At 40.7% G+C, this 72,089-nt stretch overlaps 2 protein-coding genes across 2 annotated transcripts; both read right to left on the reverse strand.

Annotated features, from left to right (window-relative positions):
- Positions 1-31,151: 31,151 nt before the first annotated feature.
- LOC121476618 lies at positions 31,152-36,379 on the reverse strand (the record flags this gene model as incomplete). The annotated part of the gene is given in 5 exon segments (XM_041730720.1): positions 31,152-31,223; positions 31,273-31,611; positions 31,613-34,766; positions 34,768-35,957; positions 36,059-36,379. Coding segments are annotated over 5 exon segments (5,076 nt in total), but the record flags the coding sequence as incomplete, so codon positions are not given.
- Positions 36,380-38,072: 1,693 nt separating this feature from the next.
- On the reverse strand, positions 38,073-44,412 carry LOC121476547. The gene is given in 4 exon segments (XM_041730643.1): positions 38,073-38,168; positions 39,298-39,480; positions 39,483-42,798; positions 42,800-44,412. Coding segments are annotated over 4 exon segments (5,208 nt in total).
- Positions 44,413-72,089: the final 27,677 nt, after the last annotated feature.

Here is a 72,089-nt window from a genome sequence, read left to right on the forward strand (position 1 = left end):
TTGGAAACTGGAATTTGAGAAAACGTTTGTACAGTCACTGCAGCTGTCCAATGTTTCTCTTGAGTTAGAGGTTCCTGGTCGTTATGGTGTAATTACAGAGCCCTGTGTACCCAAGAACCTCTCCACAATCTGCATTTCAAAGAACTCGAGTGCCCAGCAATCTGTCAGTTCAAGCCCATACACTATTCAAAGAAGGAATTTGACGGTAAAAAGTCTTTACACAAATCAGATAATGGAGTTACAATAAAGTTTAGAGAATTATCTCAGGTTTTGCATGTTTTTCTGTTGCATGGATTTTAAAAGGCTGGCATCTCTCTACCATTAATACTCATTTGTGAAAGTTCTCATGAGTATGTGAGCGCAATTAATGATAGCATTACTGTTTCTTCCAATTGCTTTTACATCATTGCTCCCAACATCATATTCTCACAGTTGTGTTGATAGTGATACAAAATACTGTTTTTATGGAGAATATGAAATAGCTAAATCCATGTCACTGATAACTTGGACAGATTTCACATAATGTCATCATTCAGGTCAATTCATCAAGTATGTTAGATATATACCCTCCTCCACTGAGGCATCTGCTTGATTGTAACTCTCAGAGAGTCTCCCTCACCCTGACATAAAACAGCAGCCAGCTCCTGTCTTCTCATCTCTTCCCTCCTTTATCTGCACAGAGCCTCAAATTGTTGTATCTATATTTGTTTCCATATTTCATTATCTATCGCACCTGTAGAAGAGGTCTTGGTGTATTCTCTACTATGTACTTAGGAGACTGAACAGGGCTGAACAGAACCTACCTTATGGTAGGTGCTTATTAAATGTTGGCTGGAAAACTAATGAATGTACATTACTGACTTCTTTGAACTAATTATTCAGCAATGATACCAAATAGATAGTCATAATGTCTTACTCATCTAACATTCTTGTGAAATGTGGACATCGTGAGGTCTAACGAGCATTCCTCCTGGAAGACATCCCCTTCCTTCTCATGTGTGATAGCATAGCTTAATTTGGACAACATTACAAATATGTTTACTTGTCAGATTAAATACTTTTTTCATAATTATTTTGACAATACAAGTCCTTTCCACTTGGGTGAAAGGAATAACGTTATGTTTATTATATTTTATTCGAATACAAGATTTCATTTTTAAAAGTTCACCACAAGGACTGGAGCAATACTTACTGGGATGATAGTTAAACCCAGGTGGAATGTAATTATCTTCATACTTTCTTATCTTTTTGTAACCATAATCCAGCAAATTACTTTAATTAATCATAATACTAAGGAAAATAGGAAAAGTGATTAAGAAAGTAACTTTCTGGTAGAGGCATTTACGCTTATCCTTAACACTGAAAATGAATTTATGATGAAAATTACAAGATTGTCTTTCCATAGGATGAGACATAAGCCCCCTTTGGTACTAAACATTTAACAGAATGTATAATAAACTATCAGGGGATAAAACAGAATTTACTGAAAGAGACATTTTTGCACGTCACACCTGAGCTCCTCCGGATCTCTACTAAATCCCAGGAGAATGAATCATCAAATTATAATCTAGAGGGAAAGGAACTTTTAGTGAAGTCTAACCATCTGCCTCATGTACTTTATCACTGCCCCTTGGCTTGGTTCAAGTTTCACAATTTAAAACAGCTACTCTTTCCAATAAATTGGTGTTGAGGCCATTTCCAAATTTTCTTTTCAAATGAGTAGTGTTTTCACATTTCTCCTGGTTTTGAAATTTATTTATTTGATTTGCTTTGGATTCTTTCAGGGATGACAATGAAGGTGGAAATCCCTTTACTCTGATGGATTTAACCAGAGGATCGTGGGTATCATCTACTTTAAATTAATACTTTGAAAGAAAATTTGATTTGTCTACAAATACATTGAAAACTCCATGGTTTATGTGTGATTAGGGTTTTTTTTTACCCATATCTATATCTCTATTTAATATCAGTTGAAAGTTTTCTGTGTAAAATGGCATTTAAAAACAAACACATGAGAACGAACCCTTTTGAGCATTTTTAAACTCATCTTCTGTTCTCTTTGTGGTTGTTAACTTAGTTTTCATGTGTTACATAACAAATTAGTAAGATGAGAGCAAGGATTAGTTTTATTATAGGTAAGACCCCAGCACAAATAACACATTAAAAATACTCTTCTTATTCACAGAAATAAAATATTCAATTAGATGTAATGATAACTTTATATTGTATTTCAAACTTGCTTTTTCAGGAATCAAAATCAGACCATTACGTTTGGCACTGCTATAATAGTTACATAGTTCAAGTATATTTATCTAAGTTCCCCTAAATATTGCTCCCCTAAATGTTGCTCATACTATTAGATTCAGGTGTAAAAAAGCATCCAACTATGGAATTTAATAGGAAAATTGTCATTATTTAATTTAATGAATTATAGAAACAGCATTGCCAACAAACATCCCCAACATCTGTAATGTGATGAATAGTACAGATGCTAGTCAAGACATGTTAAGCCTCCTTCTGTGTGTCATGTCTCACGGTCTACATCTAGTGTTACAAGCACAAATGCCTACAGAGGCCAGGCAGGGAATGAAAATGATAAGTTCAATGAGGTGCAAACATTAAATTACACAACTGTGTGAGTTTGTCTTTCTTCTTCTGTTTATAGAGTTCTGAAGACAGAAAAAAAAATCTTCACTGAAGAAAACCAACAGTGCAAGTACCATGAAAAATAGCAACTTCTACTTGGACCTAGTGGCAGGGAAATAGTAGAATGTAGTAGAGGCCATAAATGATCGGATTCTGGACACATTATAGAAGTAGTTCTAGTTTTTTTGTTTGTATTTTTAGAGAACATGAGAGAGTGAAAGAGAGTGGGGGCTGGGCACAGGGATAGGGAGAGAATCCTAAACAGGCTTCATGCCCAGCCTGATGCAGGACTCAATCCCATGACCCTAACATCGTGGCCCCAGCCCAAACCCAAGTCAGGCGCCGAAAGGGCTGAGCCACTCAGGGGCCCTGAAACAGTTCTAGTGCTAACAAGGTTAACTGCCAAATCAAATGCTGAGTATAATAACAACATTCAAGTGCAATTCTGAGTGATGTGTAAGTATATATGCATATGCACAACATACACATATACAGGTATGTACATGTATTTATGTGTGTATACACACACTTTTATAGTAGATGACCACTGAATACATACATACAGACACAAACATACACGCATATATATTCAGGGAGGCATGACAGTTTGTAGGTGTAGGGGGCTAGAAGTCATGTTGAGCATGAGCTTGATGTAATTATTTGACATACAAGTAGAGATATCAAATAGGCTTATTAGGGAAGAAGATTTCAGGGAAATGGTTCCAAATATGTTAATTTGATTCTAGTCTGCAGAGATATGGCATTTAAAGCCATAAATGAGATCATCTATAGCCACATGGACCAATATGGTGGGTTTAACCATATGGGTCTTTCGAACAGCAGAAATGTGAGTTGTCCAAATTGAGATGTACTGAAGGCATAAAATACACCAGATTTTGAACATAGTGAAAACATATTATTAAAATTAAAATTGCCTACTCTTTTTTTACTTTTATAAAATTTTATAATTGTGATATGGTTCACCTTTGTGGCTGGTTTAATATTTTTTCCTGGATAGTCTTAGGTTAGACTGTAAAGGTAGAGAGAAGAGAAAAGTTGCAGTGACTGACCCATGAAACTCTCTTTTATTTAGAAGGAAGGCATTAGTTTCTGAAACTCAAGTGACTGTGGTATTTCAAGAAGGAGAGAATCAAATGTATAAAATCATGCTGAGAAATCAAAATTAGATTAGAACAGAGAAAAGGCCACTGGTGTTAATGATTGGGAGGTCATTGCTGACTTTGACAAGAGTTAGTTCAGAAAAGCTGTGGGGATGAAATCTAACTTGGAGTGAGTTCCAGAGAGGTGGAAAGAAAAAGAATGGAATCTGAATAGCTCTTAAAATGCATCAGAGAAACCCTGCTATAGAATGATTAATAATACTGGGATTAAAATAGTTGTTAATTTTGCCTGTTTGCATATTGATAAGAAAAATGTTAAGTAGAAGAGATAATACCTATAGTGATGCCATTAGAAAGAGAACAAAAAATTGAGTCTTTATGGATTTACTCCTCATTTTGATATTTATCTCAATTTCAAGAAAAACTGATGAGAAACTTTTATTTATTTGTTTGCTTGTTTGTTTGTTTTTAGTGAGGGAGAGAAGGAGGAGTCAGAGGGAGCGGAGCGGGAGAGTGAAAGAATCTTTCAAGAGTTTATTTATTTATTTATTTATTTGAGAGAGAGAGCACAGTAGAGAGGGGCAGAGGGGGAAGGAGAAAGAATCTGAAGCACTCTGCACCCAGTGCAGAGCCCCACACAGACTGGATCCCCTGACTCTGAGACTGTGACCCAAGCCAAAATCAAGAGTCCACATTTAACCAACTGAGCCACCCAAACACCCTGGCGGAAGAGAATTAAGCAGCCTCTACACACCCAGCACGGAGCCTAGATTGGGGCTCCATCTCACAACCCTGTGATCATGACCTGAGCTGAAATCAAGAGTCAGACACTTAATGGACTGAGCCATCCAGGCACCCAGAAGGGAAGCAAACTTTTGACAATTCTAGTAAGTTCCTGAATATTTGCATTTAGGAAAAAGAGCATAAGCTTGGGAGTCCAAAAAATTCCTTGTTTCAATTGCAGCTCCACTGCAACTGAAATTAATTGTCTGTCATTAGGCATAATGTAGGACAGGAACTGAACAACTGACCATGGAGACAAAGGCAGGCCCTTTGAGTTCATCCATGATAACTGGAGAAAGGAGATTAGGAATAGAAGCAAATTGGTTGCTAAATTTTAAGATAGGAAGATGCGATATTCTCTTATTAATGTATCAGAAGTTACTTAATATTGCATTTTATGCCCGATATATTTTTTGACTAATTCACTACTTTTTTAAAAATATATTTTTTTAAATTTAAATTAGAATGTATTTAATATACAGTGTTTTCTTAGTTTCGGGTGTACAATATAGTGATTCAACAGTTCCATGTACGACTCAGTGCTCATCAAGATAAGCGTACTCTTCATCCCCTTCACCTACTTCATCCATCCCTCCCCCCACACACTTCCCTCCTCGTAACCATCTGTTTGACTCTTGTTAAGAGTCTGGTTTGGAGTTTGTCTCTTTTTTTCTCCTTTGTTCATTTGTTTTGTTTCTTAAATTCCACAAAAGAATAAAATCATATAGTATCTGCCTTTCTCTGACTGGCTTATCTTGCTTAGCCTTATACTCTAAATGGCAAGATTTCATTTATTTTTATGGCTGAATAATATGCCATTGTGCATATATACCACCTCTTCTTTATCCATTTGTGTATGGATGGACACATGGGCTGCTTCCATAGTTTGGTTATGGTAAATCATGCTGCCGTAGACATGGGGGTGCCTATAATTAGTGTTTTTGTATTCTTTGGGTAAAGGCCCAGTAGTACAATTGCAAGATCATAAGCTAGTTCTATTTTTAACTTTTTGAGGAACCTCCACACTGTTTTCCACAGTGGCTGCACCAGTTTTCTTTCCAACCAATAGCGTAAGAGAGCTCTTTTTTTTTTTTTTTTTCCCACATTCTTGACAACACTTATTGTTTCTCCTGTTGTTGATTTTGGCCATTCTGGCAGGTGTGAGATGACATCTCATTGTGGTTTTGATTTGTATTTTGCTGATGATGAGTGATGTTAAGCATTTTCTCATGTGTCTTTTAGCCATCTGGGTGTCTTCCTTGGAGACATCTCTGTTCATGTCTTCTGTCCATTTTAATCGGGTTATTTGTTTTGGGGGGTCTAGAATTGTATCAATTCTTCATATATTGTGGATACTAACCATTTATCTGATATCTCATTTACAAATATCTTCTCCCACTCAGTAGGTTGTCTTTCAGTTTTGTTGATTGTTTCCCTCACTATGCCAAAGCTTTTTATTTTGATGTAGCCCCAATGGTTTATTTTTGCTTTTATTCCCCTTGCCTCAAGAGACATCTCTAGAAGAATGTTACTACAACCAGTGTCAGAGAAATTATTGTCTGTGCTTTCTTCTAGGATTTGTATGGTTTCAGGTCTTGTATTCAAGTCCTTAATCCATTTTGAGTTTATTTTTGTGTATGGTGTAAGACAAACTTGCTACATTTTACTATTATAAGAATGCTTTGTTGAATAGCCTTTTGGCTAGTTTTATTTGCATTTTTAAAACTTTCATTAGGATAAACTATAAGAAATTATATAGACAGGAAATATATGTTTTTATGTAACTTCTGCTGACAGTGTTAAAAAGTTCCAGAAAACAAACAAATTAATTAATTAATTAAAAGTTCCAGAAAAAAAATTAAAGATTTCATTCTCACTAAGAGTGCATGTAAAGGCCTCCTCCGAGATTTCTTAAAAATAGTGGCTATCACAAACCAAAAACCAAAACAAAACCAAAAACAAAAAACATTGGTTATCATGATTAAAGAGCTACTTGTGTAAAAAAATCAACTGCTATAAAAATATTTTGGATGTTTTCTAAATTGAGAATTTAATGAATTTTTCTTCCAGGAAAAAATAAAGGTATTTCCAAAGTTTATATTCAATATCAGAAGGTGCTGTGACTTCCACCTCGACCCACCTTTTCCCATTTTTATATGTTGAGACACTAAGATGAAAATAAGCAGAAAAACATTTTAAAAGTCACTTATACATGATCTCACTGTATTTGAACTATATGAAATTGAACACAAATGCAAGGAAAGACATAAAACCATGGTTTGTACTTCATTTGAATATCCCTTACATCATCGTAAGACCAACAGCAATAAACCTGAAAAATGTTTGGCCTCTCCATTTCAATTTCACAATGGTATAATTAAGTCATTGATCTGTGTTTTACTGACTGACGCCTTTGTCAGAAAGTAAGGCAGAGATTGGTGTTTGCAAATACGTGTAGGTAGTTAGGAATTATAACCATGCGTGATTTCAGTTACCGCAAGCACTGGAATAAGCTGGAAAGGGTCCTGGGAAACAGCTGTTTATGCAGATACTGATACAGTGCTTAATGGTTTTCTAAATAACAGAGGCGTAGTGACTATAGTGAAGGCTGCTGTGGGGAGTGAAGTGGCGTGGGAGTGAGGAATTGTTGCTAAGTGGTGTTGAACATTCAGGGCCTAGTGATTATTATCTCTTTAGATGGGCCCCTAAGAGGGTATTATAAAAAGTAATAGCATAACAATTGGTGAAGTAGAAGTTAAAATATTGCACTTTTCAAGTCATATCACGAGAAAGTGTGTGCCGAGTAAGGTGATGCATTGCTGAGTTTGTAAGCAGTGTAAGGAATTTCAAGAGGAACATTTGCATATTTTGAAGGGCTAGAGGATAGATTCAGTGTTTAGGATGTAGTACCCAGAACCTGTCAGGTGGAGTTGGCTACATCTAAAAGATTGTTTTGCTCATGACATGTTAGAGTCATTTTCGTGTGTTATCTTAGAAATCACTGAGATGAGGATAGGGAGGCTTGTTTTCAAGTGCCTTCTTCTTACCAGGCAGGTTTGGTTTACCTTTGCATACGATGTCCCCTGTAATCTGTTACTTCTTCTTCTAGTTGAAATTGATCCCCATCCAGCAAGCGCAGAAACTGAAGTTCTGGAAGATTAAATACTTTGACTCCTGTACATAATTAATGGGAGTTGTGGATGTTTGAACAAAGTAACACAACTGAACAAAACTTTGCCAAACATCTAAAGCTCATCATTTTTTAAGCCATGAAAGTGTAAGATGGGAACTTGCAATGACTTACGATTGCATTCCATCTTTACCCTGATAGGTACTAAGGTTCTATTTGGTCTCCACTTTGAAAGAGGTGAACTTTCACTTGAACATAACATTCCTAAAACGTGTTCAAACTTTGCAGGACATTGACTTCTACTTGGTAATGTGCATCTCAAAACATAGTCTCTCACTGCCCTCAAATAAAGTCTAAACATTTTTGCTGACTGCTTTCTTCTAGTCATATCTCCCTGAAATCATAGCTCCAGACATGCTCAGTTACCTTAAGCCACTTAACCATGCCATGATTTCAACAACCTGTTCCCTTCCCTAGGCCTGAAGCACTCTCCTCTCTCCAACCTCGAACAACTGCTGCTCATTTTGATTTCTTAGTAATTCTCTACCCAAAGCTTTTTCCGACATTTGTAAGTTGAAAGCACTGCCCCATTTTTCTCTTCCTATCACATTTCAGGTCCAACCCTTTGTACCCTTTAATGTCCTGTATTTTAATCATTTGCTTTCTTTATCTTTCTCACTAGACTTCAAGGACTTTGAAGGATGGGGACATCTCTTGGTCACTAATGTAATCTACTTTGTTGAGGCCTTAATATATAGTAAATATATATAATATATTATATATATATAATATATAGTAAATATATTAATACATAAATTAATCATAGTTTAAGTATATTATTATACAGTAGCTACAGTAGATATACAACTAAATGGCTAAATCAAGCCTATTTACTTACCAAAGGAAGAAATAGCTATCTGAAAAATGAAGTGAACTGTTCATAGTAAAGGGCTCTACCCATATTAAGCTCTGGGTCATCAGACTTGCTACCTTAGAATCATTAAGTAATGAATACCTGATGTGAAAGGTTTATAAAAAAGAAAAAGAAAGCGAAAATAACTTTAATATTCATAATTCTGACATAAAATGATTATTATTAATATAGTGATACAGTTACTACAGTTTTCTGTCCATACATGTATTTGGAAAGTTATGATCATAACTTACATTCAGTTTTACATTCTGATTTTAATTTTTTTGAGCTGAGATATTTTATCTTATTTTTTTTTTACTTTCAGTCTTTATTTAAATTCCAGATAGTTAACATAATATATATATATATCATAGTTATATGAGTTTCAGGTGTACAATATAGTGATACAACACTTCCATACATCACCTGATGCTCATCACAAGTGCACTCCTTAATCCTCCTCACCAATTTATGGATGAAAAATATGCCATTGTATATATATATATATACCATGTCTTCTCTATCTACTTATCCATCGATGGACACTTGGGCTGCTTCCGTATCTAGGCTATTGTAAACAATACTGTATAAACATAGGGATCCATGTATCCCTTTAAATTAGTATTTTTGTATTCTTTGGGTAAAGACCCGGTAGTTCAATTGATGGATCATAAGGTAGTTCTATTTTTAACTTTTTGAGAAACCTCCTCCATACCATTTTCTACAGTGGCTACAGCAGTCTGCATTCCCAAACAGTGCTCTAGTGTGGTTTTTTCTCCACTTTGTCACTAACACCCACTATTTCTTGTTGATTTTAGCCATTTTGACAGATTTTAAATGTTATAATATTTGCCCAAATCAGAAACTCTTTAGAAAGGGCTTTAAGTTAATTGAAGTGGATAGCGGCGGAAAGAACCTGCAGAGTACATACTTTCAAAGACCTGGTCTGGACTGTAGGGGAGAAAAAATAATTTTCTCCCTATTTTTCTGCATGTATTCCTATATACATGGGAGGCACTTGGGGAAAAAATTAATAACTTTCCAAGGTGGTTTATAATTCTGACTTAAATACTATCTTAACAGGGAAAGGAGAGTGAGATGTTGGCTTCCTGGGGTGGGGGGGACTAAATGATTTTTAGAGAAGGTGAATAGACCCTTAGAAGAATAGATGGAAGGTATATGGTTTGTGACAAAGTCTGAGTGTGGTGCTGACCATTCTGTTTGATGAAGCTCCAGTGGAGGGGGATGTATATAACAATTGAGTTCCTTTTGTAGGACCTTTATTTAGACAGGTAAGGGAAGTCCAGAGAAAGCCTCTCCTTGAATTTGCTGTTTTTCAAATGCCTATCGCTCAAAATAATCCATAAACCAAAGTGGCCTATTTTGGATAGCCTATTCCTCTACCCTCAGGATTACGGAGATTGATCCTTTGACTCCTCTTCTGCAGCTCATTTTTGTACAGATGCAACACCTTATATAAGAAGAGGTTCATAAATGGAGAGGAGGAGTTGCAGCAATAGAAAATTTCCTATAAGCTATGTTTCTACCTAAACACTGAGACTGCCTATTTTACACCATCTTTATCTTCACTGAGTCAACTTTCTTCTTGAGCAACAAAAACAATAATTTTATGAAAAGAATTAAGAATCATAAACCAAAGATTTCAAGGGGAATGATACATAAATTGTTGTTTCCAAAGGGGGAAAAAAAATCTTCAGTGTTGTCAGTGCAGATGGACAGGTGAGTGGCTGAAAATCCCATTGAATGTGGCCTCTATGTTTAGATTCAAGCGTAATAAATCAGTACTTTTCAGAGATGAATTACCTTTCTAGCGTCATATAATAAGTAATAATAAGTAAAGTAAGATAAAGAAATGATCTAAGAAGCTGTTCTTCATCTGGAATTTGAGGTTCCCTGAAACTGATTTACATTTGAATGAAAAGAAGGGAAATGCATTGCAGAAGGATCCATCATGAAAAAAATCTCTTGCCCTCAAAGTTTGGAGGGTAGAATCTAAGTATTACTTCAAAATAAGTGACAAACTATTTATTTTAATTCAAAAACAAATAGCATCCTACTGAAAAACCTGGCAAGCAGCAGAGTGAGATGCTTGATGTGTTTGAGCTGACGTTGCACCAGCTTCCAGGCCTTGCTTCCTTCTACTACCCACTTCCCTAAGGGTTCTCACAAGTCTTTAGCCTCACAGAGACCCTTTGTCTGTGGATATGTGAGGTTTAGGTGAAGAAAAAAAATAATGAGACAATGTATGGTAACATACCTTGAAAACTTGAAAGTTCTATGTGAACCTTAGGGCCATGACTCATGTTGCCAAGAGGAGTCCTGTACTATTTATCTATTTATACGAAATAAGCATGGAACGTCTAATGCCCAAATTATATAGGTGCTACTTGGATATATAAAATTAAGCATGTGGATTAAGTACCTACAAAGTTAAGGTACAGTATTAGGCACCTGTAGGCTGGGCAGGGGGCAGCGGGGGGGGGGGGGGGGGGGGGGTTGTTGCCCAGAGTCTGCCATTTCAAGGAACCGGTTTGCATTTCTAACACTTCTGATTTCCCCTCTCTTCTGCAGTCCAGAATTGCAAGAACAGTGAGCTCTCCTGACAAAGATCTGTTGCTCATCCAAACTTAGTCAGGTTCCTAAACCTTTTCCTGAGCCCATTTGTGCACTCCCTTGTAGAATCTAGTTTTAGCAAAAATCTGCTCATTCACTTTGGCCAGAACCTCGCATCCTGAATATCTGATCACCATCAATATCGGATTAGGTTGCTCATCCTCCACCATGCCCCCCCCAACACCCCCCCCCCACCGTGATGCCTGATTACTCTGACCTGTCTTGGGCAAGAATCCTCTTAAATTGGTTTAGCCAAAGTCCTCCTTAACCCTAATGTTTCTTCTTATTAATTTTACACCAATTTTATAATTACACCACCCTGCTGCGTGGTTATAAATGCTAACTTGCCTGTGTTACATTTGGATTAAGCCCAGTTCTAGAGTGAGGTCTCTTTTTTGCCAATGCAATAGTCCTGAATACCATGTTTTTGCCTCTTTAACTAATGTCCAGCTCTAGTTTTTTTTTGTCATCATGCAATCTAAAGATCCACTTGGAGACCATAAACATACACATCAGATGATAAATGGGCGTAAGTCAAAAATATGCAATACAGTCAATGAGCAGCCTGGAATTTATGGACACTTGAAAATGAGCAATGCCTTTGGAAACGCTCCTAAATAAATTGAGGGGACAGAACTGACTTCTCAGTAGCCAATTCAAGCCCTGTAACTGCTTCCAGAAGTTTTTGAGCAATAAATACTTCTATGAAAAATATCGTGGGGAGGAGAAAAAAAGAAATTATCAGTATAAAGGGAAACTGCAGGGCTTCTACTGGAAGAAAGGTCTGCCCCACCCAAATAAGAGGTGGGCATCAGATGGCAAAACATCAGACTAGAAGTACTATGAAGAAAAGCATAATAGCACAGCAGTGGATAAAATACCTGGAAGGCACCTTATTGTATGTACAGGTGAGTTTAGGACAATTGGGCTAGGCAGGGCTAAGGAGGGGGCCACAGAAGCAGGATCACAAAAATCCCCAAAATGCTGAGGTGTGAGGAAACCAGAGTTAACAAGCCAGACCATCCTGCCTTGGGGGGGGGGGGGGGGGGGGAGGGCGTCCTGTTGTTGGCTACTTGTAACCAACAAAAAAATCCTCAGACTCTAAAAGGAAGTAAGCCATTAAAGATGTTATCACAAGTCCTTACTCAATGATGATCTCAATGGATATGTTAGAAGGATTTAGGTTCCCTGATTAGGCTCTCAGTAGGAGATCAACCCTACAAGCCCTCAGTGGCAACCCAGTCTGGACCTCTCTCACTTTTTGAGAGCTTTGTTTATCTTTGTTTAATAAACTTATATCGCAGGACATCTGGGTGACTCAGTTGAGCCTTTGACTCAGGGTGTGATTCTGGAGTCCTGGGATCGAGAGTCCCACATCAGGTTCCCTGCATGGAGCCTGCTTCTCCCTCTGCCTGTGTTTCTGCCTCTCTCTCTCTCTCTCTCTCTCTCTCTCTCTCTCTCTGTATGTGTGTGTCTTTCATGAATAAATAAATAAAATCATAAATAAATAAATAAATAAACTTCTATCTCTGCTCACTCTCCTGTGTCCACAAGATTCATTCTTCGACTCCGTGAGACAAGAACCAAGCTCTCCTCCCATATCAGGAAGAAACTATCCTTTTTTTCTTCAGCAATTCTGCAAAAGTTCTGGGATTCAAACTGATGTGCAGTGCAAAAAAAGAAAGGAGCTATGAAGGAGAAAACCAGAGGAACTAACTCCTCCCCATTCCCACCAGCCTCCGTCATGTTTCCGATTCCAGTTTACAACACGTGGGTCCTTCCCACACCCCAACAGTCTCCAACAGCAGCTGGATGTCCTGCAATTTCATTTAATTCTCATGCTGTCTACAGGGAGATGGCATCAGATTTCACAGGTTAAAGGTTCAGTCCTGCAAGACTGGTCCCCACAACCCCACATTTCAGAAGTCAATTGTGTGTCCAGGTTGTCACCTGTGCTTCAAAATGACCAACTATAGATTGGAGGGTCCAATGACCCTCTCCTTAGGTTTGATTAATTCAGCTAGAGTGTCTCACAGAACGCAGAGAAACATTTTACTTACCAGATTACAACTTACTTGTAATAGTATATAACTCAGAAACAGCCAGATGAAAGAGATGCATGAGGTAAGGTATGGAGAAAGGGCACAGAGCTTCCATGACCTCTCCTAGTGCACTACTATCCTCAAATCTCCGTATGTTCAGCATCCTGGAAGCTTTCTGGGGTTTTATGGAGGCTTCATGACATAGGCATGGTTGATTAATCATTGACCATTGTTGATTTTACAACCTCTAACCCATCTTCTCTACCCAGAGACCAGAAGGGTGGGACCTAAACTTGAAACCTTCCAAACACAGGGTTGGTTCCCATGGCAACCAGCCTTCCTCCTTTGGCAGATCCAAAAGATACCTCATTAACATTAAACTCAGATGTAGTTGAAAGTGCTTGTTATGAATATGAAGACACTTTTATCATTCTTACCACTTAGGAAATTCCAAAGGTCTCAGGAACTCTGCAGGAATAGGATGAAGACCAAATATATCTATTTTATAAGAAATCACAATATAACATTGCCTTTTTTTTTTTTTCATTCTGCTATTGAGATGAGTAATAAGCCCAAATAGTTCAGTCATTGTTATGTTCTGGTAATCCTTGGAGGCAGAGTATTGATGCTGTAGAAAAACATAAAATTCCCCTGTCTTTGTGACATTTAATTATCTTAGTAGCTGTGTTTTCATCATTAGGCAGAGACCCTTAATTCATTTCTGATCAATTAATTATAATGAGTCTTCCTTTGTTAGGCCATAGTGTCTTTGAAATATGTGTCAGATCACTATGTCTTTTATTCACAGAAAGAAATTAGTGCATATTTGTGTGCAAACTATATGGTAAACCTCCAAGTATTTAGTAAATATATAGTAAAATGCAAAAAAATGTGAGAGGAAGTTAAATAAAACATTACATAATATGGAGGAAGGCCAATTTAAGAAAAAATCAGAAAAAAAAATAGCAACCTAATTTTCTTTTAGTATTGCTTGAACATGCTTTTTATTTAGATTTTCACATTTTATTTTTTCTTCAAAGCAGATAACAAAGCAGAAAATACTTCAAATCCTGTGTTTTTAAGGGAAAACCTCAACAGACTGCCAAGACAAAATAAACTCAAAGATGTAGTCTAAGTAAAGATACTTATGTGTTTTTGATGAGCTTCACTACTATTAATTTGTGTGGCTCGATTTTACCTAATTGAGATCTACTTAGCCTAAAAATAAGAGACGGTTTCAAGCTTTGCTTCTTACAAAGAACAAATTATTACCAAGTCTTCCATTTTTTATTCTACATAAAAAATAAATGTCTACTTCTGAGAACTATTTCACAAACAGCTGTTTGGAGTGTATATTACTTTTAGTGGAGTTAATACTTAGTGTAATTCTAAACCAATGATTTCAAAATGGTAATCCTTGAAATACAATAAGAAAATTTTGAGGACCTAAACATTTGGCACTGCATTCTCATAGAAACAGTACGCTTGTCCTTGTATAACATCAAGATGATCACAGTCTTGACAATATAATATATTTTCATTACACTTTTAATTACACTTAGTTGTTAATTAAGGACACCTTATACTGAACAGCAGCCATCTGACAAGATTAAGGGAAAATAATTGGTATTAGTAAATAAGCACATCATCAATATGAGCATAGCTCTAAGTAATTTATGACATATTGATAAATACTCATAGCATAGCAAACAATTTTGATAATAAAAATACATTGAGTGGCAGTTAACATAAATTTGTATATTGGGAGGAAACTTAACAGCTTTGCCTATATGCCCAGTTACAAATGGTGCCAAGTATTTCTTGTGATAACTTTGTTGGATGAATCAGATTGCACTGATGAGGCAATGAGTAACCAAAAGTTGTTTTGGTCACTGTACCTACAGTCTCCATAGCTTAAGTTCACCTTGAAAGTTATTTTGGGGGCATCTGGATGGCTGAGTCTATTAAGTATCTGACTTCTGCTCAGTTTATGATTCCAGCATCCTGGGATTGAGTCCCATCAGGGTCCCTGCTCAGCAGTGAGCCTGCTTTTCCCTCTCCCCCACCCCTCTCCCTTGCTCTTCCTTCTCTCTCACTCTCTCTCTCTCAAATACATAAATAAAATATTGAAAGAAAGAAAGAAAGAAAGAAAGAAAGAAAGAAAGAAAGAAAGAAAGAAAGAAAGTTAGTTACTTTGGCCAACATGATGGATATGATCTTTTTCAGGCTGCTAATTTTAAATTAAATGTCATTTTTCCTTAAAAGATTAGTTGGTTTTGAGTTTTCTATTAAGGTTCAGCAAATGCTAAGGCATAAAAACCTTCTTGATCTCATGAAGGAAAGAAAGAGAGTAAACAGATTAGAGTAGCCTTAATGTACTTCCATCAAAATGGCGGAACAGGAGTTAGGTGGTTGTAGAAATTTTGTAGGTCCTCAAGTCCTCAATAATAAGAATTAATGGATCTTTATTTCAGGAATCTCTAATTACATGACTCAGCTACCATCATATGCTGCTGCTTCCTATTTTATTACCAACTAATTTCTTCTGTTTATAACTTACTATATTAGATTTGTCTTGACAGAGGCTCAGGATTACTTTGTGACATACTTCTTTCACTTTAGTTGATAGCTGGCCAATTTTCTCTCAGGGGCTCTTAGTTCCAATTTCCCAGATCGAATGTGATAAGCCCAAATTACATTTTTGTTAGAATTAGTGGGTTATAAGTCACTCTTTAAAGACTAAACCATTACTCTGTACTTTCTGTCACTTTACAGTGACTAGAAAATGGTGATAACTGGAGAAATTTTGGGTGTCATTGGCTGAAAAAAATGACAGAATTTCTCATTTGGCCCTGAATCAGTCACTGCCAGATGGTGACATGGAGAGAAATAAACTTTCATATTGTTTAAACCATTTTTTTTTTTCAGAGTTAGAGAGAGAACTTGAGAATTTACACTATCTAATTCAGAGAATTTACACTATACCTAGAAGTGAGATACTGACATCACAACAACTACAAAAACTAAAGTGCATACCCTTAGCTGTAGTGTCAGGGAACAGGTAGTGAAGAAACATATGGAAGCTGGTGACGTCTCAGCACTGAGCTAAAATCACCAAGTGTTGAGGTAAACCTATTTAGTGAAACTACCCTTAAGTAACTTGAAAGGCATTTATGTGGTCATAGCCTTTAAAAACTATTGTTTTAAATAAATGGTTAGACGAAGGTAGACGTACAGGAGAGATGGAAGGAAATCAAACTTCCGCAAGTGAGAATCACTCTACTTATATCCTTATGACTGTGATACCTAAAAACCTCATTGCCTGGATTTCTGCTTATGATCATTTTTATTCAATACTGTTATATCATATTACTATTATTACTTAAATTTAAAAAATATTAAACATTACTTAAATTTCATCAAAATTCACTATCACAATAACTCATTGAGACACTCAGGGAAAGTAATATGCCTATTTTCACAAATGTGGTTACAACTGGTCAAGGTCTAGGTTCTACTAATATATTCAAGATGAGACTTTGTGCTTTGTGACTCTCAGTTCAGCGCTCTTCCAATAATTGTATAACATACAATTTTTTTAATTGGTCATCCTATGATTTATGCCATAAATCTTTGATTAATCACTGTCTGCATGTGAACATCTATGTGTAACATGTTAATATCCACCAGAAATCAAAATCATCCAAGGAGAAAAAAAACCATTAACCAGCTCAATGGGCAAATTATCTCAGCCAATTTTATGTCAGTATCTTTTGTCTTCAGCCACCATATTTCTGCCTTAATGAGCACACGTATACTAAAGAGACGCTTCTAAGACTGGAGGCCATAGGTAAGCCCAGTATCAGGGACTCTACTTTCTAAGACTAATATAATCATCATTATTGCCTAATGTCTGGCATGCCGGCCACAGAGAGCAGTATGAAGTCTTCATATGACATCATTTCTCGAGTAAACTAATGGAAAGTTGATTTCACTAGGGCCCTTACCTGGAAGGGACAAAATTAAAAAACCCATATTCTGGTTATGGGTTTGTTTTTCTATCCGCTGGAGTTTGACCACCACTTCCTGAGGACTTACTAAATACTTGATGCACTGGAATGGGATCCTACAGAACATTACAGAAGACTAAGGCACCCACTTTGAGCAAAGAAATGTGGTTGTGGGCTTATTACCATAGATCCACTAGTCCTATCACATTCATCTCTATCTGGAGGCTTCCAGCCTGAGAGATCATCAGGACAGTCTGCTGAAAGCACGGCTGAATTATCCCCTCTAGGGAAATAGTCTGAAAGGATAAGATACTGTCCTTTAGGACACTGACTAGATATTCAATTCAAAAGAATTTCTACCAAGTAGGAAAAACAGACTTGCATTTAGAAACCAGTGTGGACACTGGAGTGATTTCAATATCATTCCTGATGACCTAAGGGAGATTTTATGCTTTCTGTCTTCACAACCAACCATGGTCTCTGTAGGACCAGAAATCCTGATCTTTAGAAGGAAATTACTTTCACCTGGGACACATAAAAGTATCATATGTAAGTATAATTATAAAATTTAGCTGCTTCCTGAGCATATAGGGCTCCTTCTGTTTCCAGGACTTTTACACACAAAGAGGAATCATTCCCTGGGCAGGGGTAATAGACTCTGATAATTATGAAAATGTAGGGCTGCTATTACATAATGGGACACTGGAAGAAATGCAAAAGCAACTCAGTTGTTCCATTTGGATGCTTCTTATTACACCCTTGACCAGTCATGACTGTGACTTTATAACAACAGCCCTATTCTGAGAAGAGCAGAGGGATCAGGACTCAGGCTTCCTTGAAAGTGAGGTCTAGGTAACTTCACCACGCAAGACACTAAGGCCACAGAATTGGCAGCTGAGTGTTGGGAAACTGGAAATAGATCTTGGAGGAGGGAGATAGGAGGCATCATTTTTAGCCCAGACACTAGGTGTAATTTGTCCAATTCATGTCAGTTTTGTATGATTCTTCTCAGAAAGAGAGGTTCATTTACATCCTTGAGGAGATCTCTGAATGAATATACAAAAATGAATCAAACTACTGCCAGAGGTCCATTGCTGTAGACCTAGAGATCCACCACCAGGGTCTTTCAAAACCACTTTTGCTGCTCTGCTGGAGTTTGTGCAGTCAGCAGACAGTCTCCAACTTCCAGGCCTTTTAGTCCACCTCACCTGCAGACAGCTGCCTTGTTTGGGGGAAGCCATGTCCAGTGACCAAGGGGATCAGGATCCACAAGCCCTGCCATTGCAGCCTCTGCAGGACACAGTGAGAGGCAATTCTTACATGAGAGTCACTGTATAGATGGTCCTGTATTGCAATTTTTTTTCCTCTCCAATCTTGTTTTCCCCACCTTTCTTTTATATATGTACATCTCTAATAAACTCTTTGTTCCTCAAACTGCATCTCACTGTATGCATCTGGAGAATCCAATGTGCAAGAAAGGACTAGTATTTCTCCTCCACCACCCCATCATCAACTACTCCTTCCACAGTTTTCCTTTATGTGTGAGAGTTGCTCAGAAAACAACAAAAACAAGCCATGGAAAAATTGTTCTCTTCCTCTCATACTCCTAATATCTTGTTTGCTATCTCTTCAAAATTACCCACAGTCTAAGCACTCATGATTAGCTCCAAAAGTATCACAACCATCTCTTGCCTAGATATTGCAATAACCTCTTAACTGGTTTCTCTGTACTGACATAATAACAAGAGTGACCAGTTCACAATATTACTTGTATCTTGCCACTTTTGGGCTGAAAACCCTAGAGTCATCGTAATAAAAAAACTGGGTCAAGATTCCATATAATTTGGCCTTTCACTATAGGATTGTCTATCATGATTTTATGTTCTGGATAACTGAAGTTACATTTGCATAACAGAACAATCAAATTGACCACATAGACATGTAGATTATGTGGAGGGAGGGGATATAGTCATATAAATAGCTAGGGATGCATGCTAATTTATTGGCTCAGCTTCAGAATCTGACCCCTCATAATCTGAAAAACAAAGATTGTAGTTCTTCATTTCAGTTTTTACTTCTCCAACAATCTTTAATTCCCAGGTTAAAATCCCTGTAGCTACCTTAGAATTAAATATAGTACCTTAAAGACTTCACAGAAGTTCATTAGTCCTAAAAGTTAAATATGCCACCGAAAGCTTACAATATAATTTAGTATGAGATCCAGGATTAAATCAAAATTGATGATTTCTATTAGGTGACTCTTTGTCTTCAGGCATACAGCCCAAATTAACAATGGATGGAACTAATGAATAGTTCAGATTCACCATGACCTCTTAAGGCTCATGGTGACCTCTTTCACCATGGGCCCTTAAACTTAAATTGATTGTATTTTCCCCAAAGGCTCTATGTCTTCATATACTTTACTCTCATTTGTGGACATTGCAAAGAGAGCACATCTACTCTTCACAATAAATTGATTTTTATTAACTTCATTTTAAATATGAAAAAATTAAGAACTAAAGATATTAAACATGACTTTTCAAAGGTGAAAAGACACTAAGTGACAAAAATCAGAAGTCAAGCACACATCAACTTGTCTCCTAAAATAACCTTGATCTTACTAATCTTTATTTATTCATTAAGGTATTACATTTACCCAATATAACCTATCAAATGATAGATACTTTAGTATAAAGTGGAACACAATGCTATAAAATGAGAATGTCTTTCATCATTAACTTTGACTTTTATACCTAAGCTGCTGAAAAGATCAAAATACTATAGGTGGAGAAATCTAAATTTTAACTTTACTTAAATTTCAAAGTTAGGTTAATATATCTTATTTTCCTGTGTAACCAGAAGAAAAGCATTTCTATTTATAATTTTGTAAATGGTCTTTATAATTTAGCTAAGAAAGTAAATCATTAATCTCAATATCTGAACTAATTTACCCCATGTCTAATTTTTTTAAGACTTTATTTATTCATGAGAGACAGAGAGAGGCAGAGATATAGGCAGAGGGAGAAGCAAGCTCCATGTGGAGAGCCCGATGTGGGACTCGATTCTAGGACCCTGGGATCATGACCTGAGCCAAAGGGAGAGGCTCAACCACTGAGCCACCCAGGAGTCTCTATCCCATGTTCTATTTCTTTGTACTTTTGCTCTTTCTGTATTTACCCAACTCATTAAATTGACAACTTTAGTTCAAATTTAATTTTATTAAGGTCAAAGGCCAAAACATAGATCCTGTGGATCCTGTTGACAATTTTGAGGAAAGGGCACAGATCTCAATTTATTAATGTCATTCTATAATTTACGATTATTATTCACTAAGGGTAAGAGCCAACACAGACCAAAACTCAGATTAGATTTGCTTTATTAAATTAAATTTAGAGTAAATGAATGACTGTGTTATCATTAATTTTATCATAATCAACAGATTTTTCAAAAGGAAATCCCTTTTTTTCCTATTTTTCTAGAAATTAGGATGAGTGAATTCAGGTTAATTATCAGATAGTAAGTTGGGGCCAGTATACATCACAGTTCAGAAATAAGCTTATCCTTAGGCATTATGAGAAAAGAAAATTAAACATATTTTAAATGCATTTATTCAATAATGTTAATCTAAATAAGAATATATGTAATTAAATAATTTGAAAAGTTTCAACTCTGGAGATATCTTTTATTACTATTTTCACTAAATCTGCATTGATAATGACCTTTCTCCATTCACCACCATTCCAATTAAGTTCAGTAAAACTGTAGACTAAGGCATTTCATGGTTTTTTTTTTTTTTTTTTTAAGATTTTATTTATTTACTTGAGAGAGAGAGAGACCACAAGTAGGGGAGGGGAAGCAGAGGGAGAGGGACAAGCAGACTCCCCACTGAGCAGGGAGCCCAACACAGGGCTCCATTCCAGGACCCCAGGATCACAACCTGAGCCAAAGGTAGACACTTCACCAACTGAACCACCCAGGCGTCCCACATTCCATATTTTGATGTCTACAAACAGTCAAATAGTGAGCCTATGACTCATGAGGTATCTGGTTCAAGTAATTTGTAAGTTGCCAGCCAGATTCTTTGTCTACCCTCTGCTCTCCTACTACCCAGTCTTTTCAGCTTTCATTTTTCAGTAGTGATAGGCTAGGTGTTTCCGGTCATGACTTAATTCATATCTTTCAGCTTGATGACTTGCCTAATTGAGAAAATAAAATCTTCTACTCCTATTTCCTACTTGCTTTTTCTGTAATTAACCATAGATTCACAGGAATTACAACACATTCCAGATCAGTTCTGCTTAAGCAAAGTCTTTAACTGATCCTTCGCAGGCTGTCACAACTCTATACCATTTCTGTTATGTATGTGTCCTTATTTGAGGATATTTGACTTCCTGGTGTTCTTAATTCCTCATCATGCATTCATATTAAAGTGTTCAAATGGTTAGTACTGTTGATTTTGCAATTATTATTCAAGATAGGATAAATCCATTCTAGGTAGAAATGTATTATGTGTCCTACAACATACTTACAAACACACTCGTTTAAATACAACAAAATGAGATTTCTGAGTTGAATTCCGAAGTGGTGTCTATACACACATACCCAGGATATCAAGGGAAGACTGGAAAGTATATACAAACTACATGTGTCATGATTTTAGGGAAGCTATGGCTAATACTATACCAAACTGAGATATAATGAAGATAAGGGCTGCCCTTATCGTTGGTTTTTTTTTTTTTTAACTTGCAAAACTCCTATTTTTCTCTTTAGTAGTTGAGAAGTTTTATCTTTGACTCCATTTTTTAAAGTTACCAGGCAGACAGTAGCTAACATATTACATAATTCTTATGCTTTGTCTTCTTTATTTATCTTTCAAAATACTGGCCATCAAAAAGGGTTAATTTAGCCCCTAATTAATCTGGCTTAGATTCAGATTTTTATCCCCAAATGATCTTAAAAAAAAAAAAAGAAGAAGACTTCATTTATTTATTTGAGAGAGAGAGAGCATGCAAGTGCACCCAAGCAAGAGGAAGCAGCAGAGGCAGAGGGAGAAGCAAACTGCCCACTGAGCAGGGAACCAGACTTGGGGCCTTGATCCCAGGACCCAAAGATCATGACCTGAGCTGAAGGCAGATGCCTGAGTGATCCACCCAGTCATTCCTCAAAATGGTCTTTTTAAGAAACAATGTAATTTGCTTTAGATTATTTTTATTCTTAGCTTCTCATTTATCTATGTTTATTTTAACTGAAATAAAAACTGACCAGTTATTCTTTATTATTAGAAAGGATAAAAAGATCTACAAGTCATTATTTCAGTCTTCCCAAGTTAGAATCATAATATTTAAGGAGCCATTTACTGATTGGAAACATGGAACTAATTATCAATGACCTTTTTTCCCTGCGATCCAAATTCTAAATAGTAAAAAATAGCAAAGTTGAAGTGAGCAGGTTCTTTAATGTTACAAATGTCACTTTCCAAGTTAGTCTCTTTTTTCAACATAATGGATAAGAGGCTTCATTATTATTAATTATTATTATTATTATTATTACTATTAATTTTATTTTATTTTTAACTGCTGATTCCTTGAGTGCTTTGAAATGGAACCTGCTTATTTTGATATATCCATTTTCTTTTCCCTTATCCTATCAGTTCTCTGGTGCATAAGAGAGTTTATATAGCCATCAGAATCTATCATTCTTCTCCCTTTAGACAACTGCTATTGCCATTTACTAGATACCTACTTTTGGAGGCGCTGCTAACCATTTTGGATATATTATTTCTAATCTTCACAATAATTTTATATGGTAAATATCATGGTTTCTGTTTTATAGAAAAGCACAAAGAAGCTTGAGAGGTTGCATAACTTGCCTACAATTACACAGGTAATAACAGACTCAATGTGAATCTACAGTGTCTCCAGAACAATTAAATTTCCATTCAGCAGCGGCTTCATTTTCTTAGGTGATTTCATTTCTGTTCTCACCTTTATCACCCACTGTCTAATTTCTCATCTTTTAAGTTACATATAACCTATTTCTATATATCTGGATCCATGCTTCTACATATCTATATATATCTACCTATTGGCAGTCTTAGATGTATTCAGCAAAAAATGCTCTGTAAAATATCTTCCTTGGATGCGATAGAAAGTTGTCTTCTGGGATGCCTGGGTGGCTCAGTGGTTGAGCATGTGCCTTTGTTTTTTGTTTTTTGTTTTTGTTTTGTTTTGTTTTTGTTTGTTTGTTTTGTTTTGTTTTAGAATCTGCCTTTGGCTCAGGGCATGGTCTTGGGGTCCGGGGATTGAGTTCCACATCAGGCTCTTTTCAGGGAGCCTGCTTCTCCTTCTGCCTCTCTGTGTTTCTCATGAATAAATAAATAAAATCTTTTAAAAAAAAAGTTGTCTTCAGAATCAAGTTCTGTAATGTGTGTTCATAATTCTGTGTACCCAGATATCATGCTTCCAGGACTCTTTGTCTACTTTCTAGATTCCTATCTTTAATCTAAATGACAGATTATTCTGAATCCTTGGCTACTCACTTAGATTAAAGTAAAGTGCCCTAACTTTGATCCTCATGACTCCCTGCTTCAACATTTTCTTCTTGATGAAAGTGACAACAGCTTTGACTTTTATATTTAGACAGACTTGAATTTGGGAGTTCTTCCATGTTGTAGCAAATAGCAAGATTTCATTGGCTGGATAATATTCCATTGTGTATACATATCATTCATCCATCAGTGGACACTTAGGTTATTCCTATATTTTGGGTATTATAAATTATGTTGCAATAATCATGGGGGTTCATCTTTCTTTTCAATTTAGTATTTTCATTTTCTTTGGCTAAATACCCGGAAGTAGAATTGCTTGATCATATGGTAGGGTTCATATATATATACACAGGCAGAGGAAGAAGCAGGCTCCATGCAGGGGGCCCTACGTAGGACTCGATCCTGGGACTCCAGGATCAGGCCCTGGGCTGAAGGTGGTGCTAAACCGCTGAACCACCCGGGCTGCCCTCATATGATAGTTTTATTTTTCATTTTTGAGAAACCTCCACACTCATTTTCATAGTGGCTGGACCAACAGCCACCAACAGTGAATGGAGTTCCCCTTTCTCCACATCTTTGTCAACCGTTGTTATTTCATGTCTTTTGATAATAAAACCATTCTAACAGGTTAAGTGGGATTTATTCCAATGATGCAAGAGTAGTTCAATATTTGCAAATAAATCAATGTGATACATAACATTAACAAGAGAAAGGATAGAAACCATTATGACTACCTCAAATAGTTACAGGAAAAACATTTGACAAAGTACAATATTCATTTATGAATAATAAAAAAAATTCTCACCAAGGAAGTAGCAGAAAGAGAAATTAAGAAAACAATCCCTTCTCTGGAGCAGGGCTCTGCTGCCTGGGCCCAGCTGGTGCCCTCAGTCTCACCCCACAGCAAAAACTGTCCCCAGCTCTGCTAAGGAGAATAAGGCCAGCTCCACCAGAACAGAGAGATCCCAGGGCACATGGCCCTGGCAGTTAATTGGAAGCCCCCCACGTGGTGCAGGGTGGCTCCAGTGTCCATGGGCAGCAGGCCATCCATGGAGGGGGACCATGTCTAATGGGGTTTACGTGCTCTGGAGCCCAACCAATAGAGTTGGGAAGCCAGTGGGAAGCCAGTGGTGTCCAACATCCCTCTGGTGATTTCCTGAGGCAGCTGAAGGATTACATACCTATGATCCCAAACACAGTGACTGGTTACAACCTGAGCCATGCTGGCTTTGAGGCCTTGAACCTATGCATGATCCGGCTCGTCTCTCCAGCTGCCCAGAAATTCATCTCAGATATTGCCAACAATTCCATTCAGCACTGCAAAATGAAGGGCATAGCTTCTGGCAACTGCCCAAGCAAGAGCAAGGACCACTGGCACATTCTAACCATGGAGGACGTGGCCCGAGCCATCAGCGAGTATGGCATCAATGTGAAGAAGCGCACCACTTCATCGGAGCCACCCAACCTCAACATACTGGTCTGTCCCCTTGTCCCTACACCAGCCTGTTTTCAAAAACATCTTTATTATGACAGGCAAAAAAAAATAAAAATAAAAAACACAGTCCCATTTACAATGGTACCAAAAAGAATAAAATATCTAGGAATAAACTTAACCAAGGAGGTAAAAGACTTGTACTCTAAAAATTATAAAACATTGATGAAAGGAACTCAGAGTTTTGTCACGAATCAAAAGTGTAGAGATCAAAGTACACTTTGAGCTGTAGAAATGTATGAAGGAATCTTATTAATAAAATGGAATAATAAAAGTATCATTGATATGAAGCCTGTGTTAGTTAAGAAGTAGTGTCTTGGTGTCTGGAATTTTGAATGACTTTTTGAGATTCTTTAGCATGGCTAATTTTCTCATTTGTGTTATTAAAGATTTGGACAGTGTGAGGTTATTATTCAAATTAACCCAGGAAATAAGCCAAGAATTTTATTCTTCAAACCCTTAGCCCAGTTCACTCTCTGGAATATTCCCTTTTATTCATAAAAGCCTATAACACAGTATTTCTGGACCATAGGTATAGTGACCATACACACATCTTAATAATAAAAACAAAGTTCCCACAAATAGAATGATTTTATTTCCTACTATTTTTCAATATCTTCTGCTACATAAAACTGATCTCCAATCCCCAAAGTAATTTTTAATTTTTTTCCCTCAATTATCTGTGTTTTCCCTTTTTTATTTTTATGGTCTCTCTTCTACTGGGGGTGAAGTTAGTCTGACATCAGTAATATAATATATACTTTTATACCTATAAGAATTACCAATCATTTATTGACTCTATCCGAGATCTATAGCATAAAGAGAATAAATGTAATATAAATAAAAATAATTAGAATGAGTTACAACTGTGCACTGGCCCTTGAACAACACAGGGCTTAGGAGCACCAACATCCCTACAGAGTCAAATCTCCACATATAACTTTTGACTGCCCCCTAAATTTAACTACTAATACCCTACTATTGACCAGAAGCCTTACTAAAACAGTTGCTTAACATGTATTTTGTATATGTATTTTTTACCATATTCTTACAGCTAGAAAAAAGATAATGTTATTAAGAAAATTATAAAATACTGTACTGTATTTATAAAAAAGAAAAATCTGTGTACAAGTGGACCATGCTATTCAAACCCGTGTTCAAGTGTCAACTGTATATAGAATTTTTACATCTTACAAAGCACTCGGATTAATTTTATCATATTTAATTCTCATAACAGTTATGTGAGTTAGAACTTATTGCTTACATTTTACCAATCAGGTAAGTAAATCTTGAAAAATGTTTTACTTAGCGCTGACCTCACACTTAACTAATGGCATTGATGAGACAGCAGAGCTCTGACTAGAGCCGGAGCACTTTCCAACACTTCTCATCGCTGCTTTTTCAGTATCTTAGCATGTGTGTACCTCTCACCTCCTCATCTTCAGGTCTGCTATGCAATGTAGATTATGTGCAGGAATTTAGTTGGCAAGGCACAGAATAATGCAGTAACTAACCTATATTGTGATAATATAAATGCAGCACCAATCCTTTTATCCAAGCAACTTCAGCATTGCACACCACATAATTCATATCCTGTTAATCCCAACATGACTTGGTCGCTGTAGACAATACTGAAATACAGTGACTGTAATCATATTCTATTAACTATGAATGGTTAATGATCCAAACTCCTTACTGTGCTGCTATAATGGCTCTCCAGAGACCCATTTCCTTCCACAAACCCCGACCTTGCCTTCAGACACTGAAACAAATTATTTTTTATTTTCTCTAATATAGCATAACTTCGTCTTTTGACTACAAGTTTTAATTTGGGAAATAGCCGGAATTCATTTGGCATTTAGTCTGCTGGTGAAAGTTGATGGTCAAGTACAATTGCATACTCTTAATTTCATGTTGTCACTAAAATAAATAAACAAATAAGTACGTAGATACATACATACATACATACATACATACATAAAAGGCTTTTAGGACTCATCCCATAAAATATACAAAAAAATAATAATAAATGAAATAATTTAAGAGCTCTATTGCACAACTTTTCCTAAAACATTTGCTGGCAAGTCGTTAATAAAGATAAAACTTGAGGGGTGCCTGGGTGGCTTAGTTGGTTAAGTTTTTGACTCTTGATTTCAGTTAAGGTCATGATCTCAGGGTAGTGAGATAGAGCCCAGGGTTGGGCTTTGTGCTCAGCAGGGAGCCTGCCTGCCTGAGATTCCCTCTCTCTTTACTTCTTCCTCTGCCCCTTCCCCTGCTCACACATTCTCTCTAAAATAAATGAATAAACTATCTTTTTTATAAAAAAAAAAAAAAAGGTAAAAATTGAGAACATGCTATTGAATTACAATTTTTGGTCTATTTACTAATTTTAAGATTTTTAATGCCATCATTATTTGTGAAGACAAAATCCTGCCTCTGGCCTGATATTAAATCAAACACAACATAAAAGGGCAACTAAAAACAGAGTGAATTTCCCAAATATAAGAAAAAAGACTATTTTTATCTAAAAATATCTTTTTCGGGATCCCTGAGTGGCGCAGCGGTTTGGCGCCTGCCTTTGGCCCAGGGCGCGATCCTGGAGACCCGGGATCGAATCCCACGTCAGGCTCCCGGTGCATGGAGCCTGCTTCTCCCTCTGCCTGTGTCTCTGCCTCTCTCTCTCCTTCTCTGTGTGTGTGTGACTATCATAAATAAATAAAATTAAAAAAAAAAAAAAAAAAAAAAAGATAAAAATATCTTTTTCTTGGTACTGCACTGACAACCACCAAAACACAAAGGTGCTTCAAGAAATTTTCTGAGGAATTGCAATTTTTAGCTAGTTTTATTGTTGATGCCAGAGTTTCTTTAATTATTTTAAAGGTCTCACAAAGCCTTTTCAACCAGAAGATGGTGTTAGGAATCCCCTAAATTCCTATTCAGATTGAGGTTGATTATGAAAGTAGAATGAACAACAAGAATCAGTCTAGGTCTTCAAATGGGAAGAGTAGCTCTTTCCTTTGAAAGCCACATTAATTTGTTGGACCCTGGCTCACGGGTGCCAACGTGTCCCGGCGGACGCCCCAGAGACTCAGACCCCAGACAGGCAGATGCAATTAGCAAGAGGGTTTATTGGACGTTTGCGCAAACGGGCTCTCCGCCTCCGAAGAGGAAGAGAGCCCCGATTAGCAATTACAGGTATCTTTTAAAGGCAAAAGGAAAAAAAAACCGCTTAAAGACAAAGGAACCTTGGGAGTTGCATAGCATCCAGGTTATTGATTTCACAGAGGGTCAACATGAACCTATTCAGGACATTCCAATCAGGGTGTGGGGGGAATGGTTTTCTTATTGTAAACAGAATGCTTTCAGTTGCTAAAATTTCAGGAAGACGCCTGGATGGGCTGCCTCTGGATTAGGGCTGGCCCTACTGTTGGACCCTGGCTCACGGGTGCCAACGTGTCCCGGTGGACGCCCCAGAGACTCAGACCCCAGACAGGCAGATGCAATTAGCAAGAGGGTTTATTGGACGTTTGCGCAAACGGGCTCTCCGCCTCCGAAGAGGAAGAGAGCCCCGATTAGCAATTACAGGTATTTTTAAAAGGCAAAAGGAAAGAAACCGCCTAAAGACAAAAGAACCGTGGGAGTCGCATAGCATCCAGGTTGATTTCACAGAGGGTCAACATGAACCTATTCAGGGACATTCCAATCAGGGTGTGGGGGGAATGGTTTTCTTATTGTAAACAGAATGCTTTCAGTTGCTAAAATTTCAGGAAGGCACCTGGATGTGCTGCCTTTGGATTAGGGCTGGCCCTACTTACAAGGGGGGGGAAATGTTTCTTCATTCCCTCCTCTTGTTTGGGCTGATTTTAACCTTAAAATCTTAGGGAACATTTATTTCTTCAGTCTGGAGGGCCCGACATTGCTGAGTTAATACCAGAGCTTGGGTAATAAACAATCTTTCTCGGATTAACTGGAGGAGCCGGTTGAGGACGCAGGGGCCGAAAGTTAGCAGCAGGAGCAGGATAACTAGAGGGCCCATAATGGGAGAGATTAGGGTGGTTAACCAGGGAGACTGATTGAACCAGCTTTCAAACCAGCCCTGCTGGGCCTCCCGGTCCCTTTGTCTTTTATTTAACCTATCCCTGAGTTTGGCCATGGAGTCCCTGATGACTCCAGAATGGCCTGCATAGAAGCAGCATTCCTCTCCTAGGGCCGCACACAGGCCTCCCTCTTTCAGGAGTAGTAAATCCAAGCCTCTCCTGTTTTGAAGTCCTACTTCTGAAAGTGAGGTGAGGGACTGTTCTAACTTAGAAACGGACTGCTCTAGTGCCCGTAGATCCTCATCTACAGCTGCCTGGAGTTCTATATAACGTCGTGAGCCCTGGATCAGAGCAGCTGCGCCAGGACCCACCCCAGTAGCGACCCCTAGTCCCAACATAACGGCTAAGGTTAGGGAGACAGGATCGCGCCGAAAACGGGTGGGATGTTCATCATACTGATTTTCTAGAGCTTCAGCAGGGTGATAGAACACCCTGGGTATGATCTGCACCATGACACAGAAGTCGTTTGAGCTATTTAGAACCTTAGCTGACACACAGGGGGTGAGGCCTTTGTTGCATGCCCACCAAGTTCCCGGCTGGGGCACCAGGTAAGAGTCAGTCCCCAAAATCGGGGTGGTAGTGTTGCAGAGTCTCTGGTAGCCCCGGGGGGGTGTTCCTATGCAGGTTCCCTGTCCTGAAACTTCCGTAAGGGTGAGTTGTGGTTGGGAGTCGGGTGTGCATCCCTGAGTGCTAGTGATGTTATTATAGGTCCCTGAAATAGCAATTCCCTCATAATAAGGGGGGGAGGGATGCAAGGCAGAGCCAGCAGGATTTAGTTACATCGGGGCTGGTTCGATTAAGGGCCAGGAATGCCCCTATGATAAGATTAAACAGTCGTTGTCCCGACTCGGGTGACGACCGAGGGGTTGGAGTGACCTCGAAGTTAGTGGGTGTGGCACTCCCTGCGGCTGGGGCCGGGGCTGTTAGTTTAGCAGGAGCTCTTTGTTCCCCGAGGACCGCATTAGGCCTGATTGTCACGGGGTCTGGGGATTCTATTTTTAGTTTAATTCTGAATATAAAACCATCATCTGTTCTTTCTTTGTATAACCTGAGTCCCCACGTATATCCATTGGCCCAGTCAGTAGCCCTTTTCCCGGGCTCCGTGAAGGATATCCGTAGGGGATGACACCACCCTTGGCAGGGCCCATAATTAAGGGTTTTCCATTTGCTAAATGAAAAGAGTCAGTCCCTAAAATCGGGGCGGTAGTATTGCAGAGTTCCTGTAACCCCGGGTGAGTAGTTAGCCTTGACAGTGATGTAATCCCAGGAGGAGGAGGGCCTCCATTCTGTGTCCCCCGTAGTCTCGCACCCCCAATTTTTACAATAGAAGTGTTCCCCCCCTCCACAGGTGGGATTTAGCCTGCGATCTCTGTGGTAGCCGGGACAGACATAAAAGGGAAGAGTGCTGAGCATGGCCCTTCTGTCAGGCGTGCCACATCCTCCCCATGGGTCTAATCCCAGTCGCCCTGGAGGGCTTTCTCGGTTAGGGGCTCTAGAGGTGTCCAAGTATCCCTCTAGGTCCCATGGGCTAGGGGCCCCTATGGTTAGCTTGCATAGGTCAGGATATAGGTTAGGCCACCAGGTTCCCACGGGGGCGGTCTTAGTTATAGACCAGACCTCGTCACCCCCAGACGTTAGTACCTGCCAGGTTAACATTTTGAGGGCATGAGGGTCACCTTTGGCGGAGGTGAAGAGCGCTAGGAGAGGTAGGAATATAACAACTGTCATTGAACAATTTTTGAAAGTCTTATCTTGAGCGGGTTTTGGGTGCGGTGGAGCTTCCATTGGGGTGGCTCGCCCGGTCCGTCCTGGCTGGCGTCAGCGGTGCTCGGTGCTCGTTGATGGGGCGCGCTTGACGTGTGAGGCGTGGACCCAAGCAGCAATGCCGTCTACCTTTAAGGCGGTTGGGGTGGTCAGTAGTACAGTGTATGGGCCCTTCCAGCGGGGCTCAAGCGTCCTGGACTGATGTCTCCTGACATAGACGGAGTCACCAATCTGGAACAGGTTGTGTCTCCGGGGCAGTAGACAGCCCGCAAGGGGTTTCCAGATCTGGCGCTGGATAATCTGGAGCGCCTTTAGCCTGTCCTGTAAACCGGGAGTGTTAGCAAGAGGGTCAATAGCAGAATCTAGTAAGTCCGTCACTGGTGGGGGACCTCCATAGACAATCTCGTAAGGAGTTAGCCCATGGCGCGCAGGGAGTGTTCCGGACTCGGAACAGGACCATGGGGAGGAGTTGGACCCAGTCTCTAGTGCCAGTCTCCAATGTCAATTTGGTTAGGGTCTCTTTAATTGTTCTATTCATTCTTTCTACCTGACCTGAGCTCTGGGGTCTGTATGCACAATGTAATTTCCAATTTATCCCCAGTAATCTGGCCACCAACTGACTTACCTGGGAGACGAAGGCGGGGCCGTTGTCCGACCCTATTACCTTGGGCAGTCCAAACCGGGGGAAAATTTCTTCCAGGATTTTCTTGACAACCACCTGGGCGGTTTCTCGCTTGGTGGGGAAGGCTTCTGTCCAGCCTGAAAAGGTATCTATAAACACTAGGAGGTACTTGTTACCATATTTACCTGGCTTGATTTCGGTGAAGTCTACTTCCCAATTAGTTCCGGGTCTTTTTCCCCTCATCCTGGTTCCCTCAGGCATCTTGAGGTGTTTGGTATTTTCCTTAGCACAAGGTACACAAGCGTCGGTTACCTGTTGGATCAGGGAGGGGAGTTTGGGAATGTAATAGGTCTGACCTTCTCTCCGGAGGAGTGCTTTTAATTTTTTGTGTCCGAGGTGAGTCCATCGGTGGAGATGAGTCACCAGTTCTTTGGCCCTTTTCTGGGGCAGGACTGTCTTCCCTTGGTGTTTCCAGACCTTCATTTGCTCGTCATATTTTGCCCCTATTTGCTGGACGATATCTAGGTCGCTGTCTGAGTACTCGAGAGAGAGTTGCCCTGGTGTCTGGACAGCCTCTGGTACTTGTAGGGAGAGGGCCTGTGGGCCTAGTGCAGCGGCCCGTGCTGCTTCATTGGCCATCCTGTTCCCCTCTGCTACTGGGTCATTGCCTCGCTGATGCCCAGGGCAGTGAATTATACTCAGTTTTCTCGGCAGAAAGAGGGAATGGAGAAGATCTTGTATTTCTTCTCTGTTTTTGATGTTTTTACCTGCTGAGGTTAGAAGACCCCTTCTACGGTATATTTCTCCATGAACATGGGCAGTTGCAAAAGCATATCTGCTGTCAGTATAAATGTTGACCTTTTTGTCCTTAGCCTTTTTTAGGGCCTGAGTTAGGGCTATAAGCTCTGCCCTTTGAGCTGAAGTCCCAGGCTCTAAGGCACTGGCCCAAATGACAGCTTTCCCATCTACCACAGCTGCCCCGGCTTTACGCTCACCATTTCGTAGAAAGCTACTCCCATCGGTGTACCAGGTTGCTTCAGCATCTGGCAAAGGCTGGTCCGTCAAGTCCCCTCTGGTGCCATGGACTTCAGCTAGGATCTGGTGGCAATCATGCATTACTAGGGAGGGGGACTCGGTTTCTGGAAGCAAGGTGGCCGGGTTTAGAGATGTAGCCGTTCCAAACCGTATCCGCTCGGAATTCAGTAACATGGCCTGGTAATGGGTGACCCGGGCGTTTGAGAGCCATCGATCGGGGGGCTGGCGGATGACTGTCTCTACGGCGTGGGGGGCCACCACAGTGAGGGGTTGGCCGAAAGTCAACTTGTCTGAGTCTTTTACCAGGACTGCCACAGCCGCTATTATTCGGAGACATGGGGGCCATCCTGCAGCCACGCTGTCTAATTTTTTTGAAAAGTATGCCACGGGCCTTTTCCAGGGTCCCAGTTTTTGAGTTAGGACCCCTTTGGCTATTCCATTATGTTCATCAACATATAGCGTAAAAGGCTTGGTTACATCTGGGAGGCTCAGGGCAGGGGCGGTCAATAAGGCCCTTTTTATTCTGTCAAAAGCCAATTGTTGCTCCTTTCCCCAGTGGTAGGGGGTGTTGGATTTCGTGAGAGGATATAGGGGAGCCGCCATCTCCGCAAACCCGGGTATCCAGAGGCGGCAGAACCCAGCACTGCCGAGGAACTCTCGTAGTCCTTTGGCATTAGTGGGTGCTGGGATCAGGGCTACAGCCTTTTTGCGGCCCTCCGTCAGCCACCTCTGGCCTCCTTCCAGGAGATATCCCAGATAGGTCACTTGTTTCTGGCCTATTTGGGCCTTCTTGGCGGAGGCCCTATACCCCAGTTCTCCCAGTCTCTCAAGCAGGGCCCCCGTACCTTTTACACAATCCTGTTCTGTCCTAGCCGCCAGGAGCAAATCATCCACGTACTGCAGGAGGACAAGGTCCGGATGGCCAACTCGGAAATCTGCCAAATCTCGATGCAAAGCTTCATCGAACAAAGTGGGGGAGTTTTTGAATCCCTGTGGCAGCCTTGTCCAAGTGAGTTGTCCTGAGAATCCCGTCTCAGGATCTTTCCATTCAAAGGCAAAAATAGGCTGGCTTTGAGAGCTTAACCTTAGGCAAAAGAATGCATCTTTTAGATCTAACACCGTATACCAGACATGGCTTGGGGGTAAGGTGCTGAGCAAGTTGTAGGGATTCGGCACCGTGGGATGTATGTCCTCTGTCCTCCAGTTAACCTCCCGTAAATCTTGTACTGGCCGGTAATCTCCTGTGCCGGGTTTTTTTACGGGTAATAGAGGAGTATTCCAGGGCGACTGGCAAGGTATTAAAATGCCCAATTGTAATAGTCTCTGTATATGTGGCCGAATGCCTTCTTTGGCCTCTTTGCTCATTGAATATTGCCGGATCGATATGGGGGTGGCCGAGGGTTTTAAGTTTATAATTATGGGTGGCTGGTTTACAGCTAGTCCCATTCCGGCCGTTTCCACCCAGGCCTGAGGGTAGTTAGTGAGCCATTCAGAATCTAGGGGCTGCACGGATGGTGGAGAGTCCTCGTGCAGCCGGTGTTCATCCTCTAGGCGCAAGGTCAGTACCTGGAGGGGCTGCCCTTCTGCGCCAGTAACAGTGGCCCCTTTTTGCTGAAAATGTATCTGGGCCCCTACTTTTGAAAGAAGGTCTCTGCCTAGGAGAGGGTAGGGGCAGTCTGGGACCAGTAAGAAAGAATGCGTTACTTGCCCAGTGCTCAGATGGACCTTCCGTTCGGTTGTCCATCGATATAACTTGCCTCCAGTTGCCCCCTGAACCCAAGACGTTTTAGAGCTCAAGGGTCCTTTTGCCTCAGTTAAAACTGAATGTTGAGCTCCCGTATCGACCAGGAAGGTCACCGGCTGTCCCCCCACTTTAAGGGTTATCCGAGGCTCAGGGGGGGGGTTCCTGGCCCTGACACCCCTAATCTTCATCCTCTAGGGACAAAACAGGAATGGGCTTCTTTTTAGGTCCCTGCGTTTGGCCCTTCCTTGGGCAATCTTTAACCCAATGTCCTTTTTCCTTGCAGTCGGCACACTGGTCTCATTCAACCCGTGGTCCTCTTTTGTCTCCCAGGTCCCTACTCTGCCCTGACTTACTCTGCCCTGAGCCCTGTACTACGGTGGCCAGTATCCTAGTCAGCTCTTTATTACGTCTTTTATCTCTCTTATCCTCCCGTTCCTCTTGCTCTTTACGGATCCTTTCCTCCCTTTCCTCTAGGGTTTCTCGCTTGTTAAAAACCTTCTCTGCCTCTTTTACTAAGTCCTGTAAGGTGTACCCCTGAAGCCCCTCCAACCGTTGTAACTTATTACGAATATCCGAGGCTGACTGTCCAATGAAGGACATAATTACATCTGGTTGGCGGTCTTCAGCCAAGGGGTCAAAGGGAGTGTACATGCGGTAGCCTTCTATTAACCTCTCCAGAAAACCTGCCGGTGTCTCATCTTTTCCCTGCACTATAGCACGTACCTTTGCCAAATTGGTGGGGCGACGCCCTGCCCCTCTGAGACCCGCTAGGAGTACCTGGCGATAGAGACGGAGCCTCTCCCTACCAGCAACAGTGTCGTAGTCCCAGGTCGGGCGAACCAAGGGGAAAACATCCTCGATTTCGTTAGGCAGCTGGGTCGGCCTCCCATCCGCCCCTGGACGTTTTTCCGAGCTTCGAGGTAGACGCGCTGTCTCCTCCGTGGTGAGGAGGGTCTGCAGGAGCTGTTGGCAGGCATCCCAGGTCGGCTGGTGGCTCAACAGAATTGACTCAATTAATCCGGTTAGCGCCTGGGGGTCTTGGGAGAACGTGGGGTTATGAGTTTTCCAATTGTAAAGGTCAGAGGCAGAGAACAGCCAGGATTGCATCTGGCCGCCCACTGATCGGAGGGGAAATGCCTGGGAGGTCCAGACGTCTTCCGACTCTCCCCCGCGCTCTCGTCGAAAGCGGAGGCGACTGGCGAGCGGGGGTGAAGCGAGGGGTCGCCTCTCTACCCCCGTAGAGTCGGGGGACGGAGCTGAGGGAGCGGAGGGAGAGGTAGGGGCCTCCGAGCGGGGTGTTGGGGGTTGAGCATAAGGGGGAGGGGAGGAGTCCAAGAGAAGGAGACTGTCCTGGTCCCCTGGGAGCACAGGCGGCTCCTTAGGTTTTGGTTCAGGAGATTTTAGGGGGCAAAGGGTGGAGGGAGAGGAGGGACGGGGAATTGGGGGAGTGGGGCAGGGAGGGGGTGAGGGTCTCGGGCCGGTCCCCCCTGAGAAGGGATGAAGCATTTTATCCAGGGGGGTGGATTCTTAGCGAGATCCTCCCATACTATGATGTACGGCACCTGATCGAGGTGCCCATTGGGTCCTGCCTGAAAGACCAGGGCCTTCACCTGCAAGATAATGTCAATATTAAAAGTTCCATTCCTGGGCCACCCGACGTTGAGAGTCGGCCACTCTGAGGAGCAGAAGGTGACCCATCTTCGTCTTCTGACTTCGACCGACAGGTTGTGTGCTCGGCCGGCGACTTCTTTCCAGTGATCTAGAGTGAGGCTTAAAGGGGTGGTTACAGTTTGCCCCATGGGTGTAGAGAAGAGGTGAGCGGTGAGGAGGAGGACAGGAAAGGAAGAAAAACACGGAATGAACAGACGCACACGAATGACAGGACTGGCGCGGCGGATTCAGATGGGAGCGGTCGTGAACAACGACCGTCCCCGAAGAGGAGGGAGTGCCGGGCTCGGTTCCTCTTCCAGACCACTCCGGAGTCCGACTCCGGAGGGGGACCAGGGGACTCAGGGCACGTCTGCCTTCCCCGCTGGTCCAAAAACAGAGTACAGCGTCCTGCAGGCACAATACAGACCCGGCACAGACCCGGCCAGTCAGACAAACGGACGAGACAGATATGACATTTAGCGAGCTCGGTCTTACCTCCTACCGGTCTTAGGATTGAGTCTGGGGCGTCTCAGATCCCGGACGAGCCCCCAAATGTTGGACCCTGGCTCACGGGTGCCAATGTGTCCCGGCGGATGCCCCAGAGACTCAGACCCCAGACAGGCAGATGCAATTAGCAAGAGGGTTTATTGAACGTTTGCGCAAACGGGCTCTCCGCCTCCGAGGAGGAAAAGAGCCCCGATTAGCAATTACAGGTATTTTTTAAAAGGCAAAAGGAAAGAAACCGCCTAAAGACAAAAGAACCGCGGGAGTCGCATAGCATCCAGGTTGATTTCACAGAGGGTCAACATGAACCTATTCAGGGACATTCCAATCAGGGTGTAGAGGGGAAATGGTTTTCTTATTGTAAACAGAATGCTTTCAGTTGCTAAAATTTCAGGAAGGCGCCTGGATGTGCTGCCTCTGGATTAGGGCTGGCCCTACTTACAAGGGGGGGGAAATGTTTCTTCATTCCCTCCTCTTGTTTGGGCTGATTTTAACCTTAAAATCTTAGGGAACATTTATTTCTTCAGTTTGGAGGGCCCGACCTTGCTGAGTTAATACCAGAGCTTGGGTAATAGACAATCTTTCTCGGATGAACTGGAGCAGCCGGTTGAGGACGCAGGGGCCGAAAGTTAGCAGCAGGAGCAGGATAACTAGAGGGCCCATAATGGTAGAGATTAGGGTGGTTAACCAGGGAGACTGATTAACCAGCTTTCAAACCAGCCCTGCTGGGCCTCCCGGTCCCTTTGTCTTTTATTTAACCTTTCCCTGAGTTTGGCCATGGAGTCCCTGATGACTCCAGAATGGCCTGCATAGAAGCAGCATTCCTCTCCTAGGGCCGCACACAGGCCTCCCTCTTTCAGGAGTAGTAAATCCAAGCCTCTCCTGTTTGAAGTCCTACTTCTGAAAGTGAGGTGAGGGACTGTTCTAACTTAGAAACGGACTGCTCTAGTGTCCGTAGATCCTCATCTACAGCTGTTTGGAGTTCTATATAACGTCGTGAGCCCTGGATCAGAGCAGCTGCGCCAGGACCCACCCCAGTAGCGACCCCTAGTCCCAACATAACGGCTAAGGTTAGGGAGACAGGATCGCGCCGAAAACGGGTGGGATGTTCATCATACTGATTTTCTAGAGCTTCAGCAGGGTGATAGAACACCCTGGGTATGATCTGCACCATGACACAGAAGTCGTTTGAGCTATTTAGAACCTTAGCTGACACACAGGGGGTGAGGCCTTTGTTGCATGCCCACCAAGTTCCCGGCTGGGGCACCAGGTAAGAGTCAGTCCCCAAAATCGGGGTGGTAGTGTTGCAGAGTCTCTGGTAGCCCCGGGGGGGTGTTCCTATGCAGGTTCCCTGTCCTGAAACTTCCGTAAGGGTGAGTTGTGGTTGGGAGTCGGGTGAGCATCCCTGAGTGCTAGTGATGTTATTATAGGTCCCTGAAATAGCAATTCCCTCATAATAAGGGGGGGGGGATGCAAGGCAGAGCCAGCAGGATTTAGTTACATCGGGGCTGGTTCGATTAAGGGCCAGGAATGCCCCTATGATAAGATTAAACAGTCGTTGTCCCGACTCGGGTGACGACCGAGGGGTTGGAGTGACCTCGAAGTTAGTGGGTGTGGCACTCCCTGCGGCTGGGGCCGGGGCTGTTAGTTTAGCAGGAGCTCTTTGTTCCCCGAGGACCGCATTAGGCCTGATTGTCACGGGGTCTGGGGATTCTATTTTTAGTTTAATTCTGAATATAAAACCATCATCTGTTCTTTCTTTGTATAACCTGAGTCCCCACGTATATCCATTGGCCCAGTCAGTAGCCCTTTTCCCGGGCTCCGTGAAGGATATCCAGGGGATGACACCACCCTTGGCAGGGCCCATAATTAAGGGTTTTCCATTTGCTAAATGAAAAGAGTCAGTCCCTAAAATCGGGGCGGTAGTATTGCAGAGTTCCTGGTAACCCCGGGTGAGTATAGTTAGCCTTGACAGTGATGTAATCCCAGGAGGAGGAGGGCCTCCATTCTGTGTCCCCCGTAGTCTCGCACCCCCAATTTTTACAATGGAAGTATTCCCCTCCTCCACAGGTGGGATTTAGCCTGCGATCTCTGTGGTACCCGGGACAGACATAAAAGGGAAGAGTGCTGAGCATGGCCCTTGTGTCAGGCGTGCCACATCCTCCCCATGGGTCTAATCCCAGTCGCCCTGGAGGGCTTTCTCGGTAAGGGGCTCTAGAGGTGTCCAAGTATCCCTCTAGGTCCCATGGGCTAGGGGCCCCTATGGTTAGCTTGCATAGGTCAGGATATAGGTTAGGCCACCAGGTTCCCACGGGGGCGGTCTTAGTTATAGACCAGACCTCGTCACCCCCAGACGTTAGTACCTGCCAGGTTAACATTTTGAGGGCATGAGGGTCACCTTTGGCGGAGGTGAAGAGCGCTAGGAGAGGTAGGAATATAACAACTGTCATTGAACAATTTTTGAAAGTCTTATCTTGAGCGGGTTTTGGGTGCGGTGGAGCTTCCATTGGAGTGGCTCGCCCGGTCCGTCCTGGCTGGCGTCAGCGGTGCTCGTTGATGGGGCGCGCTTGACGTGTGAGGCGTGGACCCAAGCAGCAATGCCGTCTACCTTTAAGGCGGTTGGGGTGGTCAGTAGTACAGTGTATGGGCCCTTCCAGCGGGGCTCAAGCGTCCTGGACTGATGTCTCCTGACGTAGACGGAGTCACCAATCTGGAACAGGTTGTTTCTCGGGGCGGTAGACAGCCTGCAAGGGGTTTCCAGATCTGGCGCTGGATAATCTGGAGCGCCTTTAGCCTGTCCTGTAAACCGGGAGTGTTAGCAAGAGGGTCAATAGCAGAATCTAGTAAGTCCGTCACTGGTGGGGGACCTCCATAGACAATCTCGTAAGGAGTTAGCCCATGGCGCGCAGGAGTGTTCCGGACTCGGAACAGGACCATGGGGAGGAGTTGGACCCAGTCTCTAGTGCCAGTCTCCAATGTCAATTTGGTTAGGGTCTCTTTAATTGTTCTATTCATTCTTTCTACCTGACCTGAGCTCTGGGGTCTGTATGCACAATGTAATTTCCAATTTATCCCCAGTAATCTGGCCACCAACTGACTTACCTGGGAGACGAAGGCGGGGCCGTTGTCCGACCCTATTACCTTGGGCAGTCCAAACCGGGGGAAAATTTCTTTCAGGATTTTCTTGACAACCACCTGGGCGGTTTCTCGCTTGGTGGGGAATGCTTCTGTCCAGCCTGAAAAGGTATCTATAAACACTAGGAGGTACTTGTTACCATATTTACCTGGCTTGATTTCGGTGAAGTCTACTTCCCAATTAGTTCCAGGTCTTTCTCCCCTCATCCTGGTTCCCTCAGGCATCTTGAGGTGTTTGGTATTTACCTTAGCACAAGGTACACAAGCGTCGGTTACCTGTTGGATCAGGGAGGGGAGTTTGGGAATGTAATAGGTCTGACCTTCTCTCCAGAGGAGTGCTTTTAATTTTTTGTGTCCGAGGTGAGTCCATCGGTGGAGATGAGTCACCAGTTCTTTGGCCCTTTTCTGGGGCAGGACTGTCTTCCCTTGGTGTTTCCAGACCTTCATTTGCTCGTCATATTTTGCCCCTATTTGCTGGACGATATCTAGGTCGCTGTCTGAGTACTCGAGAGAGAGTTGCCCTGGTGTCTGGACAGCCTCTGGTACTTGTAGGGAGAGGGCCTGTGGGCCTAGTGCAGCGGCCCGTGCTGCTTCATTGGCCATCCTGTTCCCCTCTGCTACTGGGTCATTGCCTCGCTGATGCCCAGGGCAGTGAATTATACTCAGTTTTCTCGGCAGAAAGAGGGAATGGAGAAGATCTTGTATTTCTTCTCTGTTTTTGATGTTTTTACCTGCTGAGGTTAGAAGACCCCTTCTACGGTATATTTCTCCATGAACATGGGCAGTTGCAAAAGCATATCTGCTGTCAGTATAAATGTTGACCTTTTTGTCCTTAGCCTTTTTTAGGGCCTGAGTTAGGGCTATAAGCTCTGCCCTTTGAGCTGAAGTCCCAGGCTCTAAGGCACTGGCCCAAATGACAGCTTTCCCATCTACCACAGCTGCCCCGGCTTTACGCTCACCATTTCGTAGAAAGCTACTCCCATCGGTGTACCAGGTTGCTTCAGCATCTGGCAAAGGCTGGTCCGTCAAGTCCCCTCTGGTGCCATGGACTTCAGCTAGGATCTGGTGGCAATCATGCATTACTAGGGAGGGGGACTCGGTTTCTGGAAGCAAGGTGGCCGGGTTTAGAGATGTAGCCGTTCCAAACCGTATCCGCTCGGAATTCAGTAACATGGCCTGGTAATGGGTGACCCGGGCGTTTGAGAGCCATCGATCGGGGGGCTGGCGGATGACTGTCTCTACGGCGTGGGGGGCCACCACAGTGAGGGGTTGGCCGAAAGTCAACTTGTCTGAGTCTTTTACCAGGACTGCCACAGCCGCTATTATTCGGAGACATGGGGGCCATCCTGCAGCCACGCTGTCTAATTTTTTTGAAAAGTATGCCACGGGCCTTTTCCAGGGTCCCAGTTTTTGAGTTAGGACCCCTTTGGCTATTCCATTATGTTCATCAACATATAGCGTAAAAGGCTTGGTTACATCTGGGAGGCTCAGGGCAGGGGCGGTCAATAAGGCCCTTTTTATTCTGTCAAAAGCCAATTGTTGCTCCTTTCCCCAGTGGTAGGGGGTGTTGGATTTCGTGAGAGGATATAGGGGAGCCGCCATCTCCGCAAACCCGGGTATCCAGAGGCGGCAGAACCCAGCACTGCCGAGGAACTCTCGTAGTCCTTTGGCATTAGTGGGTGCTGGGATCAGGGCTACAGCCTTTTTGCGGCCCTCCGTCAGCCACCTCTGGCCTCCTTCCAGGAGATATCCCAGATAGGTCACTTGTTTCTGGCCTATTTGGGCCTTCTTGGCGGAGGCCCTATACCCCAGTTCTCCCAGTCTCTCAAGCAGGGCCCCCGTACCTTTTACACAATCCTGTTCTGTCCTAGCCGCCAGGAGCAAATCATCCACGTACTGCAGGAGGACAAGGTCCGGATGGCCAACTCGGAAATCTGCCAAATCTCGATGCAAAGCTTCATCGAACAAAGTGGGGGAGTTTTTGAATCCCTGTGGCAGCCTTGTCCAAGTGAGTTGTCCTGAGAATCCCGTCTCAGGATCTTTCCATTCAAAGGCAAAAATAGGCTGGCTTTGAGAGCTTAACCTTAGGCAAAAGAATGCATCTTTTAGATCTAACACCGTATACCAGACATGGCTTGGGGGTAAGGTGCTGAGCAAGTTGTAGGGATTCGGCACCATGGGATGTATGTCCTCTGTCCTCCATTTAACCTCCCGTAAATCTTGTACTGGCCGGTAATCTCCTGTGCCGGGTTTTTTTACGGGTAGTAGAGGAGTATTCCAGGGCGACTGGCAAGGTATTAAAATGCCCAATTGTAATAGTCTCTGTATATGTGGCCGAATGCCTTCTTTGGCCTCTTTGCTCATTGAATATTGCCGGATCGATATGGGGGTGGCCGAGGGTTTTAAGTTTATAATTATGGGTGGCTGGTTTACAGCTAGTCCCATTCCGGCCGTTTCCACCCAGGCCTGAGGGTAGTTAGTGAGCCATTCAGAATCTAGGGGCTGCACGGATGGTGGAGAGTCCTCGTGCAGCCGGTGTTCATCCTCTAGGCGCAAGGTCAGTACCTGGAGGGGCTGCCCTTCTGCGCCAGTAACAGTGGCCCCTTTTTGCTGAAAATGTATCTGGGCCCCTACTTTTGAAAGAAGGTCTCTGCCTAGGAGAGGGTAGGGGCAGTCTGGGACCAGTAAGAAAGAATGCGTTACTTGCCCAGTGCTCAGATGGACCTTCCGTTCGGTTGTCCATCGATATAACTTGCCTCCAGTTGCCCCCTGAACCCAAGACGTTTTAGAGCTCAAGGGTCCTTTTGCCTCAGTTAAAACTGAATGTTGAGCTCCCGTATCGACCAGGAAGGTCACCGGCTGTCCCCCCACTTTAAGGGTTATCCGAGGCTCAGGGGGGGGGTTCCTGGCCCTGACACCCCTAATCTTCATCCTCTAGGGACAAAACAGGAATGGGCTTCTTTTTAGGTCCCTGCGTTTGGCCCTTCCTTGGGCAATCTTTAACCCAATGTCCTTTTTCCTTGCAGTCGGCACACTGGTCTCATTCAACCCGTGGTCCTCTTTTGTCTCCCAGGTCCCTACTCTGCCCTGACTTACTCTGCCCTGAGCCCTGTACTACGGTGGCCAGTATCCTAGTCAGCTCTTTATTACGTCTTTTATCTCTCTTATCCTCCCGTTCCTCTTGCTCTTTACGGATCCTTTCCTCCCTTTCCTCTAGGGTTTCTCGCTTGTTAAAAACCTTCTCTGCCTCTTTTACTAAGTCCTGTAAGGTGTACCCCTGAAGCCCCTCCAACCGTTGTAACTTATTACGAATATCCGAGGCTGACTGTCCAATGAAGGACATAATTACATCTGGTTGGCGGTCTTCAGCCAAGGGGTCAAAGGGAGTGTACATGCGGTAGCCTTCTATTAACCTCTCCAGAAAACCTGCCGGTGTCTCATCTTTTCCCTGCACTATAGCACGTACCTTTGCCAAATTGGTGGGGCGACGCCCTGCCCCTCTGAGACCCGCTAGGAGTACCTGGCGATAGAGACGGAGCCTCTCCCTACCAGCAACAGTGTCGTAGTCCCAGGTCGGGCGAACCAAGGGGAAAACATCCTCGATTTCGTTAGGCAGCTGGGTCGGCCTCCCATCCGCCCCTGGACGTTTTTCCGAGCTTCGAGGTAGACGCGCTGTCTCCTCCGTGGTGAGGAGGGTCTGCAGGAGCTGTTGGCAGGCATCCCAGGTCGGCTGGTGGCTCAACAGAATTGACTCAATTAATCCGGTTAGCGCCTGGGGGTCTTGGGAGAACGTGGGGTTATGAGTTTTCCAATTGTAAAGGTCAGAGGCAGAGAACAGCCAGGATTGCATCTGGCCGCCCACTGATCGGAGGGGAAATGCCTGGGAGGTCCAGACGTCTTCCGACTCTCCCCCGCGCTCTCGTCGAAAGCGGAGGCGACTGGCGAGCGGGGGTGAAGCGAGGGGTCGCCTCTCTACCCCCGTAGAGTCGGGGGACGGAGCTGAGGGAGCGGAGGGAGAGGTAGGGGCCTCCGAGCGGGGTGTTGGGGGTTGAGCATAAGGGGGAGGGGAGGAGTCCAAGAGAAGGAGACTGTCCTGGTCCCCTGGGAGCACAGGCGGCTCCTTAGGTTTTGGTTCAGGAGATTTTAGGGGGCAAAGGGTGGAGGGAGAGGAGGGACGGGGAATTGGGGGAGTGGGGCAGGGAGGGGGTGAGGGTCTCGGGCCCGGTCCCCCCTGAGAAGGGATGAAGCATTTTATCCAGGGGGGTGGATTCTTAGCGAGATCCTCCCATACTATGATGTACGGCACCTGATCGAGGTGCCCATTGGGTCCTGCCTGAAAGACCAGGGCCTTCACCTGCAAGATAATGTCAATATTAAAAGTTCCATTCCTGGGCCACCCGACGTTGAGAGTCGGCCACTCTGAGGAGCAGAAGGTGACCCATCTTCGTCTTCTGACTTCGACCGACAGGTTGTGTGCTCGGCCGGCGACTTCTTTCCAGTGATCTAGAGTGAGGCTTAAAGGGGTGGTTACAGTTTGCCCCATGGGTGTAGAGAAGAGGTGAGCGGTGAGGAGGAGGACAGGAAAGGAAGAAAAACACGGAATGAACAGACGCACACGAATGACAGGACTGGCGCGGCGGATTCAGATGGGAGCGGTCGTGAACAACGACCGTCCCCGAAGAGGAGGGAGTGCCGGGCTCGGTTCCTCTTCCAGACCACTCCGGAGTCCGACTCCGGAGGGGGACCAGGGGACTCAGGGCACGTCTGCCTTCCCCGCTGGTCCAAAAACAGAGTACAGCGTCCTGCAGGCACAATACAGACCCGGCAACAGACCCGGCCAGTCAGACAAACGGACGAGACAGATATGACATTTAGCGAGCTCGGTCTTACCTCCTACCGGTCTTAGGATTGAGTCTGGGGCGTCTCAGATCCCGGACGAGCCCCCAAATGTTGGACCCTGGCTCACGGGTGCCAATGTGTCCCGGCGGATGCCCCAGAGACTCAGACCCCAGACAGGCAGATGCAATTAGCAAGAGGGTTTATTGAACGTTTGCGCAAACGGGCTCTCCGCCTCCGAGGAGGAAAAGAGCCCCGATTAGCAATTACAGGTATTTTTTAAAAGGCAAAAGGAAAGAAACCGCCTAAAGACAAAAGAACCGCGGGAGTCGCATAGCATCCAGGTTGATTTCACAGAGGGTCAACATGAACCTATTCAGGGACATTCCAATCAGGGTGTAGAGGGGAAATGGTTTTCTTATTGTAAACAGAATGCTTTCAGTTGCTAAAATTTCAGGAAGGCGCCTGGATGTGCTGCCTCTGGATTAGGGCTGGCCCTACTTACAAGGGGGCGGGGGGATGTTTCTTCACTACTTACAAGGGGGGAGGTTTCTTCAAATTAACTATGGGAACCTCGGTATAACCATCTTGCTCCTGTTGGATGCCATCTTGCCCAATTTCATTAGTAGAAATGACATGAAGAAGTTTCCTAGGATTTAGAGTATAAATAGGAAAAATAAACTGCATTTTCAGCTTCTGGAGGAGACATCATATTTCCCCACAGAAATGGTCAACAGTGATCAAACCAGTAACAGTTGTGCAGGAAATACACGTAGAATAGATAGGCTTCTTTGGGCAGAGGCAAGCCTTCCCAGTGCACATGTATCATCATTAGAAAAATGTGAGGGGCAGAAACTTAACCCACTGCAGAAAGAGCTGTTTCATCACTTGAGACAATGGGCCTTCGTTATCATCATCAATCAATCACCATCATCAGCACCATTAGCATCATCGTCATCAACCATCACCATCATCACCAGCATCATCATCCTCTTTAAATCTTCACAACTAACGCTAGCTGGGCATGTTGCTACATTCTAGGGAGTGTTCTGGGTACTTTTATCTGTCACAAGATTTCCATGAGGTACAAAGTACGTTACCTCCATATCACAGAAGGGAAGCTGAAAGGCCAAGAAGGAAACTAACATGCAAAGAGTATAATTCCATAGATTGTCATTAGTTGCATTCAGAATCCAAGATATGCCATCTGACTCAAGGGTTTACCTCCTAATACCTAAACGCCCTTGCCTCCCCTTTAATTACATTAAATGTCTCACAGAGACCTTTGTAATGGCTCTAGAATCAGAAAGAAGTGAGTTAGAATATTAAATTCATCATTCATTAGTCTGCTGACTACAGTCAAGTTAACAGATGTACCAAGTCTCATTTTCTTCATCTGGAAAGTGAACAAATTAATAATAATAATACCTATTTCACAAAGATGTGAATTTTAAAGAAAAGAATTTTGAAAATGCTTATGAAAGCGAGACTTAACCTTAAGATAGCAAAATAATGCTTTAGTAATGAGTGTTGTCCGTGTGTGTGTGTGTGAATGTGACAAGAAGTGTTAATCAAATTTGATGTTTCCTCAGAGAGTAATTTAGCACTCTGAAAAACTTGCTGATTAATCAGGAGTCCAGAAGACTTTTAAGTGCTTAATTAATTTAGCTAATGGGATAAACAGTACCGGAGGACATAGGAAGTGAGGTGGCTTAGTTCTGCTCCAGAACATCACAACCTTCATTCTGGTCGAGAATATCATGACCTCTTTTTCCCTTTTTGGTCTTACTTCCCATTCCTTATTCTCATGTTCTTTTTATTCTACTTTTATCGTCAAGAAGATTTGTCAGAGTTGGAATCTGGGAAGCAACGGACCAGTCAAGTCTCTTCTTCACCTCTTCTCTATAGGGACACTTTAAGTTCTGAGGTAATAATCCTGAAAGATGCCCCCTTCACCTCAGATTTCCTGGCAAAGGTTTACAGGGATATCCTGAAGGAGCTCTGAGGCTTCCTCCTGTCTTACTCAACATACAGGACTCCTTGACTCTCCATCACATCGTATTATTCTGCAGTGTTTGCTCCTCATATCAATTTGACAAAGACAATCACATCTGTGACATTATATTATCATCAAAAACCACTGAATGGCTTGAACTCAGGACAGCAAGGTCAGGCAGGTGTTCTTGGATTCACTAGATCAGCATCAATGGCAGATACTCAATCTTAGCATTTTCCAGTCAACCCATCAGTGCCTCTGGGAATATGTCATGTAGTTTGCATTTCTGATTATATTCTCAGACATCTGGAATTCCTCCATCTGGATGCAAGACTGAGTAGTGACTGTGAGGCTATGAATCTTTACTTTTAAAGGTTTTGAAAATCGTGTAAATTGTTCTAATGGTACAGGTTGGAATTTCCTAAAATATGAGATTGATTAAAAAAATGAATTTCTCCAAAACATTTTCCATCAGAAAATTTCTATTTTCAGCTTTGTTTTTACTAAAAAATCCCTCACTGCCCCCCTTCTAAAGATTTGTTCTGTTAATAACATTTTTTAGTTAGACCTATTTTGTGGTTATAGTTTTACTTGCAAATATATCACCTAAAGGCAATTATGCATTCTGTATGTATTTATTCCCTCAATCAATATGATTGGTAGTAAAAGAGCTAATTGAGTCTACTGGGGTTCTTCTTTCTTTTAGGCTAGTTCCAAAAGTCAAAAATTTTTTTAGACTACGTCTAAAATACAAATTTGCCAGAAGGGTATTTCTTTTTAAGCTTATTTCTCCTGAATACTTATGTATCATAAGAAATATCAGCCTGCCAAATCAATATAAAACTTATCAAATCAATGAGGCACTAGTGAAAAAATTTTTTGAAATAGATTTTCTTAATCATGGCTGATATGTGGATTAGTTATATCTGTACTTTAGAGCTGTCTTCCTCCAAAGAGCTCATGTTCTGTGCTTTCAAACCTTTTCAAAACACGACTACAGTTGTCTTAAAAAAAAAAAAAAAAGATTTATTTATTTATTTGACAGAGAGAGAGAAAGAGAGAGAGAGAGAGAAAGTAAACACAAGTAGGGGGTACTGCAGAGGCAGAGGGGGAAGCAGGGAGCCTGACATGGGACTCAATCCCAGGACCCGGAGATCATGACCTGAGTCAAAGGCAGATGCTTAACCAACTGAGCCACCCACGTGCCCCTAAAGTTACCTTTTATTCAAAGCTTCCAATTGTTGTGTACTTATTAATAATAGTTATCAGTTATGAGTTTCTTACTGTGATCCAGAAACTATATGTTATGGACTGAACTGTGTTCCTCCAAAATTCCTAAGTTGAAATCCTAAACCCAGTATGACTGTTTTTGGAAATGGGGGTCTTTAAAAAATAGTTAAAGTTAAATGAGGTCATAAGAGTGGAACCTTAATCCAATAGGACGAGTGTCCTAAAAAGAACAGGAAGAGACACCAGGGACACTACTACATAGAGAGGAGACCATGTGAGGAGATGGTGAGAAGATGATATCCTACAACCTAGAAAGAGAGGTCTTAGTCTTACATGAAACCAACCATGCTAGAACTTTGGACTTCCAACCCAAAGAACCATGAGAAAATAAATTTCTATTGTTTAAGCTGTCTAGTTTGTGGTATTTCATTATGACCACCCTAGTCAATAAATATGTCCTGAAACTGGAGAAGGTCTGATCATTATTAATTTTTCATGTGAAGCTTAGGGATGTGAAGTAAAGATCCCAAGATCACACAGCTATGTGAAGGACACATCTGGACAATTCTTACCACAGCCTGAAAAAGGACTAGAAAAGTAGGTTTTTGGATATTTGCTCATAGGAATTGGCCAAGATGGCTTTAATATTCCCCTCAGCTTGACTGAACTTCAGACAACTTTCTTCCTGATAATAGGTCTTTGACCTCTCATTTCTTAGAGTCTCTACTTCCGAAGGTTTGCAATGCTGTGTAACGTACACGCTATCTGAAATGTATGTAAATCTCTCCCTATGAAACTCTGACCAGTTTTATAATCAAGGAAATGTCTTTCTCAACAACTTGGAAACCATCTTTTTGAAATGTAAACATCAAAAACAATAGCACCACCATCTCCCAATCTTCCTGTACGGTGGGAAGCTAGCTTAACCAGACTCCAAGGAGCAATCACACTTGGCCTAATCAAAACAAAATAAAAATAGCTGCTGACGCAGGGATAATACCATGTGCTTTCCATGTACTGTTGAACAAGTAATACCACCCAGTACTTTTGCACTGGCTCACTCCAATACTTAAGAGCACTCCCAGCTTTTGTTTCAGCAAAAGCTGAATTTAACTGTTTTCCCCTATTACGCTAGTCTTGTGTGAAGTCTTCCTCGCCTGCTTAACTGTCCAGAGCAATTTTTATTCTGACGGATTTTAGAAGGACCCAGAAACCAAATATCTGGAACAGAATGTCAGCAAAATTTAACTTTTTTTAAAATATAGGAAGAAGACAGTGACAAATGTGGAAGAGTCTAGGGCACAGACACCTGGAAATATGGGTTCAGGGGCTGTCAGGAGTAATCAGTCAAATATTTGGGTCATTGCAAAGTGGAGCAGGAACTACTCAGTTCTTCAAATGTGCATCTCAGTTGGAGTCCCCCAGAGGTATACCCTAAGGCATTCAAATGCAAGTAACTTGTTTAGGATGTGAAAGAAACACCAGTGGTGGAGAACTGAGGCTGGGAGAAAAGAAAAATTAAGATCTGCTCTTCAAGTCAGCTACTCTCCTCAGTGAATGGAGGTTAATGTCTCATGAGGAACTTTGGAAGTCAGTGTAAAACACACCACACAGATCGTGAGGGACCTGGAATATTTGTGCCCCAGCTCTTGTAGTCACAGAGTCGGGGGCGTTAGTTACCAGAGTGTTAATTACTTGTGTCATGTAAGGTCTGCAGGCCTGACTCCGGAGTGGCCCCCAACCCAACGAGTCCTATAACGGAGTGTCCAAACACTTCCTTCCATTGCCATCATGTATTCCTTTGGAGGAATATTAAAACAGTGCTGTGTGTCTCCTGGTGTATTGAATATAGTTTTATTCATTCATTCATTCATTCATTCATTCATGAGAGACACACACAGAGAGAGGCAGAGACACAGGCAGAGGGAGAAGCAGGCTCCATGCAAGGAGCCCGATGTAGGACTCGATCCCAGGCCTCGAGGATCACTCCTTGGCCAAAGGCAGGTGCTAAACCCCTGAGCCACCCGGGGATCCCCTATAGTTTTAAATAAAATGGGTGTTGCTGTTTCTTGTTGTTTTCTTTACTGAGACTTATCTTGGCCTCTCATAAATATATCACCTCAAGGACAAAATATTAAGGAGAAAACTTTTTCTAACTCAAAAGTTTTCCAGGAGTTACAGTGTTGTCATAAAAATATTATGGCTTAACCTGGAGATAAGAAAAATGTCTTAGAATTATTTTATTTCTACTAGGAGGAAAATTGCTGTCTGTTTTAGTACCTTGGCCACATTACACAGTCTAGTTACTCAAATTTTTTTGGACGGAGGAAAGATAAGTCCTTAATAATACTTATGTTGTCATTAGCATGCTTTCACATGCCTAAGGCATTAGACATAATTTAGAAGATGAAGATGAAGCACAATGCTATTTAGCATGTGAAAATATTCCAATTTCAGCTCCTTGCTTACTATCGTAAGGACCTTATAGCTAACAACTTATTATGCCATAAAGGATTATAATATATACATAATTTATATTTACCTATAAAATCTCCCATATGTGTATCTATGCATAAACAATATATATATATATATATTTTTTTTTCTCAGACAAGCAGCTTAGGTTATTTTTCTATAAAATGGAGATAGGAAAATCTTACCCTAACAGAGCGTTGTTACGGAAAAGAACTTACACAATTTGATTGAATATGAGTTATCATCACTTCAGCAACCTCTTCCTATCTCCTCCCCTGTCCCAAACCTACCTCCCCAGATTCCAAGCATATCCTTTTCTCCTTGTCTATACATCATTGGCCCCTTTTAATGGAAGTCCTGTCTTTCTTGGCTCCCAACATATTTCAGAGTGTTTTCTGCTTATTTGTTTTAATGTTTCTAGAAATAGATTAAATAAGAGCAGCCTCACCAATTTTTAAAGTAGGGGAGAAATAAATAACAGAGGCAATATGTGTGTGCTCACTGGCTTCCTAGCATATTTTGTCTCAAAGCGTTGAATTCACTGCCAATTATTTTTTCACTCATAAAGAAAACAATAATATGACTTCTCTTTTTAAAATTTTTCTGTGGAAGGAGACAAGCTACAGAGTTTCATTCCGTATAACATAGCTGGCTTTGCTGTAGAGAAACCCAGCTAAAAAGGAATTACAGAGATAAAAGGGAAAAATAAGATCTTAACCGAATGTTTCAAAATCTTCAGTAGGTGATATTGACTTTTTCTCTTAGAAAAAGTTAAAAAAAAACAAGTGATTACATTATCATCTTTTCCTGATGCTGCAATAGCAAAGTGGAGCTCAGAACTTTTCTTTTCCAGGCTAGGACTCAGCATTTGACATGCGTTTGCCTGCAGACATGCAGCTAATTAGAGTAGTTAAGTTCTGAGTAATTGACAGCCTTTCTTTCATTCTTTTTTTTTTAATTAGAGTAACCCAAAGCCATTTACTTTTTAGAATTCAGAATTTGGGAATTATAATTAAAAACTGTCAAGAAATCACGGAGAAAAACAATCAGTACTGAGAAAAAAAGTGACCAATTTAATTTAAAAATCGATGAAAATCAATATTGAATATTGGCAATTTTATATAACTCAATCTAACACATGAAATAGGCGTATGACTTTTCGTGGATCCATGCCATGATAGCAACCATTCTTCTATGATGACGTTTCTTAAAATCCATCAATACATTTTATAAAATTCTGGGTCATTCTATTAGGTATAAAATGTATAGCTTTTCATTCATTCAACAAATATTTATTGAGTGATTATATGTGCCAAACCTTTGAAAACATTAATATCCCCATCTTCATGGTGTTTAAATTCTAGTGTGCAAGAAAATAAATAAGAAAAAAATAAATAAGACATATATTACATACTATAAGTAGCAATAAAGCTAAGAGGGAAAATAACATAGAGAAGGAGGATATTGTGTGTAGGAGAGTAATGATTTCAATTTCAAACCAGGTAGTTTGGGAGGGCCTGAAGGAGAAGTGAAGACCTAAAGGATGCAAAGGATGATGTCATGTAAATAAATGTCTCTAAGATATAATTTCAGGAAGATTGGACCATAAGTGCAAAGGCCCTGAGGCAGGAGTCAGCCCCATGTATGAAGAAGTCAAGATGGATGGAAAGGAATGGCCTATAGGGAATATAGGAGGACAAAATTCATATGGTAGGACTGGATCAAATCGTCTCTTATGAATTGTAATGACTTTGATTTGTATTTTTTAAATATTTTATTTATTCATTTTAGAGAAAGAGATTGAGCATGAGCGGGGAGGGACAGAGGGAGAGGGAGAAAGAATCCAAAGCAGACTCTGCAGTGATCATAGAGCCTGATCTGATGCTTGGCTTGATCTCACAACTGGGAGATCATGGCCTGAACCAAAACCAAGAGTTGAACATTTAACCAACTGAGCCAGCCTCTTGATTTGTATTTTAAGTGAGAAGTAAAGGCACTGGGCACCTGGGTGGCTCAGTGGTTGAGCGTCTGCCTTTGGCCCAGGGCATGATCTCAGGATCCTGGGATCAAGTCCTACATCAGGCTCCCTGCAGGGAGCCTGCTTCTTTCTCTGTCTGTGTCGCTGCCTCTCTCTGTGTTTCTCATAAATACACAAATAAAATCTTAAAAAAAAAAAAAAGAAGTAAAGGCACTGGAGGGTTTAAGTGAAAGAATAATATATTGTCCATCTTGACAGAATGACTCTGACTACTATGGGGGGAATAGATTTTGGAGGCAAAATAGAATCAGGATGACAAGTTGGAAGGCTATTGCAATTTTTTCAGGCAAGAATGTTGTTGCTTTGAACTGGTGGGTGAATGGAGGTGTTAAGAGTAAATGGAATATCTATTTGATTATAAAGGTAGCTACAGGATTTCATCAAAGGCCCAATTTGGGGCCTGAAAAAAAAAAAAGAGGCATTAAGAAGGATTCCAAGATTTGGACTGAGAAATAGAGTTTCAATTAATTGTACAAGGTTGTAGGAGGAACAAAATTGGAATAGAAAGATTCTAAGTAACTTGATTGTGAACATACTGATCTGGGAAGATCTATTCATCAGCCCAGAATTCCATAAACAGTTCCATACGTGGATCTGGAATTCAGGGGAAAAGGACTGCATTTGACATAATATTCATCAGCAGACCCTAGATGAGATGATCTAGATATAAAAGTATAAAATATAAAAATATACAAGGACGAATAGAATACTGGATATAATATAAAGCCATTTTTACATAGTAAACATTTCTGCCAAGCATATTGTGGATATTTCTTTGATATCGAACATCACTCTTAAGGTTCTTGTTTATAGAAAAGCACAGGTCAGAAGGAAAGCTTACAAAGAATAAAATTAACTGCCTACCTTGGAAATAAAAAGGCCTCTTCAATTCCCCTTTTCACTTCTAAGCTCACTTTCACAAGTAAACTAAGACTCTAAGAACTCGAGCTATGTCAAGTATCAATAAACTTCAATTTAGAACCTGTCATGCACCCGTTTTGTGGTTGCTCCCACGTGCACCAAGCTGACTTCAGAGCTGAGATGCTGTTTGGAACAATCCAATGAGTCACTTGACCTTTTTATCCCTTTTAAGAATAGGGATAAATTGTTCCTTGGCCGGCTTCATGTGACTATCTGTGAGGTCACGTCCGCAAAGCAATTTGAATGTCCTAACCCCCCAAAAAAGGGATGCTAGATGTTTTCAAAGCAAATTGCTTGACATTCTGGCCCAGAATCTAAAGAGTAGATCCATGATATAGGATTATTTTTGTATACTTACACACACTGGGGACAATGGAAAATTATTGGTTCCATGGAAAAAGGAGACAGGTATTCTGTTGTGGCCCAAAGACGTCTATACGCTTCTCTCAAAGAGTTCTCTAGTGAGTAATGATTTTTTAAGCATTCACGAGGCACAAGCATCTCTTAAAGAAGCAGATGAAACCCTCAAAGGCACAAGGGCACTGACCCTGGAACAGCACTCTCTCCCCTGTGTCCAGCTACACCATATTGCTCAGGTTATAAATCTAGGATTCATTCTAGTCTTCCTCAGGGGCCCTTTTCTTTTTCTTATGTCTAAAGAGTTTATTTATTTATTTGGCAGAGAGAGCACAAGCAGGGGGAGCAGAAAAGGGAGAGGGAGAAGCTGAGCAGGGAGCCTGATGCTGGGCTCGATCCCAGAACCCTGGGATCATGACCTGAGCCAAAGGCAAGATACTTAACCGACAGAGCCACTCAGGTCCTTTTCAATATACCCCCACATCCTCCGCTCTTCTTTTTCACCATCTTTCTATCCCCTCCTGTCCCTTCATCTGCGCCTCTGCTTTATTGGAGGCAGCCTTCATTCTCTTGCCGTCGTCATCATGTCTCTCATCTGCTCTCCTTGCCCTCGGTCCTATGTTCCCAGTGTCTTATGCCATCTGCACAGCCCACGCGGTCCCCTTTGGTCTGTCCTCTGAGCCATTCATCCAATCCTATACCTTTCACTCTCTCAAGTACAGCCGTTGCTTCAGATGTGCCCAATTACTTTGACTTCCCCCCAAAACATAATTTTGTTTCCCAATTTGGGTTTTGCAATGGCTCTCCTTCCTTTTACAATGAGAGGCGGTGTAGGGGGTAGTTGGGAGCCATGGCTTCAAAAGTAAGATGCTTGTGTTCAAATGTCTACTCTAACCTGTTCCATCTTTATGACCCGGCATCAGAGTCTCATCAGTAAAATAGAGAGACTACTTCCCTTATAGATGAATGAGATCAATGAGATAATAAATTCACCTGGCACCTATTAAGGAATCAACAGTGTTTGTTTTTATTTGTATCTTTTATCCAAAATTTAATAAGCCTCAAATTGCTTATTTCCTTTCTGTGAAATCTTTCCGACCACCCTCTCATACTGCCACCGTGGTAACTGATCACTCCTCTTTTTGTTCCAATTCTCTATATTATGTAGACAATGATTCAACCTTACGGGTGCTTGAAATGATGGTCCACACATCTGACTTATGCACTGAATTATGAGAACTTCTTGACTGTACCTGTTGGTCTTAGTTACCCCAATATTCCTATGTCTATGATAAATTCTGGCAAAGAATAAATACTTGACAAATATGTATTGAAGGAAAAAAATCTAAAAATATTGCCAGGCTGTCTCTGTCACAAGATATCCAGGAGATAGAAAATGAACTTCTCCTCTTTACTCGTAGATAATACAAGGATGCTCAGGAGCTTCAGGGTAGAAATGAGCTTTTTTTCATTTCCTTATAAGTGTTAATGTTCTTTTTCTTCACATTTTAATATCTTTACTATGAAAGATGGTCTTTTTGTTTTACTTTTGGAGTAATTTTTATTTCATTTACAGCTGATTTCTTGTTGACCCACAAACCTAAAATGATTTGTTCAGCTAAAGATTCCAAAGGGCTTGTGAAGCTACGGCTTAGCATGTTCTAAGGAACAATTTACATAAAATAGGTTAGGAGCTTTAATTTTGAAAAATCTTCTTAGTAGCTAAGCTATTTCAAAGCAATACTGGTTATTAATATGTTGGATTTCCTGATCATAATGATATCATAACTTGAGAGTGAGAGACTGAATTACTTTTATTTTAAAATGGAGGTATTTAGCTGGAAATCTATTCAGTTCTCCATAATTAGACCCCAACATGAGTTTCTCTAAAAATAATATGACATTAGTGGCTCTCTATTATTATTATTATAATTTCACTACCAAATACCAAAATATTGCTAAACATTACTAAAATTACAAAATTTACTAAAATTTAAGTAAATGTTAAAAGCCCATTGATTTTTAATTCTTAAGGTCAATATTTCTGCTATTGTATTTTGAAAGGATTTGTCTATTGACTTTGCCATTTGCTAAAAGAAATAAAAATAATGTATTTTAGGCAGTAATCAAAAGATTTAATCATGAGTTTAGCTTCGGGCATTTTGCAGAATATTGAACTGGATTTCTTACTACTTCCACATTTGTCCTTGGCAAACGAGTTAAAAATATCATCAATAATAAATTGTGTTTGCTGCAATAATAAAACATCTCAGGCCTGTGGAGCCATATAAACACAAGGTGAAGGCGTATGCAATTCTTCTCTAAGGACTTCTAGGAGATTCTTGTCTCTTTTAGTAAATCTGTGAGGTACTTAACAAAGCCCCATCTCTCCTAAAGCAAGGGCACTTCTGTCCTGCAGCCTCCTAGTCTCCTATCTCTCAACTGAAGAGTCAGCACACCTCCTAGAGTATCAGGTTTAAAGTCCTTGACGCTCTGTATTATCAGAATAGCATGGGGGAAATACCTCCTATAAAGTGGGGAAAGTAATTTTTTACTTTCCAATTCAATTAAGTATCAATCTGATTTAAATCAGAAAGATTTAGGGGTACCTGGGTCGCTCAGTGGTTGAGTGGCTCTGCCTTTGGCAGATCCCAGGGTCCTGGGACCAAGTCCTGCATTGGTCTCCCAGCAGGGAACCTGCTTCCTCTGCCTGTGTCTCTGCCTCTCTATCTCTCTCGTGAATAAATAAAATCAAATAAATAAATAAATACATAAATAAATAAGAATTTAGAGGCTTAATGTCTGAATGCTGATGTGCAGCATAAGCTCCAGGAATCAAAAGGATATTTGTTTCCTACAACCAGTAAGTTGAATAAATGATAAAAATATCGACTAAATTTTCAATTGGGCAGTGTATAAGCCGATATTTTTCAAATGTTTTTACACTATTGTAATATTTTGCAATCACAGACTTTGCCTATTTTAAGCAGTGTCTATATATTGGAACTTTGATATATATGAGCTGTCAACTAGGAATGGCTGTTCACAGTATCCTCTACACTTCTACAGGACAAATCCAAAAGAATTTGGCAAGAAAAAATTGGACATGTAATGCCAACATTTTGCAACAAGCTTTTGGAGGTCAATATTACTTCTGGTACATCTTTTGGAAGTCAGGATATATATACATAATTATGTCATTCATTTCAGAACATAGCCAGTCTTCATTGATGGGCATTATTTGGGCTGTTTCCAATTTTTACACTTTTATATAATGTTGTAATAATCTTCTGTCTACAAATACGTTCATACATTTCTATGTGGAATTACTTTATAGAAAATTAAATTCAAATATTACGGAGAATCCGAATTTCCAGTTTTCAGCGAAATTCTTACATATTTTTAATAAAAGGGAAAAATTGAAAACTGTAAACACTATTAGAACTAACAAAATAGGGATCCCTGGGTGGCGCAGTGGTTTGGCGCTTGCCTTTGGCCCAGGGCGCGATCCTGGAGACCCGGGATCGAATCCCACATCAGGCTCCCTGCATGGAGCCTGCTTCTCCCTCTGCCTGTGTCTCTGCCTCTCTCTCTGTCTCTCTGTGACTATCATAAATAAATAAAAATTAAAAAAAAAAAAAAGAACTAACAAAATAGTAAATTGTCTATAAAAGAGGCAAATGTGTGCATATGTGTGTGTAAATCAAGAGCTTTCCCATAAACCATCAATAACTATTGAATAAATGGAATTAGAAAAAAGTCCAATTTATAATACCAAAAAACTACCAAATGAAAGCATATTTGGGGACTTTTATATCTTAAAAATGTTAGACTTTTGTTTAATTTCAATAGATAGCACTTAAATATTATTTATCAAGGGATTAACAAAGTCTCAAAGGAATATAGTTTCCAACTTTAGATGGCTGTTGAAATAAATGGTTGCTAAGACACCTTTGGGCACTACTATTCTAGAACTCTATTTTCTATATCTCTTTGTGTGTAAACATGAAGCATGATTTAGAGGGTTGTCTCAGGGATGCATTAAGAAAACAGAGAGTAAAATACAAGCTCGAAATTGCCATAAAATGTGCTGCTTCTACTTAAGGGAATAATGAAGATGATAAGTTAGAGATGATGCCATGGAATAAATTAGAATATCTTCTATAAGGTTGTTTAGATAAACAGGAAACATCAGTTTTTATATTAAATAACATTGGACACTTCTAATACACTTACTTATTATTTATCTTCATCTAGTTTCTCAATTTGGTGTAATCAGTAAATGATAGAACAAAATTCAATTCTACATATTTTCATTGAAAATTTATGTTTCTGCTCACAGTAAAAGTATCCTTTTTGATGAAGTTTCCTAAACTTCATTTCCTAGAAGTTTTTGTTGTAATTTACAGTAAAAATATATGTACTGGCACCATTGTTGATTAATTTACATTCACACGGTAAAGAGCATGATGAACAACATCAGCAAGGTAGCAAAATTGGAAGTCCTGGGTCCTCCTCATCCTGCTCCCAACAAAATCACCGATTCAACAATTAACAGCCAACTGCTTTTGTGAGACATCCAGAAACCAAATGAGAGGCTCCTGCACACTAAGCAAGCACAGAACCAGATACAACCAAGCTGATTTTGAAATTTGAGATACCCTTCTACCAGAATTCTCACACTCCAGCACAGCAAAGTGTGATCTCACTTCTGGTTTTTATCCAAAATAATCAAAATCAGGATCTTAATATTAGCACTCTTCCATTTATTGCAGCACTATTCACAATATCACAAAAGATAAGGAAACAACCTAAATGTCCTCCCATGGATGCATGGACAAGGAAAATGTGGCATATACATTCAGTGGAATATGTTTCAGTCTTCAAAAAGAAAAAATATTCTACAATATGTGACGACATGGATGAACCTTGAGGACAATATACTAAGTGTAATACCAGTCACAGAGAAACAAGTACTGCATGTATGGAGTATCTAACACAGTCGAACTCCTTGGGTAAAGAGTTGAATGGTGGTTGCCGGCTGGGGGTGGGGAGGCAGGGGGAAACAGAGACTTTCTAATTAACAGGCATAACATCTCAGTTATGCAAGCTGAATGCATTCTAGAGATCTTCTGTACCACACCGTGCCTATTAACAATGCTGTTTATGTGCTTAACATCTCTTGACGCGAGATTTACCATCTTAAAAACATGTTGCATTGCTTACCACAAAAAAATAAAGTTAAATTTAAAAAAATAACCTGATGAAAGTTTGAAGGCACAATAGCAATCTCCTTACCCTACCCTCCTCAACCCCAGTCTCCAGCACCTAGAAAGGGCCACTTTTCTTTTTTCTTACCTTCTACTTACTTTCATATTTCTTAATAATATGCATCCTGCCATTACATATTTGTGAATTCTAGACATTAAAACTTGATTTCCAAGAATCTTGAATGAGAATTTAGCTGTCTTGCACACCCCCACTCACACCATTTCAAGCCCCTTAAGCTTTCCTTCCTCTATTTTTTTGTTATAACAATGTGATGCTTTTTGATCAAACCACTATTTCATGTTTCCCTTACCACAATTATGTAAATGTTTTTCACAATGGAGCAGCAAAGAATACTTTAGCTATATTTCTTTTCTTTTTTTTTCTTTTCTTGTTCTTTTTGTTGTTGTTGTTCCACTTTTATACTTCATGGAGTTATTTATCGTCTTCCTTTGGAGTTTCTAAAATTATATATATATATATATATATATATATATATATATATATACATCAGATGATACATCTCAGGGTATCTGATACATAATGACTTTCTATAATAAAAGAAGTTTTTGGACCTCCCTTTACCGTTTTTAAAGCATTTTATTCATTGCTCACAATGAACACAATTGTCATATAGAGAAGATCTATCTTATAGATTTAAAAAACTAACAGCATAGACGGATTAAAGTAAAGTGTCTTAGGTCGGGAACCAGCAAGTGACAGAAGCAGCTCTGACCCTGGAGTTCCTGAGGCCAACCCCTCTGCCGTGTTCATTATAACACAGCTGACTCTCAGCCTCCTATTCTTCCCTCTTCTGGCAGATTTCCTCATTAGCTACAAGTGTCAGCACTGGTCTCTGACGCCTCTCGTCATTTACACTTAATACGTCGGGGAATTCACATTATGCACCAAATAATTCTCTGTGTGATTCTATTGGCAGTATGAGAGGCTCAGTGAGTAGCCCTACTTTGATGCTTGAGCACACCTTACACCCTGGAAATTGCAATGGACAATTTGATTGGAATGAGGTGCTGCTCGGTAATGAGTCTTGCTATGTGCAATGCCTTCCCTGGGAATAGAAAAATTATTCATGAAGAACAAGAGCTCAGTGACTTTACACTGTCCTATCAAGTACTCTGAGAGCTGATTACAATCTGACTAGAATGGATAAGGGTAATTAAAGCTGCTACCAATAAGTATCAAGTCATTTTCTCCCTTAGAATTTGAATATATTCGCTAAGCAGCGAGGGCAAATTTTTTCTTGTGTCACTGGGAAAAACAGGTATGCTGGACTCCGCTTGTTCCACTCTGAGTAGTCTCGCTGTCACCACAGCATGAATGTGTTTCCTACATGAGCTTCTCCACTCCTGTTTATGTAGACCTTATCCCTCCCTTCAAGAACCAGTGCTTTTTCCCAATTCACATTACAGACTGCACCAAACAGAGCAATAAAGACCAGGGGGTCTAAAAGATTAAACCGTATGACAAGCATGGCAGTCAGCTTCATCAACCAACCACACAGCCAGCAGTTTTATATATTTCAAAAAATGCACTTTCTCTGAAATCAGATTTATTATCCTTTCTAAATTTGGGGAATTCAAGAGATCTGAGAGTGCTGTGGAAACTTCTTAAATAACCCTATCCCAATCTTTAAATCTTTAGTCTCTAAATTGTAATGCATCCATAAATTATCTACATGTGTGTCTGTGTACACATGTAAATATGTATAAGTCTCTCTTTATGTGCACGTGTGAGTACACACAGTCTTTGAAATAGTATACATTAATGAGAATGCGAAGACTACGATTATATTTGTATGAGGCCCTGTGTTAGAGGCTCTATTTATGTCAGCTTTATGGCCTTGAGAAATGGACATTGTGTCTATTACAGAGAAAAAAAAAATAGGTTCCAAAAGCCAAATAACTTGATCAACTGCATGTAAGTAATAAACAGGTTAGCCAGGTCTCAGCTCCTACTCCCTCGTCTCCCCAAATCCCTCTTATGTCTATGATAGCTCATCACTCCTTATGTAATACTTCTTACACTTATTTTTACATATAAAGTTAATATATGCTAATTCAGGACAGATACCTATCACATACCTCCGCACATCCCTAGAGGATAACATGTTTATGTAACATTTACATAACGTTTACATGTTAGATCAAGACGATGCCTCCTCCACGCCTGGCATCAACATAAAATCTGCGATGCCCCGCCAGCTGTGGAATATAAGTCAGTGTTGTGCTTATTGTAAGAGAATGTGATCCCCTCAGTATGTGGCACAAAGGAAACTAAAAGCAAAATACAATTATCATCCGGTGGTGAGATTTCCAAGGGTTGTTTCAGATGGTGTCATTCCCATCATCATGCCTCTGCCAATGATGTCCCTGCTGGGGGACATTTACACTATAGCAGCATGAGCCTTTGACACCCCAGACAGGATACTTCTGACTGGCATCCACTCAAAGAAAAGGTATAGATGCCTTGGCTTCATTTTTAATCTTATTCACCTTTCAGATTGCTGCTCTTCTCTTTTTCAATCCAACTAGGGCAAAACAAAGAAGCTAGAATGTTAGACCTGCTAGGAACCAGAGAGATTAATCACTTAGCCCATTATGAGTGATGATAATCTACACTCCAGAGACTGTTCTCCGTACAAATTCCAGTAACTGCTTTCTGAGTATGCTAATGTTAGTGATCAGTGTTATTATAGCAGCACATGAGGGAATTTGGGAGTTCTAGAGGGCTTTTGCTGCTTCTAGGACCCTAATATTAAATACCCTTGCTACTCGAATTGAATTGGTTTGATTTTAAACATAGATGCAAAGACAATTATGAAAACACTAGCAACTACAATGTACTGAGTCCCTACTACATAGTTTATGTGCATTATGTCATTTATCCTCACCACTAGCCAAGGTGACTTAACTCCTAGGAGGTCAACAACCATCTTTCCACATTTTCAGTTTTGGTTAAAATATCCTTCCTATCTTTCTTCCTTTAACTTTTAACTTTTCAATTGGTCCACAGATTGATAAGTCGCCACTAGACTTGGCTACTTAAACAGTAGAGTATTCTAATTGGGACTAAAATCATTATTCATTATTAATCAAAGAGCCTACTGCAGAACACATAGATATTTTACAATGAAACCATTTGAGACCAGAATGTTGGATAAACATTTTAAATCAACCATAAGCTCAATGCCCTGGTACAGTTGTGGCTAAAATTCAGATATGAAACTAAATAGACACTTTCAGTCCAGACAAGATGGCATAAAGTCATCATTCCCTACTTCTTTCCCCCAAAGTATAATTGTAAACCGGAGACATAGCAAGAAATAGACAAAAGAAAATTCCGAGAGGTTAAAAAAAAAAGCAATTCAGATTGAAGACTTCAGGCCTAGAGAGGCAGCATAGCAACATAGGGCATCTTACAACCCCCATACTAAAGAAAGTAGTCCAGATTCAATGTCTCCTGATCCCAAAACTAGCATTAAAAGACCACCCAGAAGAGGTTCAGTCCAATTGGAGTTGGACGAAAGTTCCTGTGATAACACCAAGCTGAACCAGTAAGACAGATAGAAAAATAGAAAATCTTAGCAAAGAAATAAAAATCATTATGGGGCTCCTGGGTGGCTCAATAGGTTAAGCGGCTGCCTTTGGTTCAAGTCATGATCGCAGGACCCTGGGATTGAGCTCAGTGTCTGGCTCCCTGCTTCTCTCTCTGCCCCTCCCCCCTGCTCTGCTCTCACTCACTCTCTCTCTCTCTCAAATAAATAAATAAAATATTAAAAAAAAAAGAAATAAAAATTATTTTTAAAAATCTCATGGAAATTACAGAGCTGAAAAATAAAATAACTGAAATCAAAATCTCTCTGGTTGGGCTCAATAGTAGAATGGAGATGAAAGAAGAGATAACCAGTTGAATTTGAGGACAGATCAATAGAATTTGCCCAATCTGAACAACAGAGAGAAAATAGACTTAAAAATCAAATAAACAAAGCCTCACAGAATCAGTGGAACATTATTTTAAAAAAAGTTACATATTTCAAGCATCAGAAGAATTGAAGAATGTTAAGCAGAAAGAGTAGTAGGATAAAAGGTGAAAATCCTCAAATCTGGGTGAAACACATAAACTCAGGGACGTCTGTCTGGCTCAATCTGTGGGGTATTAGATCTTGATCTTGGGGTTGTGAGTTCAAGACCCATGTTGAGTGCAGCGATTATTAAAAATAAAATCTTAAAAAAAAGAAAAAGAAAAACATACACTCAAAGTGAATCTCAAATAACATAAACCCAAATAAATCCATCTCAAGACCCTTTATAATTAAGATTCTGATGTTTAAAGAAAAAATAAAAACTTGAAAGCATGTGTTTTTCTGTGCTTTCAATTCTGCTCCTTCCTTAATTACTCTAGCTGTAAAATAAGTATTGAAATTATAGAGTGATCCCTCCATTTTATTCTTTTTTTTAAATTTGTTTTAGGTATTCTAGAGTTTTTATATTTCCATAGGAAATATACCTATAAAATATGATTCTGAGAAAGGTGTAAGAGCAATTCAATGGAAGGATTTTTTTAAATCAAAAGGCACTGGAGCAGCTGGATATCCTTGGGGAGGGGATAGGTGACCTTGACTATCTCATATCTTATACAACAAACCAAAAGATATTATGAACTTAAGTGGAAAATGCAAAAATATGAATATTTTAGAAAAAATTCATAAGAGTTCTTCTGAATCTGAGGCTAGGCCAAATGTTGTCCTTAGAATTGACACCTGAAGCACAATCTGTAAAAGGGAAAAAAAATGATAAATTATGACATTGAATTAAAAACTTCATTCTGAGAAGTCCCACGGGAAATTATAAAACCAGCCATTAATTACAAGAAAATATTTGAAACCACATTTCTGACAAAGAATCAGTACCTAGAATACATAAAGAACTCTCAAAACTCAACAGTAAAAAAAACAAATCCAATTAAAAATGAATAAGAAAATATTTGAGCAAGGATTTCATCAAAAAGGATAAACAGATGACAAATGAAAACATGAAAACACATTCAACATAATTAGCCATTAGGGAAATGCAAATTAAAACCATAGGAAGATAACATTACGCTCCTATCAGAAGGGCTACAACATAGGTTAATGACAACACAAATGCTGGTGAGGACATGGCGAATCTAGATTATTCGTACATTGCTAGTGGGGATATAATATAGTAGAGTCTCTCCGGAAAAGGGGCAGTTTTTTTTGTTTTATTTTGCTTTGCTTTAAATTAAACATGACTTCCACATAACCCAGAAATCAAACGCAGATATCTACTCAGGGAAATAAAAACATATGTCCGCACAAAATTTGCATAGGGATGTTCAAAGCAACTTTATTTGCAATAGCACAAGATAGAAGCAACTCAGATACACTTCAATGGCTGAGTGGTTAAACAAGGTGGGGTACACACCACCATGGAATAGTATTCATCCAAATTCATCTAAGGAAGAAACTATTGACACACACAACTTGCATTAATCTTCAAAGAATCATGCTGCATAAAAAGTGCCAATCCCCAGAAGGTTACATGCTGTATGATCTATCGCTGTAATACACTTGTAATGACAAAATTATAGAAGAGGAGAATATATTAGCGGTCACCAAAAGTAGGAGGATGGTGGCAGGTGTGGTTACAAAGGAGGGAAACTAGGGACGCCTCGGTGGCTCAGGGGTTAAGCATCCACCTTTGGTTCAAGGTGTGATCTTGGAGTCCCCAGATCAAGTCCCACATCGAGCTCCCTGCAGGGAGCCTGCATCTCTCTCTGTGTGTCTCTCATGATAAATAAATAAAATCTTAAAAAAAAAAAAAAACAAAGAGGGGAACCTCTGGTGGACAATAGTCCTTATCTTAACTGTAACAATGTCAATACCCTGGTTGCAACAATGCACTATGGTTTTGCAAAATGGGGAAATCTGGGTAAAGAGTATAGGCAATTTCTCTGCATTGTTTCTTACAAATATATATTTATGTATGATTACCTCAAAAATTAAAAAAATTAAAAATAGTCACATGTTGCAATAAGAAACATTAACACACAGCTGACAATTTACAAACATTTCTGCTCTAATGCATTTTCTAGGTGCTATTACCCATGACCTGGAGTGATGAGCATCTTAGAATGAGCTATTTGAAGTGACGCTGCATTTTGATTTCTTTGGCTTAAACCACAGGGAAGATTAATCATGTCACTAACAAAGTCCCGTAGAAAGGACAACTCCAGGGTTGCTCCAGCCAATGGCCAATTAATGTCATCAAGGCCCCACCACTTTTCATCTTTCTTCTCTCCCAGGTTTGGTAATGTCAACTGAGTTACCTTCTTGGTCGTAACTCATCGACTAAATCCTCGGCATTACGGGCCCACAAAACAACTTCTGTCTATAAGAGAAAATAGTTGCTTACATTATTTCTCTTTACTGGATGAGAAAACATTCCCCAAAAGTCCCCTCCAGCAGACTTTCGGCTACATCACAAGGGGGAAATAAAAAAGAGGGGGAGGATTTCCATATTCGCTTGAATTAATCAGAATTTCCCCTAGTTTCATAAAAGAGGTGCGCGACACAAACAAAATATACAGGATTTGTTATTAAACAAATTTTGGACAACAGGTAGTGTGTCTACTACGAGTGAATGAAACTAACAGCATCATTCTTCATCTGCAGAGAAGTATTGAACAAACTACTGTTACAAGTGCCAGTTTAGACTCAATTTCAAGGTCTCTGCATGACATTGGCTGAATCCTACACCTGCGCTGGCCTTCAGTTTTATGATCTTTAACATGAAGAAGCCAGAGTAATGTCTCTTCTAGCTGTGATTTGTTCTGTGATAGTGCTGCCTTTTGCTTTATATACCCGGTAGCCTTAAGCATATATGTGGCCCAGTTTGAATCCCTAGTCTCACATTAGGACCGCTATGACAGTCCCAGAGAGTTAAGTTTCTCCACAGGAACCATCTTAAGTTCCTACCAAGAGCCTTATCATACTGAAATATGACTTAATGTACTTCTTTGTTTTCCTGCATTAGACAGTGAATTCTTTTAAGGGAAAGGCCATATCTTATCCATTGTCTTATCCCCAGTGCTCAGACTTCTATCCGGCAGAAAATGGGCAGCCAATAAACATGGTTGAATTATCTGTTAATGCACCAGCAGATGATTGCTTTGCTGTGATGCTTAGAATAATAATAATTAATAATAATAATAATAATAATAATAAATACCAAGGTTTTAAGCCTGGGACCTAAACCAGTGCAAAAGTGATAAATGGTCCATTTGAAAATTCAGATCTCTTGTGCACTGTTTTCCTTAAAATACGTAAAGGTACGTATCACAGAATCTTAACCCTTCAAAGTCAACGGATCTCTCTGGATTTTGACTAACTGTTAATGTAGGAAGATCTATCTACTAAGCACAACCTTCACACACTTCTGGAAATCAGACTATTGCCACGCAGAGGTATGTAAGGTATTGACCTATGTGAAATATCACTTGTAAACATTAAACAGAAGGACAATAGTGCATCAAAAAGAACTCCAATTTTTCATCTATGTCTCTTGTTAGTTCAACATTATCATTACTGATCGTCCAAGTGAAATGCTGCTCAAGAAATTGCCCGGCAGACTGCTGATCGTTAATCAATCACTGACCCCAGGTTCTCGCTTGCAATAAGTAAGCAAGATGAATAATCATAAAAAATGCGACACACTTAATTTCTGGTCGCACCTTATTCCGTATTTCTAATTGAATGTCTACTATGCCTCAGCACTTAACTTCATACCATTTAATACATTAGTACATTTATAAACAGGTTTATTTGAGCTGGAGGGACATCATATTAAAGAAAAAATATGAACATTTCCGCCTTTTGTATTTGTCTTTGGTGATAATTCTTGATAGAAAATAAAGTCATACAATATGAAACTACTTAACATTATGGTATGTAAATGATCTGCCACTTTTGAACGAGGGCCTGGTTCTCTAGTAAATAACATCTTATAATAAACACATTTTTCTAATCTGGGTCACCTTAACCTGCAGAAAATAAATCTCAGACACCGTCTCTCACTGGTGTGGAATAACATTTGTGATACTACAGTAAGTTAGTCCATTCAACAAACACTTACTGAATGCTCTGTGCAAGGAGCTGTTCTGGTCTCTGGGTTTGCATTAGTTAAAAAAGAGAAGGTCACTAACATATACTACCAGGGGACAGGATAAATTAAACTAATTAATTATTTGATCAAAATTAGGATAATCTCTATCAATTTAAAATATGCATACAGTGCACACTATATACCAGGTACTGTTCAGAGAATTTTATTGCATCAGGGATCGAAACCTTCACAGATATCTGCTCTCCTAACTGGAGAAAAACAAACCAAAGCCACATTTGAAGAGACAGGCAAGTGAATAAAAAAATTTTGAAGATCACGGGAAGATGAACTTTCTGGGCTGTTATGTAAGACTATTGAGCAGTATTGGCTGTCTTTTTGAGATTAATGGTCATGAATATAAACTGAGACCAACTTGCAAGTTTGGAGGTTTTCCTCTACCCCAGTTTAACTTCCCAGCGCAACGATGCATTTGGGGGGTAACCGGGCTTACTAATGATGGCAGACTGAATTATTGCTAACATCCTTTAACACTCATAGCAGAGAATTATAAACCCACACATGTGTCTGTCCTCCTTATAAGGAGAATGTATTTATCCACCCCTGACACTCGGGGTGTGGCCATGTGACTTACTTTGTCCAATAAGATGACAAACTTGACAATATCAGAGACTTAAATTATGTTTTCATATGGCTGTGCTCTTTGTTCGCCCACCCTTTTCCATGGGAAGAGCACAACCGGGTTAACTGCTGGACTGAGGAGGACTAGACATGCACAGAGCTCACCTGCGCAGAATCAACAGCTGAGAGCCAAATAGTGGTCCACTCCACCCATATCCACTCAAGTATAGCTGATTCACAAGTGAAGGAATGAAAATAAATCATGGTTTTAAGTTCTTTGGGATGGCTTCCTATGGAGTACTCTTACGGCAAGAGCTCACTAATGAATCTGGATTAAGAGTTTGTAAAGGACATTGTGACAAAGAGAAGTACGTGGTAAAGACTTGAATGATTGCAAAGAGGCAATTAAACAGATGAAGCATGGAATTTAAGATGAATAAAAAGAAATGTATGGACGTTAGTTGGTGTGAGTTCAACCATTCAACAAAAAAATTTTGTTACCTACATTTGCAAAAGACTTTGGCAGGTAATTTAGGAGAGACTTCACACTTAACACATTCTCCCTCATTGTCTCCCTTCCCAAAAGAGCATCAGTGTTGGAGATGTGTGTGTGTGTGTGTGTGTGTGTGTGCGTGGTGTGTAGAGAATTACCTAGATATTTATTTCAAAATCCCTTTAGATAAACAACAAATGAAAGATACAGACCAATAAATATTCTAACCACAAAAAAAAAAAAAGACGTCACTATGATCTAGAATGATTAGCAGTAGCTTTCCATAGGAAGAGACCTTGAATCCTTGGTAGGATTCAGGAGAAAAAGGACGTAACATATGATCCCTGCTTTCTTGTTCCCTTCCTGATTTTTCCAGGCTACTAATCCCTGTTCCTAATGGCTTAATTCAGATATTTGTTTTTCTCTGTTCTCAGGGCAGAAAAGTCTGCATAGTGTTTGAACCTACTTTGAGGTATTCAAGGGCACTTAGTATCCCCAATTCCTAACACAGTTCCTAGCACATTACTGGAACTCAACACCTATTTATAGAACCACTCAAGAAATCAGCCAATGAATCAATAAGTGAAAAAGAACGATAAAAGTTATTTCATTTATAGTTTAACCCTTGTCGCTGGAAGTTTTAGTTAAATGTATTTCATTTAAAATAATGTATATGGGGCAGCCCTGGTGGCTCAGTGGTCTAGTGCCACCTTCAGTCCAGGGCGTGATCCTGGAGACCCGGGATCGAGTCCCACATCGGGCTCCCAGCATGGAGGCTGCTTCTCCCTCTGCCTGTGTCTCTGCCTCTCTCTCTCTCTGTGTGTGTCTCTCATGAATAAATAAATAAAATCTTAAAAAATAAATAAAATAAAATAATGTGTATGACTTGATGATCATCTCAGATGTTTTGTGAAACTATTTTAAAACCAAGGTACAGTTCAAGAAATAAACTGTAATTAGATAATAAGCAAATTTGTCCTACTGTCATCCTAAAATAAAACAAATTTTACTCAGGCACATATATAAAATACTTAAATTGTCAGCAAGTGCTTTTTGTCTCTCTGCTTAGCCATTCTGCATTATGAATAAAATGCTAAATAATTCCTGCGTTCTCCACATCATCTGCAAATTGTTAACAATAAAACGTTGAAGAACTGTTTGCCATCCAAATCGGTCTGAAAAATGAAACCTTACATCAACTGTCAAACACTGACAGCCATCTTTCGTGTAAACATTTGGGGAAAAGGTCACAATAATGAGTTTCTCAAACTGTGTCAGGATGTGATATTAAAACTTCGCTCTTTACAGTTTGGTGAGAAGGAATGTTTCCAGTCTGACAAAAGTGGCTTCTTTCTAATGACAGAAAAGTTTGGGAGCTGGGGAGAATGGGACTTAAGAAAGACAAGGAGGAGACAAAGACACTCATTGAAAAAGCTCCAGAATTGGAAGCTGCTGTTAATTCCCTCTATGATTTTGAGTGAGTCGTTTAACTTCTTTGATTTCCATTACCCTGACAGCATAAGTTACAGGGACTGGATTGATGATTCCCAATGTCCTCTGGAGTTTTAAGATTCTATGATTCTTTAATCCATCTCCAAAATTATAACTAAGTAGTGGCAGGGACAAGCTCCTACTGTCAAAGCTAAGTTAGGCAAATTTAATTTAATTTAAACGTAAAGACTCTTATCTTTTAATATATTAAAGAAGTTATGGGATATCTAGAGGTTTGATTTTTAATAAAGATCACAGGTGATTTTCTTATGAAAGAGCTATAGAAAAGTAATGGTGCTATTGCCTTAAAAAGAAATAAACCTATTGGCAAAACTCACCTTTGATCACAAGAGCACAGTGTTTATATCTATCTAAAAAGAAAATTATTCATGCATCTGATATTTGAGACCTTTCCTATCCTCTTCTGCAATGAGATTTCAAATATTCTGGTCTTTTCGACAGTCTTTCTAGAAATTCAGTTTACTGTTCAGTTTCAACTTTCTGATCCAACTATCACTATCTTCAATTGTGAACTAGTTAAATTCACAAGAATCTGGACACTGCTGGCTGCTTCTGAGCCTATACAACCATTATGCCCAAAATATTACCATCTATCTCTGAAATCACATATTCCAAAGCACTACGTCAAATATCTCATATTTATTATTTTAAGAAAAAGGAGGATTAAGTCACTAATCTCTGTGTGGTGATTTTCAAATAAGCCATATTTGACTACGCTCCCTTCCCTTGAATCTAGACTGGCCTTAGTGACTCAACTTAAAGAGCAGAATGCACTTGGGACACCTGGGTGGCTCAGTGGTTGAGCATCTGCCTTGGGCTCAGAGTGTGATCCTGGGGTCCTGGGATCACGTCCCACATTGGGCTCCTTGGGAGGAACCTGCTTCTCCCTCTGCTGTGTCTTTGCCTCTATCTATCTTTGTGTCTCTCATGAATAAATACATAAAATCTTAAAAAAAAAAAAAAGTTGAATGCACTCAAAGTAACATGGTGTATCTTCTCAGTCTCGGAAGGAAAAGGCCATGCAATCTACCTTCCTCTCTAGGCCTCCTTGCTCTTGGGAAATTTCTCTCAAAAGCCAGCCATCATGTTTGGGAAGCCCAGGCTGGTGGAGAGTAGATGTTCCACTTCAGAGCCCCAGATAAACTCCACCTTCTGGTCACTCTGGCCATGTGCCAAATATACGGGTGAAGAAAGTTCCCGATGATTTCTGGCCCTGGCCATCATGTCACCTCAAAGCCTTTGAGTCTTCCCAGCTGGGGCCCAGAAGTTACAGAACAAAGACAAGCCATTGCCTAAATTTCTGTCCTGCAGAACCTATGAGCAAAGTAAAATGATTGTTTCATGCCACTAAATTTTGAGTGGTTCTACAGCAATAGTAAAAGCACTAAATCCCAACTTTGTCTTGTCCACCTTCCACCCCAGATCATTATTATGCACTTTGCCTTAGTTGCGTGTCTCATCTCAAAGACTATCTCCTCCAAGGAGTCTGAAAATATTTGGGCAGGCCCAATGGGAGCTCTCCTGCAGGCTCCTCTTTGTTGGCTTCTCATATCATTTGACCTTCATCCTCTCTTAATAAATCAGAGCTATTCAGATTTTATGAAACATTTTGGAATTCTAAACTTTGAAATTCTGAAGAGTATAAGCTTGGGAAATGAAGTATAAATACTTCCTCTTGCCCTTATATACCCTTATTTGATCCTATTTCCGAGTAGAAAGCATGATAAAAATTAGTTTCATTTTTGGAGAAATGTCCCTTTAATATAAGTAATATAATTTAATAAGCATTGCAAAAGTAATGAAAAAAATGTGTATGTAACAGGGCATTCAAAGGCATTGTGCCTTATAAACCTCCCTAAGTACTGAATAAGAAAAGTTAGACAGATTTATGTATTTTCAACTCACATCCAATTCTATTTCCATATGAGACTTGCTAAAACTTAGTAGTAGCACGTTTCAGCAGTACAATTTAGGAAAGACTAAAGAAAAAGAAGGGGACATAAATGATACTATGTGACAGATGATTCATGAATCATTTAATTTTTACCAAAAGAATCTTCCCAAAATATTATTTTGTTTTTATTTCACAGTCAAGAAATCTGAAACTCAAAGCTGAATGACTTTCCCAAACTTGTCCAAGCAGTAAACGGGAAGTCCTGAACTCAAACGCCAGACTCTGTCATTTGAAATGGATTTCACATTATGGGGCAAAATTGCATGTACGAGGTCAGACCAAAATGTAAGGTGTGATATGTTCTCCAGGTCCTCAGCACAGATAAAATAAAAGCAATTATGAAGCATCTAACATTTA

This window comes from Vulpes lagopus, chromosome 15, assembly GCF_018345385.1.
Source record: "Vulpes lagopus strain Blue_001 chromosome 15, ASM1834538v1, whole genome shotgun sequence".
In the NCBI taxonomy this organism is placed as follows: domain Eukaryota; kingdom Metazoa; phylum Chordata; class Mammalia; order Carnivora; family Canidae; genus Vulpes; species Vulpes lagopus.